This window comes from Acomys russatus, chromosome 11, assembly GCF_903995435.1.
Source record: "Acomys russatus chromosome 11, mAcoRus1.1, whole genome shotgun sequence".
Lineage (NCBI taxonomy): Eukaryota > Metazoa > Chordata > Mammalia > Rodentia > Muridae > Acomys > Acomys russatus.
Window position 1 is genome coordinate 24,853,500 of NC_067147.1, and position 72,089 is coordinate 24,925,588.

At 34.8% G+C, this 72,089-nt stretch overlaps 1 pseudogene; it reads left to right on the plus strand.

Moving 5' to 3' along the window:
- Positions 1 to 4,999: 4,999 nt before the first annotated feature.
- On the plus strand, positions 5,000 to 41,484 carry LOC127195322 (DNA-directed RNA polymerase II subunit GRINL1A-like; annotated as a pseudogene).
- The last annotated feature ends 30,605 nt before the right edge of the window (positions 41,485 to 72,089 follow it).

Genomic DNA, 72,089 nt, shown 5'->3' on the forward strand with positions numbered 1-72,089 from the left:
AGTTTCTTTATCCATTCTTCAACTGAGGGGCATTTAGGCTGTTTCCAGGTTCTGGCTATTATGAATAAGCCTGTTATGAACACTCAAAAAATTTATATATAGTATTAAAAATAGTTTCACAATCTACATAGTCATTCGCATTTCCCAGTAGCGTACATTGATGAGATTACTATTCACCATTTTATTATTCTAGGTACATCTCTACAAAGGATTTGCTATTTATATAATGTTATACTTAAGATACTGTAGTCTGCCCCATTGATATCTTCATCTGTGCTTGACTTCTGAAACTTTATATCTACTAGTCAGACAATAAGTGTGCTTCTTTCCCTGTTTATCTCCTTTAGTGGTGTTTTAGCAATTTAGGGACTGTTGAGATTCTATTTTTGCACAAAATAAAAATGCAGGTTGAGAATTCTGAAAGTGATTGCATTATTCTATTTAACAATATGTGACTTATTCCCTCAATTTCTGTTATGATTGCATGTAATATAAACTTGTGTATTACAATAAATAGAAATACATAATTTAATTAAGCACAATCAAAATTCAGAAAATTTGGAAGACAATCATATTGATGAATTATTAAATGATATAATGATTGTACTATATATATTTAAGAAAATAAATAAGTGTATGTCTTTCTTGTTTGAATTTTGACTAAGGGATACTATAAAATAAATTCATGATGTATCTGAAATGACGCATTATACTTCCAACTGCCACAAGTCTACCACAATGTGAAAAAACTTATTTAGTTGTAAGAACATGAAAAAGCAAAGTAGATTTGAGTCAGCAAACAGGCCACATGGCTGAGAAGTCCTGGTGCACTTCTTTCCATTAGTTCCCCATTGAATAAACTGAAGTTTAAATTACCATCTTCAAAGTTTAATTTATTTTCTTAGTCAAGCAGTTAACCACATTTATAGAGGCCAGACTCTCATAGGAAGGGAAAGTGCTGACAGCAGCAGCACTATCAGGAGACAGGGATGAAAGGAAATGTAAAGCTCTATTTAAAATGCTAATGCAAGGTTATTCAAATTATCTCTGATTAGTATAGAATAAAATTTTACATTTTTTGCTGAAAGTATATCACTTTAATTCTAACTATAATTTATTATTTATTTTAGCAATTTACTTAATAGCCCAGATTTACATCTCTACAATTTTATGTAAACTTCACACTAGAAAAAAAAGTCATCTTGTATGATGTCATTATTATTTTAACACAATCATAGAAAAATTAGATGAATTTATTATACACTCATTATATGTATATAATATATTTATTTATTCTTTATATACTATAGATTTGGAATTAAAATGAGTGAGGAATGCAAAATCTGAGGATTATTCAAAGATCATGTAATTCAATTCCTCACCTAAGGTAACACTCCTCCTTTGTAAATAACCCTTAGAGTCAGCTAAATTTATATTTATTGCTTGTACTAAAAGGAAACAGTATTCTTAAAATATGCCTCTAATGACTTTAAAGACTTTTATCTTAGAATGGGCTGCCTAGGATTTCATGTAGGAGGCTCATCCAGAGCAGGAGTGAAGTGCCCTTGGAGTGAACTTGCTTAAAGGAGTGAAAGAATGATCATATGGAAGAAATAATTAACCTGGAATGTAATTGTGTAGGGACTTTAATCTACATTGTGAAGTTTGGAAGTTCTTAAAAACTTTCAAATCCCCTTCCATAATCAACAAACCAGCCGTAGAAATCAGTAAAGTTCTGGAGATGTAGTGTGGCCTCTACAGACTCACTATTTCTTGGACAACATGTTGGTGTGTGGTAAAGCTTTGTGCATACCCAAAAGCAGGGAGAATGAAAGGATCAATACTAGATTATTCTTTTTCCAACTATTGTGTGACTAAAGACATAGCATTTTGAAAATATTCCAATAATTATAGTCATTATTCCAGTCAATTTTCTACCCTAAGAAATATCTCAAGAAGCTTAGAAGGAAGAGTACATATTCCATCTTTTAATTTTAGTGCTGCCACAGAGGAAGGTGCATCAACCAATATCTAGAGATGTCTTCAACTGTTTAACCTACATTAATATATGTACGGAGACAATACCAAGACTTTAATTTTGAATGACCTATATCACTTGGTACTATGATTTTTCAGATCACAGAATAAAATCCACTTACTAAACATTTCTGAGAAAATTCAAAAGTTTTCTTAACAGGCTGACCTTTCCCCTTTAATTTTGGTCAATTAAAACTTTTTCTTCTCATGTGTCTTCTTAGGTAAAGGAGGAGAAAATGAAGTGAACAAAACAAGAAGTATCCACAACTTAACGATATTGGAGTCATTGTGCTAATGTTTTTATTTCTATTTAAAAGTAAGATTTTGTGCCTGTATTTCTTTCTCCCTTCAGAAGCCATATCTTTATTGCTTTTCCAAGTCATTGATTTCTGGGTGACTCAATATTTGATGATTCATTTTCTATATCTGTGCTGTTATAAAAAGATTCTTGAGGGATGGAGAGATGGCGATGTGTGTAAAAGGTGTCACTAAACTTGAAGACCTAAGTTTAATCCCCAGAACCCCTGTAGTTGAAGAAGGGAACTAACTCCTACATCCTTCATAGCTAGTTACATTTCCTGCTATAATAAGATATTAGAAGAGATCTATCCAGAAAGAAAATGGGTATGCTGATAATATCCACAAACAGCATGCTGATAATAGAGCTGGATGATAGTTTGAGATCAAAGAGCAAAGATGTTTGTGTTTCAAGAGTCAACGCGGCTACTTTGTCTATTTCATGGGAATGTCTTATGGGCCAAATGTTGGTCTTTGTTTTTGATAGTTTTGACATTTAGTCCATACAAGGGCTTCCCTCTTTACCTCCTATTCCCTGACATAGTAACCATTTTGTATCCAAGTCTCAAACAAACAGGTATTTGTGCATCGTTGTATCTTTTATAGACGTCTCTCTTTAAAATGAAAGGTAAATAATCCAAATGTCTCTCTGCTTCAAACATTGATCATTTCAAGGTCAATCATGGACATGGACAGATTAATGTATCAGAGTTTCTACATGAATTTGCACTCATTGAGTCGTGCCATTTCTTAACCAAACTTGGAATTTGCCCTCAATCAATTCTGATAAATTTCATCCACTTTCTAGTGAGTCATCTGAATACAAGAATATGAGTGAGCAAAGACTCCAAGGTGAAAAGAGGTCGGCTATGTCCTAAAGTCTGTCTATAAATATAGGACAGCTTTATTTTTATTCCAAAGCATATTCCTTGTATTATAAGATAGAAATATCATTAGGCAGGAAATGAGTAATTTGATGAAAGTGAGGTGTTTTTGCTATTGTAGAATTGAATGCAACTGTGGTATCTATTTTTAAGCAATATAAAATTCTACCTCTTTCAGGGTTCTTATCCAATATAAGAGCCTTTGCAAACTATAGATTTTTTTCTGTTATTGATCAGGTGTGCTCAACCTGTGATATGCTCCTGTGTCACACCAATGCTCTCTTCCAAATTTCCAAAAAGAGTAAAAGCAATTCTAGGAGTTAGAAAACAGTTTTTTCTACTCTCTGCCCAAATTTTAAACACTATATCCATAAAATAATCATCATTAATTGAGAAAAATATCCTTATTCTTATCTACCATTACCTTGACCACTCTCAACCAGAATCATGGAAATTATTTATTAAAACTTCTGGTAGTTAGGGAGATAGGTAGACAAGTAGAAGATTTATACTGTGAAACATGTATATGCTCTCATTTAAACATTGTAGAAGTCTTCTCTACATTTTAAAACCTTTAATTGACCCCTCTTCTGTCTCTCACCTGGAACAGCTCCTCAGAGTACCTATATGCTCATTACAATCTTCACAATTCTATGGTTAATTCAGTGTCATGAAGTTCCTGCCTTATATATAGGCAAATACACAATCCAGTAGAGTCATGAGGTCCCAGTTCTAAGTAGCAATGTTGAAGACACAATGATGCTTCAGTAGTCTGACCTACCTTGCTGAAAGATAAAGTGTCATTTCTAAACACTTACTACCTTATGACTTCTCACTTTATTCCAAAATTAAAAACCAAAACAAACAAAAGCATATTTTTACTGCAGACAATATTAACAAAGGATATTTAAGAAATTTAGTGTAGAAAAGAATTCCTTAGATTCATTAGGGTTTTGGAGCCTCACTATATGGATGTCATTAAACTGTTATAACAAAATTTTCCTTTCAAATTGAAGATATTTGCATGAACAGAAGATATTGTTTTTAACAATTCACAAGCTTCTGCTGTTTTTATACTATCTGAAGGCTGTATCATCTTTTAATGTCAATGCAGTTGGTTGCCATAGAAATTATAATGATGTCATTCACTATTTAAGTCTGGAAATAAACAGCAAGAACAGATGGGCATTTGAGAATGAAGGGCAGAGTTTTAACACAAATTTTTTTGAAAACAAAAAAACAAGTTGATAATCGCATATAAAGGAACAAAATTACCTTCTACCGCACTGAAAATTAGACAGTGTTCCCACAGTTAGAAATTCAGTTTACTGGGCCCCATTCTGAACATAAGAGAAGAGTTAGTGGGAATTTTGCAGAACAAAGACAAAACAGAATTCTACTAGGGCTAGAAATAGAAAACATATAACTGAAACAGACTAAAAAGAAATGCAAAAATACCTATGAAGAAATGGAGAAGTGGTAATATTAGAGAAAAAACAATGTCATTTTGTTTTGTTTGTTATTTTTTAAGTGTTTGAGAAGATTTACAGGAGTACTTATAAGAAAAACACCAAATGCCTTAAATATGTAAATGCAGTTTACGATTTTTTTGGGCTTTTTTATTTTTTTTTTCATTTATTTTATTTTATTTACATATACACTTATATTATTACACATATATACAATAAACTACTTATAGCAAGAAGAACTGTGAAACAATCAGTATTGGTTCCACTGATCTGGCTGGCCAGGCAGGTGCTACCCTTCCTCCCTCACCAGCCATGTGTGTCCCTCCCAAAGCTGCTTGCCAGGCCAAAGAGGACAACCTTCCCCAAATAGAGGAGGACCAGTCTTCTGTCTTCGCCAAGAGTAAGAGTAGTTATGCTACCCTGTTAGAACCTCCAAACAAGCTCAAGGCCCAAAGTGCCATCTTGTAAGGAAACATGCTAATAAATTCAACATTCATGCCATATACTATATCTAAGTATAAATGCCATTACAAATATGGCATATACTATATCTAGGTATGATGTCATTAAAAATATTACATCATAGAAATAATGCCATAAATTTCTTTCATCATATTCATTTAGAAGGTATATAATTCTTCTTTGCTTGAAAGTAATCTTTGTGATATAATAACCACAGTTATTCAACATGTATCATTTAAAGAAGCTTCAACACATGAAATCAGGGATTATGCTAAGATGCTAAAGTCTAAGTATAAAAAGCAAAAAAAACTACATACTGTCAAAGCGTTTTATATCCCAAAATCACTTAACAAAATGGATATGAAAATGCTACAATGCCCAGTATTGGTCTTTACTATGCTACTAAACTAAAGAGAATTTAGATAGTTTCATGTCCCGTATGCAATTACAAAGTGATAATAAAATTTAATTCATGAGAGTTTGTATTTTATAATAAAATTTCAATAATTTATATCATTTAAATATATTAGCATTAAGGAATAAATCACAGCATGTAACTAGATTCAGGATATACTGACCATGGGAAGGAAAAGTCATGTGACATTACCAATTTGTTCATTTTTTCCAGGAAATTGATGTGAAGAAATAGAAAGTAATTTTCAGTTAAGAAAACTTATTGGTGCAGAAGAGATGTCACAGCAATTAATTGTATCTCTAGCTCTTCCTGAACATCAGGGTTCCTTTCTCAGTCCCTGAGTGGTAGTACAAAAATTCTTAACATTCCAACACAAGGGTCCACAGCAGTCTTTCAACCCACCAAATCTGCCATACAACTCTCAGCACTTAGCTTGAGTCTGGTTGGAAGTCCCAGCATCTGTCCAAATGCTACACTGGATGGAGTCTCTTAGAGGACATCTTTGTTGGGCTAATAACCACTTTAAGTGAGTATATATCATGTGTGTCTAGGTTACTCCACTCAGGATGATCTTTTCTAGATCCATATATTTATCTGAAATTTTCAAGATTTCCTTGTTTTTAATTGATGAATAGTATACCACTGTGTAACTTTACCAGTTTCTTTATCCATTTTTTCATTGAGGGAAATCTAGAGGTTACCAGATTCTAGCTATTTAAATAAATATGTTATGAACATAGATGAACAAATGTCCTTTTTGTATGGTGGAACATCTTTCAGGTATATTACCAGGAGTGGTATAGCTGGGACTTGTAGCACCATTCCAAATTTTCTGAATAAGCACCAGAATGATTTCCAAAGTGTTATTTTAGAAGTTTTCACTCCCACGAGCAATGGAAGAGTGTCTCCCTTTCTCCACAGCATCTCCAGCATGTGCTGTCACTTGCGTTTTTGATCTTAGCCATTCTGATAAGTATAAGATGGAAGCTCAGAGTCATTTTGATTTGCATTTCCCTGATGACTAAAGACATTGAGCAATTTCTTAAGTGTTTCTCAGCTATTAGATGTTCTTCTGTTGAGAATTCTCTGTTTAGCTCTGTCCTCCATTTTTAAATTAGGATGTTTTGTTTGTTGATGTTTAATTTCTTGAGTTCTATATATATTTTGGATATTAACCCTTTTTTGCATGTATGGCCGGTGAATATCTTTTTCCACTTGGTAGGCTGTCATTTTCCTCTGTTGACAGTGTCTTTTGCTTCACAGAAGCCTTTCAGTTTCATGGGGTCCTATTTATTCATTGTTAACCTTAGAGCCTGAGCTATTGGGATTCAGTTCTAGGAGCTGTCTCCTGCTCCAGTGAGTTCATGATTCTTTCCAAATTTTTCTTCTAACAGTTTTAGTGTTTCTGGTTTTATGTTGAGGCCTTTAATCAACTTGGAATTTAGTTTTGTGCAGGGTAACTAATAAGTCTCTATTTGAATTATTTTTACATTTGGACATCCAATTTCTTTATCCATTCTTTGATTGAAGGACATTTAGGTTGTTTCCAGAGTCTGGCTATTATGAATAAAGCTGCTATGACCATAACTGAGCAAATGTGCTTGTATGGTAGAGTATCTTATGTGTATATGCCCACGAGTGGTATAGCTGGATATTGTATCCTCTGAGATACTCCACCCAACAAGAGATCAGGACAGATGCTGATGCTCACTGCTACTCTGGGTGGAACAATTAAGAGCAGTATGGAAAAATTGGAGCAAGGGGAATGGAAGTACACAGAGGGTTCAGGAGACCCAAAAGGAGACCATCAAGGCAGGCAGATCAGGACACAGAGGAGCCTGCAAAAACTGTTTCCCCAACCAAGAACAAAACATGCAGGGAACCTAGATCCCATTTTCAGACATAGCCAAAGGATAGGTCATTTCTCAAGGTTGAGGAAGGAGCAGAGACTGATACTGACATGAACTTTGGTGCCCAAGATTTGATCACTTCCCTTTAATCGGAAGGCCTGATAGGTACAAAGAGGAAGGGGAACCCGGATATCCAGATGAGACCTCATAAGCTGTGGTCATAGTGTGGGGGAGGTGGTCCCCTTCTATCAGAGGTCTAAGGGAAGGGAATAGGGCAGAAGAGATAGTGAGGGTGGGAGTAGGAAGGTACAAGCTAGGGGATAGCAATTGGGATGCAATCCAAATAAATTATAAATTAAGATCTTAATATTGAACTGTTTTAAATTACATATATACATATGAAATTTAAAAATGTTCTTTCTAGATTGTAGGATGATATTATAATTAGTCAGTTAATAGTTGTTTAATAAATCAAAGCATTTTAGTTTTACCTGATAAGTGATATCAACATCATGTGCTGGCACCATAAGGCTTATAGGTTTGGGGAATTCCTCCATCTTTTGCAGTAGCGGGAGTCTATGATGAGTCTATCATTCCATTATCAAATTGTATTCACTGTGCAATTTTCATTTCTTTCTTTCTCAGATTTTCCACAATCATTTTCTTGTGCTCCTTATTATTTTTCTTGGCGTTTTTCTGAGTTTTGAGTCTAGGGTCCAGCCAAAGGGAGACAAGCACTTTATCAGTCATTTATGTACCTAGCTCATACATAATTTCCTAAACACAAGGCTTGACTGAGTCTAATATTTCAATCCTGTGAAGGGAGACAGAGGGGAACAGGAGAGAAGAAAACTTTGTTAATGATGATCAACTAAATATGATGGTTGGTAAATGTTCTAATTCTCATTTTGTGGCATCTTATCTCTTACCTCAATGGTTCTGAACCTGGAAGTTGTATATAAGATATCCTGCATATCAGATATTTATACTAAAATTAATGACAATCAAAATTACAGCAATGAAGAATCAATGTAATAATTTTATGGCTGGAGGTCACCACATGAGAAATTATATTAAATGGTAGAATCATATGGAAGGTTGAGAACCAATGTTCTACAATATAACCTTTGCGAGAGTTGACTACAAGATGGACCTTCCTAATGACCATATTTTTCCAATCATACAAAATTCCCAGATTCACACATACACATGCAAAAAATAAAATTTGAAAATTGACAGATATCTATGACTCCTGAAGATTTCAGTGTCCTTTTAACTTCAATGGCTACATACTCAGAAACATCATACATTCAATAAATGATGAACTGTGCCTGGAGAGGGCAACACTAGAAGCAGGGTAAGCAGTGTACTTGCAGTTTTTCCTGCATATGAGAGAAAAATATTAACTCTTGATTTTTCTTAACCTTTATTACTAGGCACTTATGGACAATAATATGTGTAACACCAAATGAGGATTGTGTTTCTGAAATGACTCATGCCCTTTATAATTTTAATAATATTGGAAGTAAGACAAGGTGACATTATTCTCAGATTTTTAATGTATACAATAATTGGGGCTCACGTTTAGTTATTTGTAGATTATAGCTGGAGCGTTTAATCTTTCTTCAATTTAAATCTTATAGTGATTCACACTGGGTTAAATGTGCTCATGCTTGTACTCTGTCTTCATAGCTTTTCTCCTTCCTCACATCGCTATTCCTAAATCATTGGATCAATATGCAAACATTGTTAATATCTACTTCTGTATGATGGTAATTTACACATTTTATCAAAAATAAAAATAAATAACAAAACCACTCACCTCTATCTTTCCCTTTTACTCTGTTTAGCATCCTTTCATTTGTGATTCCAGTATGCTCAGGAATTATGTCTCCTGTCACTTCTAAAGAGTATGCTGACATATAATCTTTCATATAATAATAGAAAATGTGGTCTTAGAGGTGATTAGATCATGAAAGGTCCACATTAATGGATTATGGCTTTCATAAAAGGGACTTATTGCTGGATCCTTCCCTTTGCTCTTTCACCAAATGAACACCGCAAAAGAAATCTCTAAGAAATTGTCAGAGGAAAGACAGCAGGTTGCCAAGAAGAGACTTGATACCCTATGAGCACATACAAGGGGAGGCAATCCCCCTCAGGAACAGGCATAGGGGAGGGGAATAATGGGAAAATGGGGGGAGGGAAGAATGGAAGGATACAAGGGATGGGGTAAACATTGAGATGTAACAAGAATAAATTAATAAAAAAATTAAAAAAAAAAAGAAATTGTCAGTCCCTTGGGCTTGTGTTTTGTTATTAGTCTACAGTGAAGATGAATGAATTTCTGGTCTCTATGAAAGATCAATTCTGAGGTATTATTACAAAATACAAACTAGTCTAAAACAGTTACCTTTGTAGCTTCCTTTGTATTTTTACTTTAATAGGTGTTTTCCTCCATCGGAATAATATGATGAAACTCCCAACTTTTTTCAATCAAAACCTCAAAGAAATGAACTCTGAAAATCACTACTTGAAAGTTTCAATTTAAATTTGTATGTATTTTCCTCAAGTAGAAAATTTTCCCACTTAGAAATTATTTCACATTTCTTTCTCCTGAATCATAGCCCTTAAGTGTCACATAATTATGTATTTTCCTTTTCACTGAGAATATGGATGATATTTGAAGAGAAACTCTCAATTTTCCTGTATATTCGCACATGTACCATAAGAAGTCATTAGCTCTATTTCTAGACAAAAGGGCTCTGCTGTTTTCTAATGTTGTTTCTTCACCTCTGTGGAACCTCTAACCCTCTCACCTACATCATTAAATCCAATTGTTCAATGACTACTAACCATGGGCTATCATAAATTCTCTCAGTTTGATGATGAAGAAAACTACTATTACTATATTTGTATAAAGTAATTATTTTAATGATGACTTTATTCCCTGCTTTTCTGCACTATTCATAATTTAAAACATGTAAAGTTTATTTGTATTCTCAGTCTCAGTTTGTTCTCAATTCACAACTACCATGGTCTTTACACTCACCAAACAAAACTGAGCTTCTGTATCACTGATGATGATAGTCACTTCATTTAGCCTCTGGCTAGTCTCCTAATTGGCATTACAACCTTTACTTGTCAATTTAATGGCTTGACTACTATGTCTTTGACCAATATAAATGGTCTTACTCAAGGAAACAGTTTAAATATCAATTTATCTTTGAAGATCCACAACTTCCAGTTTTGTAGAATTATTGTTACTGTTAGCTTCTATAAAACTTTATTTACTATTCCCTTGTAAGCATGCACAGTGCCAGAGTGTCATAATTGAGGTATTTGAGTGCAATCTTCTTATGTGCACTCACAGATATGTCTATAACACCATAGCTCCCATTCATGTATGTATCTATATAAAACAATATCTCTCTCTCATGGATATGTCTATATAGTAGCAAAGGTCTCACTTCTGTGTCTATATAGTACCATAGCTCGCACTCATGGATGTGTCTATATAGAACAATAGGTCCCATTCATGGATGTGTCTATAGTATCATAGTTCCCACTCATAGACGTGTCTATACTATCATAACTCACACTCATGAACATGTATAGAGTAACATAGCTCCCACTCGTGGACATGTCTATAGTCTGATAGCTCCCATTCATGGACATGTCTGTACTATGATAGCCCCCACTCATGGACATGTCTATAGTCTGATAGCTCCCATTCATGGACATGTCTGTACTATGATAGCCCCCACTCATGGACGTGTCTATAGTAACATACCTCCCATTCATGGGTGAGTCTACAGTATGATAACTCCCACTCATGGACAAGTCTATAGTATTTTAGCCCACACACATGGACCTGTCTATAATGCCATCACTACCACTCATGGATGCATCTGTAGTACCACAGAACCCAATGCTGCAGGCATGACAGTTAATCAATAAATGCGTTGAAATGAATGGAGTGAATGCATTAATATTTTATTCTATCTCCTTATTTTTAATTCAGTAATCTGAGAACTTTTCAGATTTATCCTTATGAATAGAGACTAAAGAATTTCAGAACCATATCACATAGTGTGTCTCATCTTCCTGAGTAACCTTGAAATTAAGTGAGACAAGGATAAAAATATCTAACTATTTTATTTTTAATAAATAAATAAAAAGAAAAAGCAGTTTTCAAAGCATCTGACCTTGTATAAATCAGAAGTCAAGATTTTGGTTTAAGAAAAATAACACCTACTCAGATCTAGCCAATGGTCAGAACATTCTCCACAGTTGAGTGGAGAGTGGGATGTGACTTTCTCACGTACTCTGGTGCCTCACATTTGACCATATCCCCTGGAAAGGGAGATCTGGTGGCACTCAGAGGAAGGACAACAGGTTATCAAGAAGAGACTTGATACCCTATGAGCATATACAGGGGGAGGTAATCCCCCTCAGGAACAGTCATATGGGAGGAGAATAATGAGAAAATGGGAGGAAGGGAAGAATGAGAGGATACAAGGCATGGGATAACCATTGATATGTAACAAGAATAAATTATTTTAAGAAAAGAAAAGAAAAGAAAAGAAAAATAACAAACTTCTAACCCTATACTGTATTTTTTTATTTTAAATTAAACTTATTTATGACATATACACATATACATCAACTTCCAGTACTTATACACTTGATTATGTTTTAGAAAAGAAAATCAACATAAAGGAGATCTTATCATTTGATATTCTAGACCCCTTTGCTGTTTCCTGAACATCTGCGTTCTGAGGGCACTCAGTTTTGTGAGTTTTCATATTTGAATCTTTCCTTTTCACATACTTTTCTAGTTTAACCCTGTGGCTTCTTTGGTTTCACTCAAATTAAACCTGTAACATTTCCCAAAACTAGCCTCAGCAAATATAATTTATCCCATAATCTTTATTATAACAGAGCAGAAGACATTCAAGTTACATAGTTTTTGTTTTGTCTTGTTTTGTTTTTGTCTTGTTTTGGAGTAGTTTGTGGTCCTGTTGATTTGGTTTTTGTTTGGATTTTGTAAAGCAATCTGCACCTGCAGATTTGCTATGTTTTGCATATACATCAACACGTATATGGAGGCTGGAGTTCAGTCTAATGTATCATTTATCAGGAGCTATCCATATTGGTTTTAAAAACAAGCTTTCTCAATGAAATTCAGAACACATAATTTAGACTAGTCTAGGGCATAACAAGTCCCAGGAAGCTCTTCTATCTCACTCCCTTCCACTGACATCACAGGCACAGACTACCACAGCTGAGAGTGGGTAAATACTGGAGACTTAAAATGTTTTGTTCATATGTCTATTCTCCCCACAAAATGCAACTTTTGTATTTGCAATGTTTGTTATTAGTATATTTTTATACTTCTTTTTTCACTATGATATATGTAGTGACTAAAACTAAATCAATCTGGATCAAAAGGAATACTCAGTGACTATGTATTTAAAATAGAATCCTCAGAAAGTAACACAAATGAGTGAAACACGAGTCATTTGGTCATGAAAGTGAGTGAGCCTACTGAATATAGTTAAATAAGTCATAATAAATTAAACATATGATAAAGTTTATCTATTTTTGACAAGGCTCCATGTAATTATTGTTATTTTTGTTTTCCTAAGTGTTCTGCTTAACCCCAAGTTTATGCACGTGCAAGTCTAAACACCTTAACTCTTTCCATTTGAATTCTCCCCTGAACCATACAAACAATATAACTTTATCCTAGACAGTCATAAAGCAAAATTATAAAATTGGCAACAAATCCTTGAATGACTTGAAAAAGTGTTCATTGAGCTAAGACATTTAGAAAATGTTTCACATATTAAACATTTAGTACTTTTGGTTTTCAAAGTACTTTCTTTTTCTAATTTTTTATCATTTTTCTTTTATACAAATACATTTATATTATTATACATATATACAATAAACTGCCTACATAAAGAAAAACCGCAATCAGGAATTATATAAATGTTACCTTCTTAGTATTTTGGCTATTTGTATTTGGAGGCTTGAAGAAAACATCTTTCTGTCTTGATGCATCTTAAATTCTAAATGTAAATCAACATCTATCATAGCTCATCCTTATCAACTTAAAACATCTCTCTAGACCTAAAAACCTCTTAACTCCTAAAAAACTATGCTCAGTTGTAAAACTAAACTGTATGATCTTCATCCCCCTCAGAGACTTGCAGAGTAAGCAAGTCCTCAATAGTTCCTGCCTCACAAATGTCTGTCAGATATACTGGGCAAGAAGGCTGAAGATGATGCTCCAATGTTATAGAGAGTTTTGGGTGACTGTCCAGGCATCAAACTGTCTCTGTCAGATTCTCATTTTGGAAGCAGCTACCCTGACTTCTTGTCTACTCAGATAATTAATTCCTTCTCAAAATAATTTCAAATTATATTCCTTTCATGTTTCTTGTCTTAACATGCTTACGTTTTCTGTAACCTTCTCTTTCTCTTTCTCTCTAGTACTCCAAGTTCTTATAAAACCTCCACTTAAAAATATTTTTACATATTACTAAGGGTTGTCCAATACAATTTTTGATTCCCCTTAGTCACAGCCTTTCTTCAAGTACTGTCAAATATTTGATCAGTTGTGTTGTTCAACAAAGTTTTTTCTTGTTCCCAGATAAAATTTTGCTGGTATAATTGTTTAAGATGTATTTACCATGTACTCCTGTAGCATAAAAATGGTGCAGGCTGTTTGGCACATTTCATTTGTGCTTGCCCTTAAAATATATACACTCAATCGTTTTGCTGAAATTACTAAGAAGCAGCTGTTGTGGACAGATGGCCTGTGTTGACTACAGTGCAGTAAACTATATTAAATGCAATTAACACATTTTCTTACTTCTAGCAGGAAGTAGTTGAGTGTCATCTATTTCAGCCCAAACTACCTTTTGGGTTAACACATGCATTCATAAATCTTCATATGCCATATAGTTTTTAAGTGAGCATGTCTATTGGCATTTATAAAAATGTCTTTGCTTCTTGATTTTAATTACTGCTAGTCATAAAAAATAATGGAGGAAAAACAGCAGACTGACCACATTGCTTTGGTCAGTATAACTCTTTTGAATCAAGGGACTTTTGCAGTTCATAATTACTTCACATTTTGTTTAGTAGTGCTTAGGCTTAGAAGGAAACAAGCACTTTATATTAGATAACTACAAAGAAAAGGGAAAACCAATCACCTTCTGCTTCTCAAATAATTATAAAAATAAAACCATGTAAATATTGCCAAAACAATCTCATTGTTATGAAACTACACACTACTTTAACATGTTTTAAAACACTGTTTCATTTTTAGTAGAAGTATTAGTATGTAATAATGTGTTCTGTGTCTAATTGATGAATTGTATAGGTTCTAGATTAATATTTTATTGTATATTATGATTTATTTCAATCTTCACATTGAATACACATAAGAAGCTAGTAAATATCATTAAGTATTTGATATATCATAAAATTACTAAGTGCATATTCAATGTAGCAAATTCCAATTTTCAATAATACAGGAAAGGCACAAAGATAAAATAAGTAAATTGTACAAATCATGGTCTCAGAGCATTAGAAGTGGGCATCTGTGCTTACAAGTCTGAATGTATGTTGCACTCTTAACCTTATGCTTCCAGCATGAGCTCCAGCTGTCCATCTGGAAGTGAGATAAAGACCACAGACACCTAGAGACGCAAGAGAAAATAATGCTAACCATTTCTTTTCCATTGAAGAAAAAGTATGATTTTCCATGTCAATCATGTGAACATTCAAACAATATTTCTAATTATCTAAGATAAAAAGCAAACAAAATACGTATATATTTGAAAAGTAAAATAATAGATGTATATTTTTCAAATGTGCTTATATGTATATGTATATGTATATATATATATATATATGAATCTGTAGGTGTATGTGTGTGGTAATAATAATCATAGATAAGGAGGCTATAAACTTGAAAGTGCAGCCAAATAGAGGAAGGATAAGTGGGAGGGGCTAGTGTGAGAAAATGGATTGGGTAAAGTAACATATTTCTATTTGAGTTAAAAATATTTAAACAAACAAACAAACTGAATATGTAAAATATTGAAGCTCCATTTTTAAAATCTCTGTATAATATCAACATCCACATATTTCTATTAACCTATCTAATTATATGGTAATTCATAGCTCATGTAATATGTGTGAAGAATATATCATTTTAAGATTTTAATGAAGATCAAAATAAGACTTCATAAATGTAAATAATCTTGTTTAGTTTTTAATGGTTCATAAGTCACTCTCAAAATAACCTTCAATGATCATCTGAGAAAACAATTTTGTTTTGTACCAGGTACATAGTTTCCCTACTCTTCTCATAGTACCATTAAAAAGCGTAAAGTTACCTGAGAAAATACTGTTGTAGTGACTTTTATAATTTTCAATACTAGCAATTTATGAAATAAAATTGTAAAAATACTTCTCTCAGTTGATAATTTATTGAGTTACCCATTAAATAAAAGAATGATAGTTTTTATACAAATTTAGATTACCCAACCTAAATGTTAAAATATATCTATATTTTAATGACACTGAATATCACCAAATATCATCAGTTCTGAATGATAATGCATGATGTGCATGTCAAATAAACTCATGTAGGAAATATGTTAAAATATTTCTTACAAAAAACTGTCAATAATATATATATATATATATATATATATATATATTTACTTGCATCTGTATTTAAAATATGTCATTGGTGACACCATACATTTAAAAGTTTTAACACGGAAATAAAATGTTGCAGAATGAATGGCTAACTTATTAGTGCAGTCATCTTTAGTTGGAATATAAGTGACTATATATAGTCACATGAGAAGGCAATTTATGGATTGTTAGTAATGTGTTAAAAATAAGGTACCTAGAAATAGCAATCTGTATATTTTTGAGAAAATGTCTTACTGGCCATACTGGCCCTATCCTTCTACCTCTGATAGCTGATTAAGAATCACAAAGCTGGTTTAGAAGAACAGTCACTACTCTACAAAATTTGAGCTTCATGGATTTTACAGATTAAAAAGACTTGTAAATCTGAAAGTATAAAGAAATGTTAGTATTAAACATTAATGCATATATAACATACTTATATAATATAAACATTCAATTATTAGCCTCACTCTCTGTGAGTATTGTAAATAAAATCTTTGTAAAAACACTTCTGTAAAGTCTTGTTCATCCTGATACTTGTTTTCTTAGACTTACTGCCTGTGATGGGAAAATTTTCTTCTCCCACTTTATCTTCTAAAAGCATACTGATTACTTTAGAGACACATCACTTTCTGTAAAGGCTGCATATTTTACTATAATTTGCAGTGCAATTCTTTATAGCAAGGTTAAATTTTGGTAGTATTGTTCATTTTCTCTCTAAGTTGCATCATGTGTATATTTTTCAATGTTCTCATTCAATTTCATAGAAAATAAATACCACTGTTATAATCCCTTTTCATTAGCTCCCTGCTATTCCCCCTTCATCCTCTCTTGTTCTCTCTGTCCTTCCTTAATTCACTTTATGTGTATAAGTGTGTGTGTGTGTGTGTGTGTGTGTGTGTGTGTGTGTGTGTATGCGTGTGTTGATAATGGAGATTTTTTTCTGTTCCAAGTCCAATTTTGCAATCTATTTTTAACCTTTCTAATGTATGACACATACATACATACATACACTTTTAATATTAAAACTAATTCTTCTCCAAATGCTCTTAAACATGAAACAATGACTCTAACATGTTTTTTAACATTTTTCATATCCAAAATGGAACTCCATAGCTAAAAAAAAATCATCAGCCACTTCCTTCTGTCCACTATATCTTCTCTCTCACTGTGTTCCCTGGCCTTAGGAAAACATGATAATAAACCTATGTATTTATTTTTCCCATTCTCTACATGTCCTTTCACTCTAGATAACTGTAATTATTCATCTTAATATGACTTGGTTCACGAGAGAAACAGAACCTAACTATGTATTTAAAATTAAGAAAAAAGTTATATTATCCCAAACACATGAGGCTGCATAGCCCGCACGACAGTCACATGGGACTGGAGAGCATGCAAAATGTCTACTGCTCATTCAAATATAATGGAAGGGTCCTAAGCAGAGGGACAAGGAGCTCCATCCAAGATGAAGACCTGGAAGCTCCTTAGAGTATAAGTTGTTAAGTTCACACAAGAATGAATTTCTGTCTGTCTTAAAGGGGAGTCAATCTTGCGGCTCACATGAATAAATTCTTTACTTTTTAAACCCCATCCATAACTCCAGCATCCTAAGTGATGCCTCCAAAACTAAGGTTGGAACTTCCATTCTTAGCATACTGACCTACATTATAATTATCTGTGCAAATGTCCTTGCATTAGAGTGACAAAGAGAGAGAAGGATATTATAACAAATGTGCAGAAGACTAAACATTAACATCATTTTCCTTTCTTCCTTCCTCAGTTTCTTCTGACTGCTTCTGTTCTCTGCTTTGGTAGGGTCATCTTCTTCAAAAATTCCAACTGAAGACTGTTTCTTTTCTTTTATGGCTGGCATATTTCACTGAACATCTCTAGTTCAACTAATTAAAAAGCAAACCTCAGGATTTTACTTTTATGGCTTAATAGTACTGTATTACATTATACAATATATTTGTCATCTCACATATTAAAGGAGACATGCTAATTTTATATTTTGGCAAATGTGAGTAATATCACACATATGTTTATATATATATATATATATATATATATATATATATATATATATATAACAATAGAAAGACATATATACAGACAGAATGAATCTCTCTTGGGATCTGAGTCTATAGCTTCTACGTATACATCAAATACACTTCAAAAACAGCAAGTATAATAGTATATATATATGGTAAATATATATTGTTGAAAGTGCTGAAATATAATGAATTTTTATAGAATAATTAGTCTTTAAAAAATACAATGTATACTAAAAGTATTGATTACATTTAATAAGAATCATATCTTTCTGAATTCATATCAACAATTAACAATATACACTGACTTGTAGGGATAGATTTTTCACCATCTACTTTATGTAGGGTTTTTAAATACTTCTACCTCCCTTCTATCCCACAAACCAGAGGTAGGAAAGAAAGAATTTATACATTTCTGTTTCTCAAAGTAAAGTTTACCTAAATTACTTAGGTTGCTGTTAATATTCAGATTCTTAGTCAGCATTAATGATTTACTGGGGCCTGAGTTTTATAATTTTTACATCCTTTTTATAGGGCTTATACAGCTAAATTATGATCTGTTCTTTAAATAGGAATGATCCTAGATAATAACAATTATTTTTAATAGTTTGAGCTTGTTCTGTTATGATTTCTTTGCAGAATTTATTAGTGATTATAAAGGCTCCTTGTCCCCCTTAATCCTCTTAGAAATGCTATGAATATTTTAAGCCTGTTATGATTATCATTTTTACAGATTAAGGAAATGAGGCTCAGGAATGTTCTATGGCTTAAAAAAGATTATAAATTTAGATACATACATCACTATTTTCCCTAATTGCTGTATATATCATATTAGCAGAAAAATATGTAAAATATTAAAGTGGTACCTGGCAGTGAGAACAGATTATTCTTGGCATATTTAATCATGTTTAATCCTTATCTCAATTCTTAACCCTAATTTTGAAATGTTTCATTAATATAGAAACATTTTTATACATCATTATATATAATCTCTTCTTTAAAAATGGGAAATACTGTATAAGAAAAAATTATTTAAATTCTTATTTATGTTTTAACCCCCCCCCACTCCATTCTGATCTGAATCCAAACCCTTTCACCTCTCTTTCATAAAATTAAAAACAGGAATCTAAATTACAATCATAATAGTAATAATAACATTATTATATATACTACTACTAAAATAATAATAATAATAAATAATAATAACATAATAATAATAATAATAATAAAATAAGATTAAGACAAATGAACCAAAATAGGATGAGGAGGATCTTAGAGGAGTTGAGGAAAGGAATGCTATAATCAAAATATATTGTAGTAAAAGTAATCTATTCTAAATAATAGAAAATAGAGTAAGAAAAATCTGAACTACTTCAGGTTAGTTTCAGATAATTAACTCGCTATTTATATATTTTTTGGATACCTTTCTAAAATCAAGTGTACATCTAAGGGTACAAATACAAATAGACAGAATGGCAAATAGTGTATTGTTTTGAAACTGTCCAAAGGTCTCCATGGAAATAACCAAACACCTCAGGCTGTTTCCAGTACTCTAGATTACTTTTCATAAACAAATGTTAGGGCCCTTTTGCTGAAGATGATACCTAAACAATTAACTGGAAATGCAAAAGTCGGGTTGGTGCCTAGAGTGAGCATTCATCCATATGGACTTGTATTCATGGCAAAGAAAAGTACATTCCATCTTACCAAAACAAACTTTTCAATCTTGAGAGTGATATGCACACAAGTGTGTGCAAACATGTGTGTGTTTTTGTACATATGTGTTTCTTCCTTTTTTACTTTGGCTCCTTTTTTCTCCTTTGGTTTATTCTTATACTCCAATTTGTTATTTATTTATTTTATTATATTATGATTCCTATGTGCCTCTGTGTTTTCTAAGCAGAGACAGAAAGTGTAGAAGTTAATAGAAGAGGAAATGCAGAGGAAATGATTTTGGTGGGAGAGAAAATATAATCAATATATATTGTATGAAAATAGACCAATTTTTAATAGAAAAAGAAAAATCCTTACTAGTTTGAAACTAGGAACCTCAGTGTACCATAAAAGTTATCTTGTCATTTTTTTAATCAAACTGTGTTTCCTCGAAATGCTAATTATGTAAATGATTATAGAGTGTGAGTTACAGTTGTACTTTATAGCAGGAGAAAGAGTTGTTAATGCTAAAGCGCTAAATAACTGAGTTATGTTTTAAAAATACTTAAAATTTGGTTCAACAAAATCTAATGGTTGTATGGTACACTGCAAAGAAAAAGGTATTTTGTGAAAATAAAAATATTCAGTCATTGTTGAAAATGCAAAAGTTAATTTTTGAAAGAATATCATAATACTCTAAGATGATAATGTATTGAATGATTAGAGTCTCATGTTTTTTTATACTTAAACTATTTTAATTATTTTGTAAAAAAATAGTAAGTATATATAACTATTATATAAAATATGTTAAAACAAGACAAAACACTATGGTGAAAAGTATGAGAGTAATAAGGGATTCTTATATACTAGGAATATAAAATTAGTTGATGGTAAATTAGGAAAATATTTGAAAAATATTATGGACTCTACAAGAAAACTAAATATTCCTTGATAATTTAGATTTTATAAGATTGGATTGAGAGTTCTGTAGTTAGGAACACTTCTAGCTCTTGCAAGGAACATGGGGTTTGTTCCAAGCACCACATGGCAGCTCACATTCATCTCTAGAACAGTTAAATAAGGTCCAAATCTTCTTCTGGCTTTCTCAGGCACCACATATATATGGTGCACAGATATGCATGCAGGTAAAATTCCCATTTTATGAAGAAGTGGAAGGCGGTAATAGTGATATGAGATGGTATTATTAGTCACTCTGACTTTTTCAGTACATGACTTTGTTAATTCATGTTATTATTATGTGTAGAAAAGCTGTGTGGATATATCACACTTTATTAATATTCAACAGTAGCCACTTAGCAATAAAAGGTAAATTATAATGGCATGCATTTCTAAAAATGTATTACTTTAATAGAAATTTTTTTAGAAATAAAGAAGAATCTTTTTCTAAAACTTGATATTTGGTTAAAATTGTTGTCTAACAAGAACCTATGGTTAAGTGGATTTATCAGTCCTAGGAATATGTTGTGGAACACTATCACCCAGGCATGGCAGGGTCATCATTGTCACCTCAGCTCCATAGCAGTTATAAATACACACATCCAGAAAAGCTTCATAAAGTTGGTGCTGCTAACATTTAAAAAATCAAGAGAAAGTAGGGAGAGTCTTTAGACCTCAGTAAAGATTCAACCTCTCAGTCATTCTTAATCTTTTCTCAAGCAAACATTTGCGTATGATTCTGGACTTTATTTTCCTTTGGGAAAAATTGCTTTATTTTATTATCATTATTATTTTGGTGGGGTTTGCTTTATTTTTATTTCATTTTATTTTTAATTTGTTCACTTAATGTCCTGATTGTAGCCCCCTCCCTCACTGCCTTCTAGTCCTCCCCTCCCTCTGTCTGCCTCCACCCTCCCCTAGTCCTCAGAAAAGGGAAGGTCTCCTTCCCTATCATCTTGACATCAACTTATCACGTCTCCTCTGGGCTGCCTGTACCCTCTTCCTATGAGGAGTGACAAGACGGCCCCTTCAGGGAGATGTGATCATGGAGTGGGCACCAGAGTCCATATCAGAAGTAGTCGCTACTCTCTATATTATGTGGCCTAGATGGAAGCTACTCATATCTCCTACATCTAAGCAGAGGCTCTAGGTCCTCTCCATGATGGTCCTTGGTTGGTGCATCAGTCTCTGCAGCATCTCCTTTCCCATACCCACCAAGACTTGTTGGCTCCATTCGTCTCTTTGTTTCTGTTATAGAAAGGGAATATGTTGACTGTTGTTAGACTTTCATCTGGAACTTTAGCCTTCTCACCTGTTTCCCACCCAGTGCTGTCCATAATTCTATCCTGGCTGTACATTATCTTAGCAATCATTGCATCACATAGTAATGTTTGCAAGTTAAGGAGGCTCCATCTATGCAGTTATGGGGTCATGAACTTTTGTAGTAGGACTGCTCTGTGATCTGTTTTGTGGTCATCCATGCTTTTTTAATTAACCCATCCTCTATGCTTGTTTAACCTACCATAGAACATTTAAACTGAAGCTGTGTAGAATTGGGTCCTTGGTATATTATCAGTCCCTTGTTGGACGATTTATTGTTTGTCACCTGTTCCCAACTAATTAACATAAGATCATATTACATGGTAATATATAAATATATACATATGTATTTATGTAATTTTATATAATGATTAATTTAAGACAGTAATTTGAAAATCAAGCACCTGCAATTTTGTATTGAAGTGTCATCTTTGGTATTGGAAAGTTGTGGTTTGAATATATTATATAAGAATACAAGTATTCACAAAGGATCATACAAAAAGGATATACTAAAAGACACTTTTAATATTTTATTAATTTATTCATATTAAATCTCAATTATTATCCCATTCCTTGTATCTTCCCATTCCTCTCTCCCTCCCTCCCACTTTCCCCCTACTCCCTTCCCCTATGACTGTGACTGAGGGAGACCTCCTCCCCCTGTATATGCTCATAGGGTATCAAGTCTCTTCTTGGTAGCCTGCTATCCTTCCTCTGAGTGTCACCAGGCCTCCCCATCCAGGGGAGGTGGTCAAATATGGGGCACCAGAGTTCGTGTGAAAGTCAGTCCCCACTCTCTACTCAATTGTTGAGAGTGTCCTGTCCGTTGGCTAGATCTGGGTAGGGGTAAAAGGCACTTCTTAAACTTTGAGAAAAAAACATTTTAAGTTAAAGGAAATAAATTCAACCTACAAATCAGATCCCATTTCAAAGAGAATGCCGGTTCTTCATACATTGTGGTTAATGCATGATGATGATGCTATCAGTATTGCTATAGGTCTGTACTTTTGTGAGTTTTCATTCTTGAATTTCTTGTATTTTAATTTTCATTTTGTACTGAAGACACTGAAGATGCTACTTAAGTAGCTTATATTCAGTCCCTTAAGTTCTCCAGTCACTTTTACTTACGTACATTGCAATTTCCTTCCTGAAAAGACCTTCTGGATACATAGTCTACTACGTAGTTAAATTCTTAGAGTTAACATATTACTTGTACATATTCCAGTTGCACATGTATTACTTGTACATATTTCAATAAAGTTTCCTTTCAATTAATGTTTTCTTTTTAAACTTCACTGACTCTTTCAACATCTTTCTTACATTTCGGTTTGACATTAGGAAATTTAATCTGTAAGTGCTTTCCTCCTTTCAAATAAGTCAATAGTCCCTTTATACACAGATGCACTTCAAATGACCAATTAAATTAAGAACTCATTCTGGGAAATTAGGTGGAACTATTCTATTGTGTGGGAGGTTAATATCATGTCCTTGTTGATAAAATGTCAGAGTTTGAGCACATTCTGCTACAACCTTCATTTTAGGCTGCAACTCAGCAGGCAAGTCAAAAGTTTCCTAATGAAAACCTACAGGTGAGAAGTAAAGGGGCATTGGCAGAGAAAGTAAAATAAACAAATGATCAAACAGAATCTTCCCTGACTAACTTTACAAAGAAAATAGTACCTGTCATGTAAGAGCAACGAAGCTGAAGAATATGGGAAATCAGTTACCAACTCAAACTATTTAATACAGAGCAATTAATGATATACCTACTTACTAATAGAAATTTTTCATAGGAATAAATGTTAATTATATATGTGCTTTTGTGTTTAAAAGACAATAATGATTATAGATTCTGAGGAGTTATAAGCTTATTCTAGTTCAACACTTTTTTAAGTAGCAAACACAATATCTAAGGATTAAATACATTTTACAATAGTAAGAAGTGACATAATTACTTTTCTTATTTGTGTATAGGTTATTGTGCTCAGCTTTCTTATATTTATTGTCTAACGCCTTCCTTATTTAAAATCTTATATTATTTTCTCACTATCAAAGACAATGAAAATTATGGATTTTTTCATGATGGATAAGTGCATAAAATATACTCTAACTGTAAAATTTCACTATGTTGTGTATATTTGAGGTCCAATTTATTTTGCTGTGAGACTTTCATGTATTTATAAGATTTGTATGGTAAAATTCATTAAAAATAAAACAATAATAGCAACTATAATAATAAGGACCAAATAAATATTATTTAATACAAATGTATTCCATGAGAGCAAACAATATTAGCAATAAAATAATGATAGGATGGCTAACTAAAGCTTTTATTATTAGTCTCACATTCCAGTTATTCTTACAGCCTAAATTGTATGACTGTGTGATTTGAAGATGGGCAATGTGTTTTATCAATGTATTTTTAAGAAAAGAAAGATAGATATATCCTAAGACATATTTTCTAAATACTTTGTAATAATATATAGTCACAGACACTAGTCTGTGTAATAGTATCAAGTGCATCTCTAGTGTTATTTTTCTCTTGCCTGCCCCTGTCTCTGACTCTTTGTCTCTCTGTCTCTCTGTATATTGTCTGATAAATGCAAAGAGAGTTTCAAGGGAGGTTTTACTCTTCTGAGGATCCTCAAGTTTTTAAAATAAAACAAAACACAGAATAAAGAGAAATTCACGTACTTTAATACAAGGTGAAATTAAATGCCTTTTAGTTCATTTCTTTTTTCATTATTTTCACTGTAATAAAAATATGACTAACCTGCTATGTGCAGTGATACATGCTTATAATCCCAGCAGTCAGGGAAGCAGAGGCAGTTGGATCTCTTTGAGTTCAAGGACAGCATGGTCTACAAAGTCATACACACACACACACACACACACACACACACACACACATACATAAATATAATGTAGCTCACGTGCAAAAAGGTTTTTAGGGTGTGGGAGGGCTGGGGGTATGAAATTTCTGTTTCATATATTTGGGGTTTTCTTCAATTTAAAAATCTTTTGAAACTTTTTTTTCTTTTTTAACCTTCTTATTTTTTCTTTTTTTTATTCACTTTGCAGCCTGATCACAGCCTCATTCTCTCCTCTTCTTCCATTTCCACACTCATACTCCCTCCCCACACATCCCTCTCTTGTTCTCAGAGAAGAGGAGGGCCCCCATAGGGACCAAAGATATCCAAAGGCAGACAATAGAGTCAGAGATAACCCCAGCTCTAAAAGTTAAGGGACCCACATCAAGAACAAGCCACACATCCGTTATTTTTGTGTGGGGAGCCTATATCCAGCCACTGCTTGTTAATTCTCTGTGAGCCACCATGAGACTCTTGTATTGTCCTTGACACTTCCAGCTGCCTCAATCCTTTAGTTCACTCTTCTGCCAGCCTCCTTGAACTCCACCTATTGTTTGACTGTGGGTCTCTGCATCTGGTTCCATCAGCAAGAGGATGAAGCCTCTCAGAAGACAGTTATGCTAGGCTCCTGTCTGCAAGCATAGCAGTATATCATTAATAGTGTCAGAGGCTGGCTCTCTCCCATAGGGTGGGAATTGGACCAGTCATTGGGTGGCCATTCCCTCAATCTCTGCTCCATCTTCATACCTACACTTCTTGGTAGCAGGACAAACTGTGGGTCAAAGGTTTTGAGGGTAGACAGGTGTCCCCCCGTGCCAGTGGGAGTTCTTACTGGATACAGGTTGTGGATTCTGCAGGACCCATATTTCCTTCTACTTAGTGTCACAGCTAGGATCAACTCCATAGACTCCTAGGAGCTACCTCCATGCAAGAGATGCCTCCTCACTGATTTCCATTCTTTCCGTCAGCCCTCACCCCACCACTGATCACTACCCAGTTACCTTCCCTACCTCCTCTCGAATCTAGTTCCCTCTGTCCAACTACTACAAATGTGTGCTGTATTTCCCCTTCTGAGTGAAATTCAAGCAACCTCACTTGGACCCTCGTGTTACTTACCATCTTTGAGTTTGTGGATTGTACCATGTCCATTTGATACTTTAGTACTTTATGGCTAATGTCCACTTATAAGTGAGTATATACCATGATTATCTTTCAGCTTGTGAGTAACTTCACGCTGGATGATATTTTCTAGTTTTACCCATTAGCCTGTAAATTTCAAAGATGACATTGTTTCTCTCTCTCTCTCTCTCTCTCTCTCTCTCTCTCTCTCTCTCTCTCTCTCTCTCTCTCTCTCTCTCTCTCTCTCTCTCTCTCTCTCCCTCTCTCTAAACCTTTTAAAATTTTGTTCACTTTACATCCCGGGTAGCCCCCTCCTTTATCCCCTCTCAGTCTCATCCTACCTCTTTCATGTCCTTCATGGTCCTCCCCACTCCTAGTCCTCAGAAAACAGTAGCCTACCTCCCCTATCATCTGACCTCAGCTTATCAAGTCTCATCTGTACTGCTTGTATCCTCATCCTCTGAGGCCCACCAGGGGGAACTGATCAAACAGTAAGCACCACAGTACATGTCAGAGGTAGCTCCTACTCCTCAGTAGTATGGAACCCACAAGGAGACTGTGATGGCTATCTACTGCATCTGAGCAGAGGGTCTACTGCCTCACCAGGCATGGTCCTTGGTTGGTGTATTTTTCTCTGCAGCACCCTTACCCCACAGCAAGATTTGTTGGCTCCATTAGTCTCCTTTTGAAGATTCTATCTCCTCCAGGATCTTCTATGCCCCAACTCTTCCATAGGACTCCCTGCACTTCACCCCAAGTTTGGCTGTGAGTCTCAGCAACTCCTTTGATTTCCCCACTGGGTGGAGTCTTTCAGAGTATCTCTATAGGAGGCTCCCATGCTGTTTCTCTTCTTCAGATGTTTCCAGTGTCTATTCTAATTGCTCTTCTGAATGAGAATTGAACATTCTCCCTAGGGACCTCCTTTTTATTTAGCTTCTTTGTGTCTATGTATTGTGCTATGGTTATCCTGTATTATGTGGCTAATATCCACTTGTAAATGAGTACATAAGATGTATGATTTTTGGGGTCTGTATTACCTCACTCAGTATGATCATTCCTACTGTCATCCATGTGCTGGAAAATTTCATGATGTTTTTGTTTTTTAATAGATGAGTAGTATTCCATTGTGTAAATGTACCAACGTTTCTTCAGCAATTCATCAGTTGAGAGACATGAAGGTTGTTGCCAGTTTCCGGATATTACAAATAAGGTTGATATGAAGAGAGCTGAGCAATTTTCCTTGTGGTATAGTGAATATTCTTTTGGGGATAGGCCCAGGAGTTGTATAGCTCTCATTACAGTTTTTGATACTAGCAATTGTGGCAGGAGTAAGATGGAATTTCAGAGTCATTTTGATTTGCGTTTCCCTAATTACTTAAGAATGTCAAATATTTGTTTAAAACATTCTCAGCCATTAAAGATTACACTGTGGAGAATTCTCTGATAAGTGCTGTTTCTCATTTTTAATTGGGTTTTTGGTTTGTTGGTGTCTATTTTCTGGTGTACTTTGTTTATTTACAATATTAGCCCTCTGTCAGATGTAGGGTTGGTGAAGATATTTTTCCATTCTGTAGGCATCAATTTTTTTTTCTACTCAGTGTCCACTGCCTTTCATGAGTTTTTCAGTTTTATGTGGTCCCATTTATTATTTCTTGATATTAGTGTCTGAGCTGTTGGGTTTTTGTTCAGGAAATTCTCTCCTGTACCAATGAGTTTATAGCTATTCCTCAATATCTCTTCTATTAGATTTAGTTTATCTGATTAATGTGCATTTTTCTTCATGTAAATATCAAGTTAGACCAGCTCCACTTGTTGAAGATGCTGTATTTTTTCCATTGTATGATTTTAGCTTTTTTTTTTTTTTTTTCAAAAATTAAGTGTCCGTAGATATGGCGTTTATTTCTGGGTCTTTCATTCTATTCCATTGATCAACCTGTCTGTTTCTATGTAAACACCATGCAGTTTTTATTAAAATTGCTCTGTAGTACAGCTTGAAATCTAATCCATGAACATGGGAGACCTTTCCATTTCCTGTTTTCTTCTTCAATTTCTTTCCTCAGAGACTTGAAGTTATCTTCATACAAATCTTTAAATTGCTTAGTTAGATTTACATGAAGATATTTTATATTATATCTGTCTTTTATGAAGGATGTTGCTTCATTAATTTCTTAGCCCATTTATCCTTTGTATGTGGGAAGGATAATGAATTTTTTAAGTTAACTAAGAAATAGACATTTTGATAAGATGTTTATCAGCTGTAGGAGTTCTCTGGTGGATTTTTGGGATTGCTTATGCATACTATTATGTAATCAGCAAATATTGATATTTTGGCTTATTCCTTTCCAACCTGTATCCCTTAGATCTCCTTTAATTGTCTTATTGGTCTAACTAGACATTCAAGAACTATATTGAGTAGATACAGAGCAAGTAGGAAGCCTGTCCGTTCCCTAATCTTAGGGGAAATGTTTAAGGTTATATCCATTCAATTTAATGTTTGGTATTGTCTTCCTATTGCCATTATCCCATATAGGTATGCAGCTTGTATCCTGAATCTCTCCAAGATTTTACCATGAACAGATGTTGGATCTTGTCAAATTCTTTTTCAGCATCTAATGAGATGATCAAGTGGCTTTTTCTTTCAATTCCATTACCTATGGATTATACTGATGGATTTTCATATTTTCAACCATTGCTGCAACCCTGGGCATGGTGGATTGTATTTTTTATTTGTTCTTGAATTTTATTGAATACTTTTGCATAAATATTCATAAAGGAGACTGGTCTCTAATGCTCTTTATTTGTTGAGTCCTTGGTTTAGGTATCAGGGTGATTGTGGCCTTATAGAATGAGTTCGGCAACGTTTGTCCTGTTTCTGTTTTTTTGGAATAGTTTGAGGAGTATTGGTATTAGCATACTACATTCTCTTCAAAGGAAAATTTTATGTAGGTAACATCTGAATTCTGAACATTTCCCCCAAAATTCAAGGGCATCCATATTCACAAAAGACATATCACTAAAGCTTAAATCACACATCAAATCCCACACATTAATAATGCGAGACTTCAACACCACACGTTCATCATTGGACAAGTCATCAAGACTGAAATTACACAGGAAAATAATGAAACTAACTGATGCTATGAGTGAAATGGACCTAACAAGTATCTACAGAATATTACACACACACACACACACACACACACACACACACACACACACACACACACACAAATATACCTTCCTTTCAGCTCCTCACAGAATATTCTGCAAAATTGAATGTATAGTGAGTCACATGGCAAGTCTCAACAGATACAAGAAAAGCGAATCTACTCTTTATATCTTATCAGACCACAATTGACTAAAGCTGGACTTTAGCAACAACAAAAAGCCTTCAAACTCATGGAAACTAAAGGCTGACTAGTCAATGACCACTGAGTCAAAGAAGAAATAAAGGAAGAAACTAAAGACTGTCTAGAAATCAATGAAAATGAATGCACAATATATTCAAACTTACAGAACACAATGAAAGCAGAGTTAAAAGGAAACTTCGATATGTCAGAAAAGTAAAAATCTTGTCTCTTTCATGTAAGAATTCTTAAAGTTTAGGGTTTTGTAAAGGGAAACATAAATGTTACTATATTAAGAGAATTATAAGTAGATTATATGGAATAAAAGCAGGATTTAACGGTAAAGTTGAATATATACAAGATTTTATTTATTTATTCTAAAAATTTACTTATTAAAGATAATTTGCCTTTAAAACAGTTATAATAGAGAACATTTATTTTAATGCAAAAGCCTAGGCAGGTAGAAATGTGGTTATGTTTTCAAATTAAAAAGTTTTGTCTTATAGATGTTGGATTCTACACTCAGGTAAGAAAACTATTTTTCCAATGTAGTATAAAATGGGGAATTGTTCATATTTGTATCCTTGGGCTATAAAAAGTGTCACTGGGGAATTGTTCAAATATTAAAACACAGTGTTGAGATGTCAGAGGGTGCTATGATAGGGGTTCATGTTGAGGAAAAAGGAATAAAATAAATGGGAGTATAAAATGCTAGGACAATGAAACCATACGATAAAATACAGCATGAGCACATAAAAGAATATCAAATGTTAGCATTAAGTGCTAATTTACTTATAAACACAAATTTTCATTAGTCCAATGCATATCTTTCTGCGATTTGTTGCATTTCAGATATGAAGAAAGCAGATAAAAAGTGAGAAATTTGAACCAAATATTATTTTGCAATAGTAACTACATTATGTAAATTTTGGATAATACATTAACCACTACTGCAAATAGACAATACACAATTTTTAACCATAAATTGCCTGAAATATCCCTATAAATATTATCCTTGATTATCTGAATATTTAAATTACAAAGTGTCATAAGTTGATGCTATGAAAATAGAACCAAATTTCAACTTTATGCATTTTATGTAATTATTATGCTTTTTATCATTGTATCCCATCTGTAAACGTCTTAGGATGAAGTCATCACTCAAAAGATGTGATATTCTAGAGATCATCTAAAAATAGCTGGGTTAATTGAAAACAATGGCTATAAATCAAGCCCAGCATCTCAGGGATCTAGCTCACTTCAAATAATGAACTAGGTCTTTTCCAAGTGCCTACTCATAACTAAAGCTTCTATTCTATCATCTTCCTTCTCTAAATACATTTATTCAAGTTGCTTGGTCCTTTCCTTTGTGCATTACATAACACAAGAAGCCTGAAAGAGTAGTCCCTCCTACCTCAGATGCACTTCTTTCAACAAACAAACTAACAAAACATTATGGGAATGAAACAGTGCTGTGTGTGCAACAGCTGAGAGGTGAAATGACTGTCAAGCCTTAGTCTCCTTCTAATGATCAGAAATCACTTTTATTTTATTATTACACATTCTTAAAACAAACAGAGATTTCCTAAACATGTGTCAACTATCAATTCTAAACATCAAATCTAACAAAAAACACAAGAAAACTTGCCACATCCTTGATATATAGTAAAATATTGCCTCAAATTGGCAAATAGATTAAAGTTTTTAAAATGTATTAATTTTTCTGTGAATTATAATAACAAAAGACACGTAAAAGGTTTCTGCTATGATACTCAATGTAGTATAAAAAGAATGCTTATTTTATTGACAAGTCTAGCCTTGGCCATAGAGAATATCAACATCCAGCCTAGGACCCGTGAGGCTCTGTCTCAAAAAAGTCAAGGAATCTATATCTGACTCAGCTAAAGAGGCCAAGACTCTGTGAGTAGATAGTAAATAAATAATAGATACTAGAGCAGAACCTACTACTATTTTTCAGCTAAATGGAAATAATGTTAAAATGACTCTTAATTTTCTATAGCTATATCAATAGCTTAGTTGGTCTTTTAACTCTCCTCTGTGAATCTTCCTTCCTCTGGTAGCAGATAGCTATTAATGAAGAGATGCTTGACTGGTCAGTATGCAGAAAGTATAAAATTTTGGAAGCTTACTTAAAAAATATTACACCCATCACTCCAAGCCATAAAAAATTATTGAGGAAGAGAGTCCAGAGAGATTCCTAGGCACAATAGGATCATCACACATATGAACACACAGTGATTGTGACAGCATATACAAGACTTGCACATGTTTTAGCCAGACAAAATCATAGCATAATGGTGGATGTGGGGGTGGGGACAAATCCCACCACTAGCTGAAGAGGTATTGCCATTTGATAGTTATTGGTTGGGAGGAGGAGATGAGTGCAGCACAAATTGTGTTTGATGAGTTTAATTAAAGAGGAGTGGACGAGGAAGAAGTGGAGGAGGAGGTGAAAGAAGAGGAAAAGAAGATTTATCCACGTCTCCTCAGAGGTAGGTGGGTTTGAAGGTGAGTGAGGATCTGAAAAGAGCTCGAATGTAAATATGGTCAAAACATAATGTGTAGAATTCTCAAACAATTAGTAAAATGCTGTTATTGTAAAAAGTAAATCGAAAAGCTAATTTCTGTTTTACTAAATATGTAATATAAACCTTAGAAATAATTTGTACTAGTAATTACAACTGACCTTTATATTTAAAAACCTGTTGTGGAATGATATGGAAAACAGAAAAGTTCACTTTTTGATACATATTCTTATAGACAATCCAATGTAATCTAGAAAACAACATAGCTACAGCAGAAACAACACATTGCCTTTACACTTAATCATTGCTTCAAATGTGCAATTCCCTCTTTTTTTTTTTTTTTTTGGTACATTATGAAAGCAAGTGTGTTGATACAAAAGACTTAAAAATCACAGAGGAAAGGCTCACAGAATAATAATAAATCAATGTGTGGTGTTTAAAGGAGCCATCCTTTGAAAACAGGGAATAATCTTCCCCAGCCTCTTTGTATTACATTTTTTATTTTGTTATTTTTCTTTTGCTTATTTTTCAGTATAGTCAATTTTTGAAACAATATGTTTTTCTTCACCTTCCACAAGATATTTTAAACTTTTTATTTGATAAAATTTTGCTTATATTCTTCTAATATGTATGGGGATTTAGGTAAATGTATTATTTGACATATCTTCTGTGATTGCTTTGTTTATCTGACACTAGGTATAATCACTTGTGAGGAGACTGTTAATGGGGGGGATGATTTTTCTCAATTGGATCAGCTTGTGGGCAAGTGTGTGGGTAATGGTCTCAATTACGTTCACTGAGAGAAGACCCAGCCCAGTGTGTATTATCCCCTACTCAGAATAAAAATTGGGTCTGAACACACCAGTAAACAGGTGACCATGTATGCATTCATTTTGTCCACTTTTCACTGTGGATATTTCTACAGTTGTTTGAAGGTCTTTCCATGACTAGGTCACAATGATGGACAGCAACTGGGAACCATAATCTGAAACAACCCCTTTCTTCACAGAGTGGCTTTTTTTTTTCCAGAGAGTTGGTTTTTTTTTTTTTTTTTTTTTTTTTTTTTTTTTAATCACAGAAACAGAAATGAAGGATTATACCTTGAAACACCTGTTTATAACAGATTCAAATGTCAAATATATATTAGAGAATGTTGAATGACAGTTTTGTCTATCTCTAATGTATAAAATTGTGTTTCCTTCAGTAACTGAATGTATTATTTATCCCTTACTACATTTACAGTATTTCACCACGCATATTATGGACATCTTAGTATTATTATCCATAGTTTCACAAAATTGCAATTTTTCTACTGAGATAAAAGATGTAGCCGGAATTTACATCACATAACTATAACAGAATGTTTCTTGGCTTGAAAATAAAACATTATTTGACTTTTGCCATAATGAAGCAATAGCGAATACGTTGAGTGACGGTACATTTAATTCAGTTTGTTTAAGAGACTGATGGTGGGTTTTTCAAAAAGGAGTCATTTAATCAAATAGCAAAGGAAATGTAATAACAAGTTAATGTTTCCCTGTAACAACTAAGCACACTACCTTGAGACTTGTTTTTCCCAAAGCCATTCTTTCCCTAATGTCTATTATGAGGTGTGTATTATCTTTGTAAGTGAAAGATAGATTCTTTTTCCTCTGGATTTTGTCACTTTTTACTCAGTTCATATTCTGATGTTGAATATGCTTACTTTAGTTTATGTCATATAGACTTTTATATCCTCTGGCAAAGTTTTCATAGACCAAATTGTGTGGAAAAAATACATAAAGTCTCCTTTCTACTTATAACTAGGCTTTTACTTCCACACAGAGCCAAGTTCAACTTATAATTCTCTGACTTCCTCTTTCTGAGTGGTAGGTTTTATTCTTGTTGCCCATTTTACAATGAGTACAACATTACACACACCACTATTTCACAAATTATTCCTTTCAGCATGATCTCTCTAAGTTTGTATTAGAGGAGTTATGTGTGCTTCTTTTTAATGAGACTTATGGGTAGAAGTACACTGATATCTACAATATTGAGTGACAACATGAATGAACCAACCTTCTTTCAGCCTTTCCTTCCTCTCCAGGTTCTATACATAAACTGAGAGGATAAGCTATAATTATACCTTTAAATTATGGATAATTGATCATTATAGAAGAAGACCCAGAAGGCAGGAAGGAGGACAATTTTTTTAACGGCCATTAAGTCAGTGTTCCTGAATTAAAATGTTTGTGAACAATTACTACCAACAGACATATGGTAAACTGTACGACTTAACATCCTTATCTGTTAAGTAGGAACAATAACACTTGAGTATAGGGATAGTCTTTTAAAGCATTTACAACTGTATCTTTAAAAAGAACATTTAAAGAGTATTTAATGTGCAAATGCTTGCTAAAGAATGCAGAAGAAGGCCAAAGTGAGGAAAACACTGCATAGTCTTAATTGAAAATGTAAGTATAATCTGAAAAAAAAAACCCTTTAAGGATTTAATTAAGAGAGTTAAAAGTATTAAATAATATTTTTATTAATTCTTTGGTGGACCATATTAATTTCCTTAATTCCTCCCCAAACAACCCTCTCCATCCTCCCATCTTTTCAACTCTATGTTGAGATTTCTTCTATTTTTTCACTTGTGAATGATATCAAATCATTCAATAAAAAACGATGTACCCCTATATATGAGATTATTATAGAGCATGGATAGAGATGAGAAATGATGGTAAGTGTATGCAGATGATAAAGTATATCATGTGGCAGTTGACTGTGAGAATTCTACATCCTAGCACCATACACATGGATGAGGACTAGGACAGAGTGAGTAAGAACTTTGGATCTTTGAGGACATAGCAAAGTCATGGACCCTATAGAATGAAGTGAATCTTCAGCTGTTTTTAATATTTAGACATTCAAATAAACATTCCTTATTTTCAAAATGTTATTAATTCATATCCCATAGTCTTTGCTTTATCCTAGCCAGAAACTCCTCCAGGCTCTCCCTGATAACACTCAGGCCAAGTCTATGAGAAAACCAAGTAGGCTACCTGCAGACCTTCTATACTCCCTTTCTTCCTCCAGATCCAAACACACAATCTCATCTTTAGCTCTGCAGCAAAAGATATGTGCTAGCCTTCCATATTCCCTGCTCCCAACTCGTGTGGTTTCCACAGATCTAACTCTACTCTCTCTCTCCATGCCTCTCATTGCTTTTTTCCATCTCCAACCCAAGCATCACCACTCCCAACTGCTAACTCGCCAAGCCCCACCTTTTTGTGGGTTTCAATCTTGCAATGTTGTTTTATACACATTACTTGTGGTTTTATTTTTTACTACGTTTTATTAAATATTTTTAGATATACATTTATATTATTACACATAAATACAATAAACTATCTTCAGCAAGAAGAACCATCAAGCAATCAGGAATCATATATACATACACACACGTGTGTGTGTGTGTGTGTGTGTGTGTGTGTGTGTGTGTGTGTTACATTCATAGTGTTTTGGCTATTTGTATTTCCTATCTTGGTGAGTTTAAATTTCTGAATGTAAATCGATATCTATCACATCTCATCATTATTAACTTAAACCATCTGTCTAGACCTAAAAACACCTTAACCCTAAACAACTGAGCTTAACTTGAAACTCAACTTGTGGTTTTAAAGCTTAAAATCTGCTCATCCAGAAGAGTTGGGATAGGATCACAGTAGCAGCTACCAAATCTGTACTGTGTCACTGGCAAGTCAGTTTTCTGTAAAAATGAGTAAAGTTGCTCTGGTTGAGAACACTTGATGTGCCCTGGGTGTTGGAGGTTTGCCAGACCCCACAACAGACCTATAACCCCTAAGGACATAGAAGCAGTCATTAAAAATCTCCCAATTTAAAAAAGGCCCTTTATCACAAATTCTACCAGACTTTCAAAGGAGATCTCATACCAATACTCCTCAAACTATTCCACAAATAGAAACAGAAGGAACATTGCCAAACTCATTCATTCTATGAGTTCAAAGTCACCCTAATACATAAACAACACAAAAACTCAACAAATAAAGATAGTTTCAGACAAATTTCCCTTATGATTATTGTTGGAAAAATACTCAATAAAATACTGGAAAACCATATCCAAGAACATATCCAAAACTTTGTCCACCAAGATCAAGTAAGCATCATCCCAGGGATGCAGGGACGGTTTAACATACAAAAATCCATCAATGTAATCCACCATATAAACAAACTGAAAGGAAAAAGGCACATGATCATCTCATTAGATGCAGACTTCCAATGTTCCTAACAGTCTTTGACCTCTACATATGTTTGCTCTAACAGTTTATAATTTTCGCTCCACTCATCTTTCTTCCCGTGACCTTCAGTAAAGACAATTCTTCCGTGCACCCTAGTTACTCACTGAGAAACTCTTCTAATACCCAACATAGGTCATGGAAACATAACATCAAGTTTAAACATCTTGAAGTGAATTTGAAACCTTTAACATTTATAAAATGTATATACTTATAACAATAAAATTAGTTTTAAACATGTATGACACTGTGTGTCCTAATTTGTGCTTACTTTAAATTCAGTCTCTTAGCTGCTTAATAGCATTTTTATTATGCAGCCCTGTGAATTCTGATACTTCCTTAGTACTGACTGCCTGACAGTGTCTTTTTTTTTTTTTCAAATAAATTACTTTTAGTTCTGTTAAGTTTCATTTACATACTCCAAAGTGTATTCCCCTATCTCCTTTTTTGCAGGCAAAATATGAAATTGAAATTAGTCACTATAATAAATTGTGCCTAGCTGCTCTGTATGGACAACAAAATGTAAAAGACTCATTTGGGGTTTTATTTTCTCTGATGTAGAGTTCATTATGTTTATTTTAAAGATGTTCATAATAGAAACTAAGAATTCTCATTTCCTGACACCAGGGAATCTCAATAAGGTAAGGAAATAACTGGCATGTTTACATTTTAATCTAAAAGTTATCTGGCAGTAATAGGGGTTTCTTGTAGTATATTAAAATGCACTGAGAAGCATGCCTGCAGAGACCATGCCACACACACAATGAGCTGAGCCATCTCATTACATTCGATTAGGAAAAGTTAGAAAGGTAAGCATAGCAAATGAGCCCGTGGAATATGCAAATAGCTCCAGGGAAAAAGAAAATGAATGAAAGGATTGCAAAATGACAAGCGAGCACTAGTGCTTTGGTAAAAGATTTGAATGACAGTTCTCCTAGTCATTAAATTATCACTAATTAGATTCTAAAAAAAAAAAAAAACAGTATTAAAATAAGAAAATAAAAAAAAAGGAATTTTTGAATCTCTCTAAACAAGATGAATGCCTCTTTGTGTTCTGGGTGTGTAAAGAACCCTGTCAATTTGTTGAATGTGTTTTTATGAATTTTCCTTTAAACCAGCCACATCTAGTTTTATAATTTTTATAGAGATAAAAAAATAATGACTTGGCATAGGTGAAAATAGAAATAGTAGAAGCTGTTTCTTAAAGAATTCCACCTGAAAATACATTGTTTTCAGTCAAGATAATGATTCCTGATGCCTCTGTATCAATTATTTATTACTAAACTAGTTTTCTGAAGTGTGGCCTTTTTTGGCATCTTCTGGAATGTTCTTTTTGCTCATATCTCCCCAAATTCCAAACATCATGTATTTGACCCTCTCTGTTGCAATTGTAAGATATTCTAAAAAGGGAACTTAGAAGAGAAAAGTTTATTTTATCTAACAGTTTTAAAAGGCCATCACTGTGGAGGAAACAAGGCAGCAGTTGCCTAAAGCATCTGGTCACAATTCACCCACAGTAAAGAGCTAGTCTCCAATAAACGCATGCCACTGCTCAGCTTGGCTTTTCCATTTTATACAGGGTGCTCTTCCTATGTCACTTAAGATAATTCCCCACAGGTGTGTTCAGAGAGCCATCATCCAAGTGATTCTCTATCTCATCAAGTTGACAACTGAGCTTAGTTCTCACAGATTAACTAAGATATAGCAAGTTTTTCTTAATGATGACAGTTTATCTGACACATTTGTAAGGTCATGACTATGAATTTCACCACATGATGCTGACATGCATATTGCTTACTATTCTTTTACATTTTACTTATTTCTGAATTTTATATTACTTTTACAATAACAACTGTTATTTCTGTGGAATAATTAAAAAATGCATAACAAACACGTAGCTTGTACTCTTTTACTCAGTATCACATACCAAGTTAAATTATTTATATTTGCTTTGCACTATATCTCATGGAAGGGAAAATGGGCCTTGCTTAATATGCACTTACTCACATATCCCACACATTGTTTCTAGAATTTCTAGTTTATTTATAACTATTTATTTATAACTTCCTACTCATTTGTCCTCAATTGTTTCACAGGTTTTAACGCCTCTTTCAAATATAATTTTTTATTCTTTCACTTGAGAGTCACAAAGAGTAGTCTTACGTATACTGTACACAGGCATTTTTTTCACCTGTAACCCATTATCTCATTGATGACTTCATCATCTTTAATGTCTTGTTTATTGTCTCCCATTTGAAGTGTCCAAGATTGTCTGTTATTATGCTATGGAAGGCAGCTCGAGAGAATAGAATTCTCAGTGCATTTTCTGAATAACTCCATTGGAGCAATGTTTTTGTTTTGTTGTTGTTGTTTGTTCTTGTTTTAGTTCTTCCCATGATGCCATTTTACTATTTCTTTTGGAGTAGCTACTTAAACAAATGAGTCTTAAAGGCTTCAACTTAATGGTATAACCTAAACTGAATGTACACAAACATGATCAACTTCCTGAAATGCTGGCCTTCATCCTTTATCACATTCACTGGAATGAATTTCTTGATTTGGGTACATTTTTTTCTGGCTCAACTTACCTGTTTTATTTATTGTTATATACAGCATTTATAAATGTTTCATTCTGTCTATTAATTATAGATTTGGAAACACAATAGAGTATGTTCTTTTGTACTGACAGGGTCATGCCGAATTGCTCAGTTATGAACAAAACTTAATCACTCTCCTGTATAGTTAGCTCATGCGAGAAATCTATATCTAGCATTTGAGGAACTTCCACACTGATTTCTGCAATTCCTGTATCAGAAGTGAATTACTATTTCCCTTGACCACATCCATGCCAGATTGTCTTTTTCTTAGACATTCCTGACTGTGGTAAAAAAGAAATCTTAAAGTAGACTTAATTTGCATTTTCTTTATAGATAATTACTCTTAATATTTTTGTATTAAATAACAAAACCTTTATGACCCAACTGTCTTAAAGCTACAATAATGACTGCCATGGCAAGCAATGCTCACTGGTGCAATGGTGATACAAACATCATGCGAAAATCAAACTACTTTCTTATTTAAGATCTTATTCAGAAGAATATATGCATACCTGGCACAGTTATCCAGACTAAAACCCTATGGCTAGACATGTCATTGGCACTACAGGAGAATCAACTTCTATTGTTTAGATAATGGAATATAGCATTAAAATAACCCCTGGTGATATCTCTCTATAACCATAGATTAATGCATCAGTAACCCTCATGAGAGAAGCATCATTCTGCAGTAGATGACTCTTTAACACAACTGGTCAAGGCAGAGGATAAGCAACTGTGGAATACTCAACTCTAAGTGAGGCATCTAGGTCACACTCATTCACTCTTACCAAAGCTTAACACATAATTAGAAATATTTTTTTTTTTTTTGACAAAAAGTTTTCAATAAGAAATGTGGCTGAACAGGAAGCTTCCTGGTGGCAATCATCTATGAGAGCCCAAGAAGAAAGGAAGTTATTTGAGGTTCCTGTCTACTCTCTTTATGGTGCAAGTTGAGTATGCCCAGGAGAGTTCTGCTCTGCCATTTTAACCTTTCAAACATGTGTTCCATGACCTTAAACTGAGCATCCCAAAACATGCCCTCCTACCCCTCACCCTTGCTTCTCTCTTGCTCACTCAGGGTTTCTCTGTATAGCCTTGGCTGTCCTGGATTCACTTTGTAGACCAGTCTGGCCTTGAACTCACAGAGACCTGCCTGCTTCTGCTTCTCCATTGCTGGCATTACAGATGTGCTCCACTGTGCCCAGCTCCCTCTCTCTTTCTTGAACTGTTATCTTAAACTGCTCAGTAATGTGTTTACCACTGAAGTGCCTTTTAATACGAGTATTTACAGGATTCACAAATAAAATTACCATGCTACAGACAGAAAGAAAGAAAGAAAGAAAGAAAGAAAGAAAGAAAGAAAGAAAGAATCTCTTCAAAAGGAGAGGGAGAAAGTTTCTAAGAACCTTACAGCTTCCGGGAAAATGATGACTCCCTCTCAGAAGCCAGGGCCTGTTGTTAGCCTAACCTGGGAACCCTGCCCACCATCCCAGCAGCAGCCTGTGCCCAGAGTGCTTGCTGCTGCCAGCTTCTGAGGACTTTGGGCAGCAGAGTTCAGTGGAGCTGCTAGATAGGTTGAGGCATCAGGAGAGACTTTTGCACAACAAATAATTAATTTGAAAATTGCCTGACGGAGGTAAAAAGATCTCAGACACCACTGGCAAACTGAGAGCTGCCACTGCATTATGTGAAGAGGTTGGAGGGAGAAGTGAACTGTTTAATCCTTTCAGTGCAGGCAAAAAGCAACCACAAGAGTTGACACTGTCTTAGACAAGGCCCAAAATTCTGAACTGATGCTTGATACTTCCTCATTAGTTTTTGAATGCTCCTCTGTAGACAATAAATCATCTAAAGGAACCTCAGAAGCCCTGGGACCTGCACATCTCACTCACAGAGGGAGTGTGCAGACTTTGGAGGCTGGGTTTCCTGTGAACTCAGGCCCAGCTCCCAGCAGCAGAGCCAGGACACCCTCATCTGAAATGAAACAACATCTTTCCCAATACCCTGTTTCAAATCAAGCAGAAGATATTTCCAGCAGCATTGACAGCCTGTTTACCACTAAATTGCAATAGATCACAATCTCAGACCAGACTGATCCGTCGGAACAAACACCAGCACGAACAACTTTGCGGGGCCCCAGAGCAAGACTCCTAAGAGGGCTCATTACATGGAAGTGCTAGAAACGCATGTCAGAAACCCAGTGCCCCCATTTCAGAAGTTTAAGACCGATATGTTACCCACACGACAGAGTGACTCACCAAGCCATTGTCAGAGAAGGGCGAGTCTCCTGCTTCCTGAGAAGAGCTGCAAGGCAGGACTAGGCAGCATCTTGATGACATCACAGGAGCGCGCCTCCTTCTGCTCCACCACGGCCTGCACAGCTGCTCTCTATAAAAGAGTCATTGACCCTGCAGGAAGAGCACAAGCAGAATTCTGGGGAGATGCAGGCAAAGCTCGCAGTACTGAAACTAGCGGAGAGACTGAATATTAAAGTGCAGAGCTACAATCCAGAAGGGGAGTCTTCAGGGAGAGACCGAGAAGTGAGGGACGAAGATGATGCCCAGTCCTCTGAAGAATGCTGAAGATGAGCGCTGGGAGACCTTGAAAGCCGACTGTTGAGCTTTTGACTCATAACGAACCTCCTAACAAGTATCAAGATCAGTCTTGATCTTGTTGAGGGACAGCGGTTTTTTAAAGTTACACAAAAGTAGCAACAGAATAAGAGCCTAGTTTGTCTTTCCGAAGATGATCGTCACATGCTGGGAACAGTTGAATATTTGAACATTGTCTTTGACCATATTGTATTACATTTTTGCAGTATGTTGTGCATTGGTCTGCCGGCTATGGTGGTGCATGCCTTTAACCCCAGCACCCAGGAGGCAGAGGCAGGCGGATTGATAAGAGTTCGAGGCCAGCCTGGTCTACAAAGCGAGTCCAGGACAGCCAAGGCTACACAGAGAAACCCTGTCTCAAAAAAACCAAAACAACAACAACAAAAACTAGCAAACAAACAAAGATAATTGCTTTTTCCTTATTCTTACTCTTCTCAAATAGCATTGCTTACGTTCCATCTGGTGAAATACTTTAGTACCCCCAGGTGCCTACCGTGAGTTAGATAGACCTGGCTCTCTCTCTTGAGATGAAGGGAGGGGACTAAAGTGCACTACACATGGTTGCATGGAGTTCCTGAGATGCTGCGTGTGAAGTAATGTGTCAGACACTTAGAAATGTTACAAAAGTGTGTATGTGCTGCTCCTGTTTTGGGGTGATGGCTGTCTCCCTAGATGAAGAGGCTCTGAATGGAAAGGCTCTGCGCTGATGTGGTGAGCTGCTCTTGGCTTTCCATTGTTTGAGCTCATTGCTGTCATGGATGGCAGGCTCCTGTACGGAGCGCTTAGGTTTGGTAATGAAACTGGTGATTTTCTAAGAGTTACAGTTGAATTGCCAGTATGTAGCCTTTTTCCTTTTGAATCCCAAAGAGGTGTTTATAGGCTGCAGAAATTTCAGTCTCATATATGTACATATTTGTGTTGTTTAAAATGATTGTATGCTCATTTCTAGCAAAGATAACAATATGTTATTTAAAAAGCCCTTTGTCTATTATATGGAACTTGTAAAGGAGAAATAAAATACCAGTGGGGGGGGGGGAAGAACTCTACAAAAGATAGTGACAAAGTGGGAATATATGAATTCACAGTGGCTTTAGGAACATCAGTACCACCGGCAGATCCTCGGGCCAGACAAAATCTCACAATAATGGATTATAGTCACAAATACACTATACTGTGAAAAAAAAAATCCATTATTGAAAGTAAGAAATACTGAAAAAATTCAGCTGTCATAGAATAAAAGGATACAGAAGCTATTGGATGCACTGTGGGGGACTCATTTGAAGCTCCTGATATTTGACATGTCAGATACTAACTCTATAACTGTTTGCATTAATCATCAAATATAAACAACAAAATTTAAACCAAAAGATTGTTGTTCATTAACAGTTTTAAGTTCATTAAAATGTATCAGTGTATTATTTCATTGCCTTGCAAAGGACATATATGATCCTAACTATGACATTCTTTCAATTCAATGAGTGATAATTATATCAAAATTACCACTATAAAATAGGTGATATTATAGTTTAAACATTTCTCCAATGAGTACTGATGAATATTTTTAATATATGAATCTTGATAATTATGAACTATGAACAATTGTACTAATAGCACAGATATGTATGTATTATAAAAATAAGTGGGAGGGCTGAAAGAGTATCTCTGTTGGAAATCTGTTTTCTGTAGAAGCACTAGAACATGAATGTATGTCATGGAATTCAGCAGATATATATATATCAGAGGCCATGGCATGTGTTGTAATCAGAGATCAAGAATACAGAGATCAGGAACTCTATAGAGCTTACTGACACCCCAGCTTGGCTTTCATGGTGTATTGGCTGATTCTCTGTGTCAACTTAACACAAGTTAGAGTCATCAGAGATGAAGGATCCTCAGATTTTTTAAAAAATGCCTCCATGGGTTCCAACTATGAGGCAAATTTCTCAAATAGTGACCACCAGGGAAGGGCTTAGCCCTTGGTGGTTGGTCCCATCCTTGGGCTACTGGTCCTTGGTTCTATAAGAAAGCAGGCTGATCAGACCATAGGAGGATGTCCAGCACCTCTCCAGGGCCTCAGCATCAGCCCTTGTCTTCAGGTTCCAGTTGTACTGGCTGGTTTGTGTGTCAACTTGACACAAGTTAGAGATATCAGAGAGGAAGGAGCCTCAGTTGAGAAAAATACCTCCATGTGATCTGCTGTAAGGCATTTTCTCAATTAAGGGAGGGCCCAGGCCATGGTGGGTGGTACCATCCCTGAGGTGGCAGTGCTGGGTTCTATAAGAAAGCAGGCTGAGCAAGCAATGAGAAGCAAGCCAGTAAGCAGCACTTCGCCATTGCCTCTTCATCAGGTCCTGTCTCCAAGTTCGAGCTCTGTTTGAATTCCTCTCCTGGCTTCAGCCAATGATGGAATGTTAGCAAAATAAACCCTTTCGTCTCCAACTTTCTTTTTGCTCATGGTGTTTCATGGCAGGAATAGAAAACCTAACTAACACATGTAGCTAATGAGGAACCTTGCCTCAAATAAAAAGAGTGGCTAACTTTTTCTTTGGGGGTTATATACACACACACACACATATATATATATATATATATATATATATATATATATATATATATATATATATATACATACACACACACACACACACACACACACATACACACATATATATATATATATAAGTTGCCGCAGAATTATAGATGATTTTGAGTACTATTTCAAACAGTCAAGGCAGGTAATCGGTAGCTTTATTTTCCTGTAATTTTTTTTTGTTAATTGAGAGACAAGATGACTAAGGAAAACTTCATGGTTTATGGTACAGAGTGAAGATTGTTTGAGATTTTATTTACGATACAAGAGACCTGGCTAAAAGAAAAGACATAATTTTTAAAATTGTATACCGTATATCTTACCCACTGAATCCTCCCCAACCTGTTATTGCTCCAAGGGAACAGGATTAGCCAGCAAGAATCTCTGCTCCATTTCTTATAGTAGCAGGCAAGACAGGTATAGTTTTCAAAATGATATCTGTAGGGGTGAAAGTGGAATAACTCTGATTGGCCTCCTAGGGTTAAGAGCCAACGGGAGGTTTTTTATCCTTGTGGGACTGGTATCACACACAGATGGAGTCTCATTATATATGGGATTAAAGTTCTTCAGTACTCACACAATGAGATTAAGTATAAACTGGTTTTTATGCATACAAACAAGAAGGACCCCAATTTACCCTTTTTAATTACAACCAAACTTAGGCTCCAAAGTTAAGACAGTGTGCTTCTTATTCAGAAAACTACAGAGCTGTGCTTAAAACATACTCAGAACAATCAAATTTGTCAGGCAATAAAATACATTGGTTATTAAAATTGAACCTACAGACACACACACACACACATACACACACACACACAATAAGCTACCTATAGCAAGAAGAAACATGACACCATCAGGAATTATATAAATGTTACATTCATAGTGTTTTGGCTATTTGTATTTGACAGCCTTGAAGAAAACATATTTGCTGCCTTACAAATATGTCTGTCAGATATATTGGGCCAGAAGGCTGAAGATGATACTCCAACATTATAGATAATTTTTGGTGACTATTCAGGTAGCAAACTTTCTCTGTCATCCTCTCATTTGGAAAGCTGCTAGCTAACCGGCACTCCCTATATATGCAAGTAATTAATTGTATTGCTTCTCAAGTATTTGACGAAGACTAGATAGTTTAGTTTAACAAATAAGCTTAGTTGCTTAGGGGGTTAAGATCTTTTTAGGTCTAGGTAGATGGTTTAAGTTGATAATGATGAGATATGATACATATTGACTTACATTCAGAATTTTACATGAACCAAGATAGGAAAGATGTTTTCTTTAAGAGTGGAGTTCCCCAGCAGGAACTCCTACTCTCTGTCTGACCTAATCTGGAGAGCATTTTTATGGATAGATGTCTCAAACCATATCTGGTATATGACCTGTGGTACAGGTTATTGCTAGCACTCTCCCTCCCTGGGCATATGAAGCTGCTGGCTGCCTACTCCATACCCAGAAAAATCAAATACACACTCATTGATGGATTAATTACCTCTAATACTTAGCCCAAAATGTTACGTGATTCTTATACATAAGAAACTAAGAAAATGTTCATTTAAAAATGATGTGTAAAAAATTGAACTGACTAGTGTAGGGAAATAACTGTGAATGTTGTACTTTATATTAGCCAAACCCCTAATTCTTATTGATTCTAGTTTCAACTTATGTGGTAATTTGTGCTTGCTGTTCAGAGCTGTAGGTTTCAGTTTCTTAAAACACACATGCAATGAGCTAAAATTTTTCTTACCTACGTATATACGTTTACACACATATATGCATACAAATATATAAGTGAATTATGTTTATTAAGAATAATTACCAACTCAACAGTATTTAGAATCGTGAAAACAAGTTCTTGGCATACCCATGCCTGGTTTTCTTGATTATGTTGAGCAGGGAATTCACACCTTAATAGAGGTGGCATCATTTCCTTGCATGTGGTCCAAGAAGGCATAAAATGGAGACCATTAGCTGGCCACCATCATTCATCCTTCTCTGAAAACTAGCTGCAGATATAATGTGAGAAGATGCCTCAAGCAAGTGCTATCATGAATCCCCAAACATAATGGTCTGTACTCTTGACATGTGAGGCAAAATAGACATGCTTAAGTTGCTTTGGCAAGGTAATTTGGCCACAGATAATGCAATAGTAACTAAGACAGAATGTATATATAGCAAGCCATTCATATATTCAGCCATGTGTTACTTAACAATACAACTAGGGTTAATTTCACTATATAGCAAGTATCCTAGAGTACACTTGCACAAAACAAGGATGCATCTGCTAGGACATGTTATATCATGGGACCTCTACTCATTCTCATTCCATCATTGACTAACTGTATATAGATGAAAAGCCATAGGATTAGTATTTTATGCATAAAGTTAATATATGACTTAAGTACATTTACATCATCTGTAGTGTATAGAATGAAAACATTTAAAATTGGACTCTGCTTGTAACCAGAGTTTTCTACTACCATCACAAAATATAATATTTTAACAATAAGAATAATTATTTTTAATTATATTCATAATTATGATAATGGTGATGATTTCCCCATCATACTGAATTATTAAGTTCTTATATAAACAGCTTATTACTTTGCTTTGAACTCCCCAGATTTGCATTATTTGTATGCATTTTAAAGACTGAAGTAATAGCCATATATGCTCTTACACTTTTAGTGATCTTCACAGTAGCTCCCTGGATATCTGTTTTTTTTTTTTCTTTTGAGTCTCTCAAAGTACATTACAGTATACTATTAACCACCTTTTAGTATCAGAAGACTGTAAAACCCACTGCCTACTGTTGCAATGCTTGAAGGTACTTTCAGAGTGTTTTATGTAGCATAATCCATTTACTAAAACTTGCAGCGCCCCTTGTTTTATGAGGTTCTGCAAAGATGACAGGTGTTGCTTAATGTTTCTCTCTGGAAATTCTGCCTTGAGTAAAGTAGTCTGCTTGGGAAACTATGAATATAGATTTAGTTGTTTAGAGGGTGAAATTCCTCAATTATAACACTATTTATTATGAGTTTCACAAAAATATTTGCGTTACAACAAAATGTACTGGAGTGTGATGACTAACTCAAGCTGTCTCCCAGTTATTACATAAAATGAAATTATTGCAAAATTGTTCATTGTTTTGTGCAATGATGTCAAAAGGCTGATTCCTGGTTTGGGACACTGTGAAAAGATTGTTAACATACAGATTTTTCTTTGTACTTAAACATATTCATCCAATTATTTTAATAATTATTTTATTGTTTTTATATATTGGTTAATTTTACTTCTTCTATTCTATGTAGATGTGAGATTAGACTGACGTTATTAAATTGCCCTGAATTAACTGTATGCTTAGTACATAAATGAGTGAAAATCTGAGCACTTCAAATGGCTAAATTTCTTCTTTGTTTCTAATAGGAAATAGAGTCGCTGGGCATGTGGTTCTTATTCTATAAATATATACAGTCAGTTAGCACACTGTTTATATTAGCATAACAATGAGGCTAATATCTGCTTCTCATATTTCCATAGAATTAGGTACACAGAAAACTTATACCATGAACAGAAATTTGTTTTCTTCTGAAACGCAGATGGTGGTATGATGCCCATTTAGAATAAATATATTCTTCCTGTCTTAGAAAGTTGGAGATGTTGATATGATTTGTTCTTGTCCTTAATTAATTATATCCAAATAATTAGACGGTGTATGTTTGAAACTACATACCACAGATTTCATTTATTCACATTCTTTCTTTTAGTATATACAATGTGAGAGGATCAGACAACTATCATGTTTATCAAATATTTACTGGATTTACACTTTTTGTTAGCTTCTATTTTTAACATAAACAAAAGTATTGATATGATTTTATTTCTGAGATTTAAAATTAAAGAAATACTTTGCTCTTGCTCTACTGACTGCTGACTTTTATACTTCCTTCTCTAAGCATTGCTTCTGTCTATAGGAAACAATAACTCAGACTCATGACTCTTCACATGGCTCAGATCAAAAAATAAGTGGAATTCTTTGCTATATATAGAATTCCAAAATAAAAGATAAAATCTATAGTAGGAAGACACAGTATTCCAGTGTTTTTAGAAATCAGGGTCCCATTAGTTCTTTCTACCACTGTCTGTAGGCCATGATCCTTCTCCACTGGGCTGCCCTGTGAGTGCTGTAGGAATGGCTATTGCTCATGGGTACTGTATATTGAAGAATATAGATACATACATCTGCTGTCCCTTCTACTGAACAATTTTAACAAGAATCCCACCTGAGGTCTGCAGAAGGCATCTGCTTAGAAAGTGGTTAGGAACATTTATCTAAGAGACTTGGTTTTAAATCCATTTAGCTAAATACAACATTGCCCAAAAGAAAATGGAGAAAAAAAGGTTATAACATTATGGAAATTGAGCACTAAAAACTACTGTTTTAAATCAATAATCATTTCTTAAGTTGTCATTTTTTAAACTATTTCTTTTATGTGTCTAAGGAAATAATGCATGTATTAGTACACCAATTGTCTCACCTCTTATGAAGACCATTGCTTATACAACAAATGTACCGTCTTCAAAAATGGTTACTATGCCTTTAAACATCACTTAAAGGGGGTGGTGGATGAAATCTGTACCTGTTGTATTATATAACATAACCATAACATTTTCCAACCTGTCTTTCAGTAAAATCTACGTTACTAAAATTAGATGCATATGTAAGCCAAACTGTTGGAGGAACTAGACATGAAGATGATTCTTTTACTGCTCCTACTCAAAGATGATAGGAGCACTGCCAAGATTCCTGCCAGAAATTTACAGTCATTTACCTATTCATCTTAGCTTCTAATTTTAGATAGTTAAGACTTAAGTAAATAGTTCTAAAATTGGTAGAAGCAATGAGTATAAAGACTTTGCCAGGATATTCTGAGGAGTATCCCTTAAGAGCACCATAAAAATGGAAACATATATGAATGTTTTTCCAGAGAAATAATGTAGGAAGTAGAATAAGATCTGTGATATTAAAAACACTGTTAAAACCACTTGTCTTGACTTAGAAACCAAAGTATACTCTAAAAAGATAGATAAATACATAGATGACTGATGATTGACAGATAGATCAATAGATGACAGATAATTATAGATAGATAGATAAGATATAAATGGTAGATAGATAAATGATAGATACATAAACACATATAAACATGCATTACATACATACACATTTCATATATGCATACATAGATGGTAGAGAATTTTGTGTCTGCTTACATAAAAATTACATCTACATAAACTTGCTTTCATGTGGTTTAAACATCTCTGTTTTGCTTTGAGGTTTTATACATCAGAAGTAACTCTGAAGTGTTCTGCTGATCTGCCATTGTTTTTACAATGCGTGTTCTTCCACTTCACTCATAGCTGTCATTGTTCAGGTTCCTTTGTGAGATACTTCCTTCTGAGTCACCATTAATTCTCTTTATTACAGCTAGTTTTCTCTCAGTCTCCATGCTCCCCCCATGGAGATTCCATTGTCTCCCAAGCCAAGATCTCTGCAGTGAACATCTGCAGGTATCTTTAAATGCCTATTAAAGTTTTCCACTGAAATGACCCAAGGGAACCTGAAATTAACCATAAATAGTGTTCAGAGCTAAATATTCCCCACTCCTGTCAACTCTTCCTTTTTCCTACCATTATTCCTCTTAGGGTCACAATCATCTACTGTCCTAATTGGTTTCTCTTGTGGTTGTTGTTGTTATTGTAGTTATTCTTGCTACCATGACAAAGCACTGACCAAAACACTCTTGGAAAGTAAAGCATTCACTTCTGTTCATTTACTAGAGTCCATCATTGAGGGAAGCAAAGGCAGGAACCTGGAAGCGGGATATGAAGTAGAGGTCTTAGAAAAATGCTCCTTACTGGAATCCTTTCCATGGTTTAAGGTTTCCTTTTTATATGTCCAGAGTGATAAAGTTGGCTGGTCCCTTTAGCACCTATCATTAATCAAAATAATGCTTACAAACATGCCTACAGGCTATTGTGATGGAGGCAGTTCCCTCATCCAGGTTCTTCTTCCAAAGCAACTAGGGATTTTCAAGTTGACCAAAACTAACCAACACTCGTACCTAATATATGAAGTAGGAAATGTTCTTGTGTTCCTTCCCCCCATACATGAGCTATAATCAATAACTTTGTTCACCATACTGTCACACCACAGTGTCACTAGAATCCCTATGTGGTAGTGATTCAATTCAAGCACTGGTATTCCAGTAAGTCTATAGTGAGCCCTGGTCTGAAATGAGCTCTATTTCACAGAGGCCGTTAAGGCTTTCTGAGGGTCACAGCCTCATTCCTGTTCCCTACACCCATTTCAGAGTAGACTTCTATAAACTTTTAGAAAGAAAGCTCCACAAGAAAACAACAGAGCCAATTAATGAGGGCCTGAGGGAACTTGTGTAGACTGAAGAACCAACCAAGGACCATGCATGGCCTGGACCTAGGCCACATGCACAGATGTAACCCTGGACACAGCCGACTTCATGTGGGGCCCCTCATAAGGGGAGGAGGGGTTGTCTCTGACCTATAATCTGTTGCCTGTGTTTCAATCACTTCCCTCTGGTGGGACTGCCTTGCCAGGCCACAGAAGAAGGAGATGACCTCAGTCCTGATAAGAGGATTTTCTGGAGTGGTTGGTGTGTGGGGCTCCCTTTTTCTAAGCATTAGGGGAGGTGGGATAGGGAGAGAGAAAGGGGAGGTAGGCCCAGTGGTAGAGAAGGTAGAAAGCAACAATTGGGATGTAAGGTAGAAAATAAATGTTTTATTTTTAAATAAATAATGAATACATAAATGAATGTTTTTTTTTTGTTTTTTTTTTTTTTACAGTAACTTTATTTAGTATGACTAGAAATAGTCCTCCTGATTTGGCTTGTTTTCTCTCTGGGTCACATACCAGTCTCACTGTAAAGTCCATATTTATAAAAGATTATTATTATTTGACTTCAGTGTCAATTTGGCACACATTAAAAGCTCATGGCCATAAAAAATAATGGGAAATGTATTGGTATGGCTAAAGTTTCTTCATTTTACTTCACTTTCCTTAGTCTTCAAAGTCTGACCGTACTGCATATACCACCTCTGTCAAGCTGATAACTAAAACAGTGGGCGTCATGTTTGCAGTTTTCCTCACAGCACAGAAGAGTCTAAAATTGTGGGCATGCTATTCAAAAGGAATATTCTTTTGGACTTTACTAAAGAGATGAAAACAGGAGATAATAACAGTCGTTATTGTTTAGAAATCCAAAGATATCTAACTGAGTCCTATAGACAATTTGCCCTGTTTTATATGAAACAAATATACAGTTTCTAAGCAAAAGGAGGTCCTATAGTTAATTAAGTTGGTAGAATGCTGAAGGGGAAGAAACAATAGATATTTAATATAGCAGAACTCTGGGATGCATACTATGATGTAATTCTTCAAAAACAGGAAATGCAGTTTACTTCCAAATTATATTTGCAGTATAATTTGGGTATATAAAGTCCATAAGTAATATTTAATTAAAAAAACACTCACTAAGATAGTATAGCAGAGATGATAACATTTTTTCATTTACTATTTTTTTACCTTTACATATATATTTATATTATTACACATATAGCCAATAAGCTACATACAGCAAGAAGGACCACGAAGCACTCAGGAATTATATAAATATTACATTCATAGTGTTTTGCCTATTTTTATTGGGCAACCAGGGAGAAAACATCTTTCCTATCTTGGTAAGTCTACAGTTCTGGATGTAAATCAATATCTAATCTCTATCTACCTAAAAACATCTATCTCAACCTAAAAACATCTTAACCCCTAAACAACTAAGCTTAATTGTGAAACTAAACTACCTTGTCTTCAACACAATAAGAGACTTGAGAAAGAGTAAAATTAATTAACTGAGTAAATAGGAAGTTCAGATTAGCAGCTTCCAAAATAAGAAAATGACTGAGTGGCTAGGAAAACTTGGGAGAAAGGGTGTGGCTAGCAGAAGCAATAGCTCAAGGATATTTCCTGGTACAAAAGATTTGATTCAAGTCCACTATGATGTAAAAAAAAAAAAAAAATTCTGCTACATCACACTCAGGCTGCCACAGCTTGATTGGTGCTGCCTTGCCCTCCCCACCTCCATGGAATAACTCAGAAACTGACATTTATTATATCCTTCCTTAAATTGTTTCATTTCAGTGTTGCTCATAGAGATAAAAATATTCAATATCAAGGTTAGGATTAGGTAGTAATATTTATTGAATTATACATTATAATATATTATATATAATTTATATTTATACATAATATAAAAGATTTTTTACATTTATATTATATCTTGTTAAAATATAGAAAATACATTATAACATGTATGTGATATATATGTGTATACACATATATGCATATATGCAAACGTGGGTATGTTTATGCACACTTTGAACACACACCTGTGGATGTCAGAGCTAAGACAGTAGTCACACTCTTGTGCAATATTAGCCTACTAGAATAACTGTCCATAAATGTTTGAAGTCAGAAACATATAGGGGCAGAGACACAAGCATTCACACTTGTACTTTAAAGATTAAATTTTTCACGTACAAAGGAACAAGAATAGAAAAAATTGAGAAAGGAAAACAAACACTGAGTCTTGCCCTTCAGAGGGTCTGATGTACGGAAATAACCTTGTGAAGTGGAGAATTCTCCCATTTGAAATCATAGCATGGAAAAGAAATAGTCTAAATCTCATCATAGATTACTGAGTTATCCAGTCCTCTTTATCCTTGACCTAGTTTATGCAGTGTTATCTCCCTTCCTCTCTCCCTGTCTCTAGAATGCAAGCTTAAATAGGGCTCTATATACTCATCTTTTAAGCCTTAACTCATGCTTTAAAATGTGAAAAGCTAAGGGATAAATAATTACATAGGTAATAATAGGTTGAAAAATAAAGTGTGGTACAGGAGAGTGCCCTGCAGGACACACTGTGACATTAGCAGTGTAATTGAAACAATTCTTGATGAATCAGCTACAAGATGACCATGTTGTTTTCAATCAATTTTGTATCCAACAGCGAGTAATTACTATTTATGTTAATGATCTACTTGTGCCCTCAAAGAGATATTTGGTACTTTTCCTGGCAACACAGGAAGACACCGATTTATGTAAAGTATTAATGGAGAACTTTATCCTACTGTGTTTCTCTAGTTATTGGGTCACTAGAGGTGACAATATATATAGAGCTAATTTTGGTTGATCTGGTGAACATATAGTAAATAGAGATACTGCACTAGTCCCTAAATAAAGGACCTAAAAGAATTAAGAGTTCATCAAGAAAATGACACTCCAAAGATGTACACTCATTGACATGTTAGCTCAGTATGTTAGATAACTAGAAATTTTAATATGATATTTTCAGTCAACAAAAATAATTTCTTCTTGTTAAACAGCATTTTGATTTCATTTAAAGATTATTAGCTAAGAAAAAACTTTATCATTGGTTAAATGGAGGTAAAATTAAAGAGTAATTAAGAATAATAGTTTTTTTAAAAGAGCTAGTGCTTGATTTGCTGGAGTATTTCAACCTTTCTAATGCTTAGAACTGGCCATTGTGTCATGTCTGCATTATGAAAATATGCTTAACTAGTTGTGTTATCTTTGAAGAATTAAATAAAGAGACCTAAAATTCAAGGAAATGCTATTCAGAAGATAGAGAACCCCTAAACTAGGTGTATATGTTGTTCTTTTAATGACATCTTGAATTCAAAGTCATCCTGATACCCAGATATGTCCATTCATCTAGTTTTCTTATCAATGCCACAGTGAACCTGGTCTGGCATCTTCTGTCTCTCTTTCTCTGTCTCTGTCTCTTTCTCTGTCTCTATCTCTCTCTCTCTCTCTCTCTCTCTCTCTCTCTCTCTCTCTCCTCTCCTCTCTTCCTCTCTCCCTCCTCTCTCTCTCTCTCTCTCTCTCTCTCTGTGTGTGTGTGTGTGTGTGTGTGTGTGTATCTGTCTCTCTATATGTCTATCCCTTTGTGTCCTCTCTGCTGCTGTCTTTCTCTTTGTCTTTGTCTGTCTGTATCTATCTTATCTATCTATCTATCTATCTATCTATCTGTCTATCTATCTATCTATAATCCATCATCCATCTATCTCTTTGTATGTCTGGATGTCTGTGTGTTTTTGTTCTATCTCTGTCTCGGTGCTTCTGTCTCCCTTTCTTCCTATCATTGATAATAATTTACTTGGTTTTGTAAACTGTCTATTCAAAATTATAAATATGAATTATAGTTAAGTAGGCCAAGAGATGAAATAGAAAAGTTTCTATTTCTTCATAAATCAGACAAAGAATTAATCTTAATCTAAGTAGTTTAGAATGAACTATTGACTTCAAAACCTTTGTCACTAAATGCATAGGTTCTAATAGTAGAGATTTATATGAGATCAAAATCAATTTGTCTTATGGATGAAAGTATAAGCAAATTGAAACAAATGAAAATATGTTACAAAGTAGTACAAATATTACATTGTATTTTTTACAGATGTCTAACTTTCATCTTCTCATCTTTTTTATAAATTACCATATTGAATCCTGCCTAAGATACAAATTATAAATCATATATGAGTGGTTTTCTAGTTATGTAGCAAGTTGTAAGTTTTGAAAATGATGTTCTACTTTAATCTATCTGAATGAATGTCAGTTTCTAAAAATATGAAATATCATGAGTAAACATTTATTTTTTCCAAATTCATAGTATTCTATTTTATTATATAAAATATGCATGCTATTATAATATAATTTGACTGTTGAAATGCCAAAATTACATTGAGTTTTACCCATACCTGTCATTTTAGTCTTATTTTTTCATCAAAATTAAGATGCCATGAATATACTTACAGGGATGAATCTATTATTTAGCTAAGATATTACGCTATGCCAAACAAGGAACAAATAATTCTGTTACAATGACTCCTAATTAAATAAAAAACAACAAAAGAAAATCATAATAATGAACAACATAAATTTTGCTTCTGATTGATTGAGTGAAAGAAACATCCAGAAAAAGGAGAGATGGCTCCAAGTTTAAAAATATCTTTAGCTAATGAAGAAGATCTCGTTTTCATTCACAGCACCCATGCCGGTTAACTCACAACAATCTGTAACTTTTATTTCAGAAGATCCAACACCTTCCTCTGACTTACCCTGAGAGATGTTTAAATTGAAAGGAAATAGCTAGACAGCACTCCTACAGACATCTGATGGGGGGAGTATTCCAGATAAAAGAAATCTAAATTCCAAAAAGATTGAAACACAAAAATGCCACAGTCTTGAGGAACAGGAAGGAAAAGGAAGAGAGGAAGGAAGGAAGGAAGGAAGGAGGAAAGAAAGAAATAGAGAAAGAAAGAAAGAAAGAAAGAAAGAAAGAAAGAAAGAAAATAATTTAGATAATATGGATTGATTTGCTGAGAGGAACAAACAGAAAGATCAGTGTTTAAATTTTCCTGGTAGAGGTAGGCTTATGTACCTTGAGGATTTATGTAGAGGAGTTGTTTTATTTGTTTTTTGGTTTTTTTTTTTTTTTTTGTAAATAATCTTATTACTGGATTAAAACAACATAAAGTGGAAGTGAGGGCTTTGAGATATGTCAATGAGTAGATGCATTGGCTATGTAAACCTGGTGATATGATTTTGATTCCCAGACTTGACATAAAAAGTGAAAATAGAGAACTGATGCCACCGAGTTTCTTGTTAACTTCTGCATGAAGTGAAAGTTTCTGGGGTTTTTTGTTTGTTTGTTTGTTTTGTTTTGTTTTGTTTTAAACACAGTTGTTTCATGTGATGTTTTCTTGGACACTGTCTTCTGAGAAGGCATGTAATGTTTTGCTGAAAACAGACATGTGAGAGGGCATGTGGTGTTTAGGAATACTATAAATAGAACCCCACAGACAGAAGATGTTTCTGCATTGCTATGTCACAGAACCCTTCACTGGTCTTCACTTCATAGAGAAGTGTTCCAGAGAACTTCTGATTCTGGCTGCTTCCTCTAACTCATGCCAGTTTGGTGGAGCCTTGCTGTTTCTGCTGGATCACGTCACTCCTGTAGATTCCTGTTGCTGCTTGGTGTTTACTATTGGACTGGCCTGCTACTATCCTGACAAGGTAAAGTAGAATTGGCGCAACGAAATACATCTAACTATATCGACAAAACCCTTTTTCCTATTAATGTTATTTTCTCCTCTTCTAACCCTTTCTGGTTGGTTGGTTAGAGGTGAGGTTGAAGAGTTTAAGAACCCTAAATAAAGTACGTATTGAAATATCTAAGCCTATTTTTGCATTTGTTGTTTTAGTATCTATGCCCATACACACAAGTCATACATAAATAAATTAATAATAAGTAAAAATAGCTTTCAAATTGGAACTAGACACGATTATAATATGTCAGGTAACTTAGACTTAGGGACACATTAAAAATCAAAACAAAATAATTTTTTTCATATTGGTATCCTAGCTGACAGTATATAGATATAAGTGGTGATAAATATGGATATAGGCCATGAATTTAGAAAGGAGAACATGAGAGTGAAAAAGGTATTGAGGAAAAATAAAGAGTAATGGGCATGTGAGCCATGAAACCAGAAAGTTGTGGAGAGCAGTGAAAAGGCACAGTAGTTGAGCTCATGAGAAAGAAATAAAAGGTCAAAGAATAAACAGAATACTTATATGTTTGAAATAGCCACAAAAAGTGTAACACTACATTTGCTAATTAATAAGTGTGATAATTAATTAAGTATAATGTCAAAGAAAAGAGAAGAAAAGGAATTGGCTGCAAATCCAGGTTTTGTCTAGAGTTATTGCACTGAACTAAGGCTTGCTTAGATTTTCTGTTGGAGAGATGGCTCATTAGGTTAAAGCACTTGCCATACAACCCTGATGGCCCAAGTAAGGTTCCCTAGAACACAAACTAAAAAAGCATAACTTGTACAACCACTATGGAAATCAATCTGGTGGTTCTCAGAAAAATGAGTGTAATTCTACCTCAAGACCCAGCCATATCATTCCTTGGCATGTAGCAAAAAGATGCTCAAACATATCACAAGGACACTTGTTCAACTATGTTCCTAGCAGCCTTATTCATAATAATCAGAAACTGGAAGCAGCCTAGATGTATCTCAACAGAAGAATGAATAAAGAAACTATGGTACATTTACACAATAGTATACTACTTAGCTATTAAAAAGGAGGACTTCATGAAATTTGCAGATAAATGTATGGAATGAGAAATTATCACTCTGGGTGAGGTAACCCAGAACCAGAAAAACATGCATGTTATGTATTTAGTTATAAGTGGAAATTTACCATAATGTACAGACTATCCAGGCTACAATCCACAGACCCAATGATGCCAAGTAACAAGGAAGGAAGGCCCAAAGGACAATGCTTGAAACTCAATCAGAAGGTGAAATAAATAAACAACTAAAGTAGACAGAAAGAGGGAACTGGATGAGGGAGAGAGCGAGGAAGGGAGAGAGAGAGAGAGAGAGAGAGAGAGAGAGAGAGAGAGAGAGAGAGAGGCAGACAGACAGAGAGAGAAGTGAGAGAAACAGAGGAGGGGTTCAAGAGTGGGGAGAGGGGAAGGCTGGACATAAATTGGTAGGAGTGCATCTTAGGGAAAGGGGAGGCTTCTGGGTGTCTAGGGGTGTGACTATAAATCATACCCTGAGACCTCTATCAGCAGGGTATATGGAATATGAAGAGGCCGTACCCTGTATCCAGGCAGGACTTCCAGTGTAGAAAGGGGGACACCAACCTACCCAGAAAACATTCTACCCAAAATTTGTCCTGCCTACAATTAGTACCCCATGGAAAAGAGCCAACCCCTGACACTATTAACGACACTTTGCTGCTTGTAGACAGGGGCCTAGCATAAATGTCTTGTGAAACACTTCATAAGCAACTGATAGAAACAGATGCAGAGACCCACATCAAACAATACATAGAATTTAGAGAGTCTTGTGAGCAGTCAGGGTAAGAATTGAGGAAGCCAGAGAGATCAAGGACTCTACGAGAAGACCTACAGAGATAACTAACCTGAATCCATGGGCCTCACAGAGACTAAACCACTAACCAAAGAGCATGCATGGGCTGGAACTAGGCCCCCCTACACATATATAGCAAATGTGCAGCTTTGTCATCATGTGAGTAGAGAGGAGCCAGATCAGTGAGGAATGTAGAAGCCTAATTAAAGTAAAAGGATGTAAGCTGATTTAAATTGCTGGGCAATTCTATAATTGATAAAATAATGTGAATGACTAGGTCAAAACAAACAAACAAATAAAAATGTTCATATAGAAAGCAATGATCTCAATAGAAACTATATCTCATACTCATAGACCGTAAGATGCTATACCTCAGAAGTCTGTGAAATAAGACATCGTGCTATAGGAAGCTAGAAAAGCTAACAACATCCACAGCTGAGTGCTTATTGGGTGCAAGAAGCTAAATCAAAAGTTTGCCAATATTAAAGTGTTAAACTGTGTCAAATATGTCACTATGACTTCAATGTTAAATGAAGATTGAAAATGGAGGCAATTTCTAAGGAAATATATTGAAAATCATAATTCCTTCAAACTGCTTCCTGCAGAAGTATATGAAGTAAACTAAAGTGAGTTGTGCTGTTTGCCTGTGTTTACTTCGTGTAGTTTAATGATCAAGTTTAAGCATAATTCCATGAGATTCAACCAGTAAGAAGGAAAAGAATGACACACAGGAGAGAAGGGAAAATTGCTGTCAATTATACATTATTTGCTGCCAGCTTTAACTGGTTGTTTCTCATGCCATCCGGTTTCTCCCCAAGGACACTGTCTTAATTAAAGGCTTGTCATTTCTTGCAGGATTACTAAGGAAGTCTCTTGTTGTTTAACTCATTTCTAGGTCTGCCCTGTAATGAGCTTTCTATGATACAGCCCCTACATTTTACACTGGGGTAGCTCTGTGCATTATCTCACTATTCAATCCACTAACTTAATGATATGCACATTGCAGACTTCTCAGTTTGAGGTCTTTCTTTCCTTCCAACCTCACTCTATTTCACACCAATGGAACTGAATATTAGAGACAAGTAGGGCAGTTGTATTTTTTTTCTATTCATTTTTTCCCTCATGGTATTTCTACTCTTTTTAGCCCAAATCTTTCTCTTCTCTCTGTTTCTCCTTCTCTATTTCCAGCACTTTCCCTTCCTTTGACTTTCCTCTTAACTGTTCCAGTATTGCAGAATACATGAAGAACTGATACATTTTTTCTCACCCATTAGCACATCTTTTTGTATGCTGCAGTTGAGTGGTCACCCTATGGGGATCCTAAACAAATTTGCTATCATAACACATATTTCTCTGTACATGTTTTACTGTTTATGCATTCTTTATTTAACTATGCATATTTTCATAGAAGATGACCACACTTACCATTATATATTATCTGCTTCTTGTGAGTGTAAGAGCAGAATAACGGTTTGTTGTGCTAATGAATTAGAAGAGCAAATAATAACTAATGAAATCATTTTTTGGAGTTTCTCCTTCTGAGAACCTCAAAATATCAGTGAACCCCACAACCCAGGCAGGCACTGTGATTCACATTTGGAATTCAGAGTGAGTGAGAATACACTCTTTTTGTCAAGGTCTACTCATTGTGTCAGAAGGCATTTGATTAGAGGTATTTGTAGATTAATATGAATGTGTATATTTTATGAGAAAATGTGGGCTTTGAAGTTTCCATAATGTATGTAAAATATCAACCATGCATATATACTTAGCTTTTCAGTTTCATCTTTTTTTGTCAAGTTATTTTCAGTAATATAAAGGCAGTATAATTATCAGAGCTATATTACATTAAAAACAAAATTATGTAATTGTAAGAAAACATGGCTGAGGTAGCATACATTGTGACATTGAAGTACACTAGATTTGATTTTATTTGTACTGAAATACAAAGGATTCCATGAAGGCTGTGTTCATCTCAGGGATCTCTAGAGGAAGAGAACTGATAAAAAGCCTATAAATAAAAGAGATTTATTAGAGAGGATTACAGACTGAACGTGGTCCAACTAGTCCAACAGTGGCTATCTATCAACAGAAAATTCAAGAATCTAGTAATTGTTCAGTCCACTAGGCTCGATGTCCCTCTTGGAATTCAGTATATCTTGGAATCGCCCAAAATTTAGGCTCGAATACCAGTGAAGGAATGGAGGAGTAACCAGCAAGTGCAAAGGCAAGCAGGGGGGAAAAAAGCAAATAGCTTCCTTTCCCATATATATGAGGAAAAGCCTGGTCAAGGTTTAACGTGGATCTTCCCACCTCAAAAGATTAGGATTTAGGTTGGCTCTTCCCACTTCAGATGATTCGATTAAGGAAAAAAAAAAAAAAAAAAAAAACTCACAAATGTTCCCACCTGATTGAGTTTCAGTTAATTCCAGGTAAAGTCAAGTTAACAACCAAAAATTACCAACACGCAGGCTATCAATTTAAAGTCAACCAGAGCATTAGTTTATAGGAAAATATTTATTTTTATGCAGTTTTCACTATTATTTAGTTTTCTAAACACAAGGATATTATTTTGCATACTTATATACTTAAAGTTTACTTAAAACAACCTTCATTGTAAACGTGGTCAATCCATAAACAATTTAGTATTAGAATTGTGCTTGGAGCCTGATAGCCCATAATATTATGTTTAGCATGACAGACATTGGATACAGGTAGATGCATTTTTTCTTATTATTTTGCTTCCATTTGTTTGTAATTGATGAAAACTATTCTCAACTATTTTAGTTTTTTGTTGGGAAAACTCTACAAAAGCTTTCTTCTTGGTTTTAATTACATTCTTCTGCTTAATACTATTAGCTATAAACATAGCAATAGACATTCTGCTGCTTAATACTGTTAGCTATCGACTTTTCAGCCCTGCTTTGAACATTGGCCTGTCCATCTCCTTTATCACTCCCTCACTGCTCTTAGATGTAAGTGGTTATGTCATCCAAGATCTATAACGAGATGTCACAGGGAAATCTCAGTCATGTGAGGTACATTAACTGTGAGGCTATGTATATGTAAGCCATTTAACAGTTTCAAATATCAGAAAACTAACTGGAATATGTTCAGAAAAGAAAGTCAGATTATAATTTGTAAACATTTTCACTCCTGCAGGTAGAAGTTTAGAATTATGTTGGAGTCTTACAAGATTTATAACCTAAATTTTAAAAAATCAAATTATTCATAGGAATTTTGATTTCTTTGTTTCTTGTAATTATGTATTTACCTCCTTTCCTTCATTATTCTTCCATTCTTTAAGAGCTTCTCTGATTTTTCACATGATGAATACTCATAAAAGACCTTTAAAATCTTATGTCATTGGTTCCACAACAAAGATAAGAATACGTACTATTTCACTTCTTGTTCTCCTACTGTAAACTTTGACATCGAAGATCACTAGCAAAAAGACATCATTAGTGGTATGTGGTCTCACAAGGTCTAAATGAAATTGCTTTTTCACTTCTTATTTGCTTTTTGGTTTTTGATGATGTATATGGCAATTTTTCTTTCTTTTTTTTTTTTAATTAATTTATTCTTGTTACATCTCAATGGTTATCCCATCCCTTGTATCCTCCCGTTCTTCCCTCCCTCCCATTTTCCCCTTAATTCCCTCCCTATGACTGTGACTGAGAGGGATTACCTCCCCCTGTATATGCTCATAGGGTATCAAGTCTCTTCTTGGCAACCTGCTGTCCTTCCTCTGAGTGCCACCAGGTCTCCTCCTCCAGGGGACATGGTCAAATGTGAGGCACCAGAGTACATGAGAAAGTCATATCCCACTCTCCGCTCCACTGTGGAGAATGTTCTGACCGTTGGCTAGAACTGGGTAGGGGCTTAAAGTTTACCGCCTGTATTATCCTTGGCTGGTGCCTTAGTTTGAGCGGGACCCCTGGGCCCAAATCTGCCTATCATAATGTTCTACTTGTAGGTTTCTAGGACCCTCTGGATCCTTCTGCTTTGCTATTCTCCCATGCTTCTCTCATCTAGCGTCCCAGGATACACTATGGAATACTACTCAGCTATTAAAAACAAGGAATTCCCGAAATTTGTGGATAAATGGATTGAGCTAGAAATTATCATAATGAGTGAGTTAACCCAGAAGCAGAAAGACTCAAATGGTATATACTCACTTATATCTGCATACCAGCCCAAGGGGCATGTCCCACGAAAGCCTTCACTTACCAGGAAACTGGGACAGAGCGACTCTAGATGAGATGGCAATATTTCTGGGTGATTTTTTTTACTATTATTTCTAGAAAAAACTTATCTTAAAAGCTATAATGGATGCCAGGCAGTGGTGGCAAACGACTTTAATCCCAGCACTCAGTAGGCAGAGGCAAGTGGATCTCTATAAGTTTGAGGCCACCCTGGTCTACAAAGTCAGTCCAGGACAGCCAAGGCTACACAGAGAAACCTTGTCTCGAAAAACCAAAACCAAAAACAACAACAAAATAACAAAAAACAAAAAAGTATAATGGAATCTATTAAACATTTTTGCTTGCTTTCTGACTGTTTTGGTTAAAGTCTCATTCACATCAAAATATATATTAGTATTGTTTATATCATATGATTATGCATACATATATATTTTAGATATATATGTATAATGAATTTTAATATTCATATATATCCAAAGGTTTTATGTAATGATACCATAAAATTAAAATACAGATAAAATGTGTTCATTGCAAAACAATTGGAAAATTATAGTAACTGCAAATACAAGCCTGTAATGTGTAGCCATTCTAATTACTTTGCAAGGGAAAATATTTACTGACTGATTTTTAGATGTGAATCTTATCTTTTGGAGGTGTACTGACTCTTAGAAACTATTTTAAAGAGAAGCTTAAAGACAGGTACAAACAAGGTTTTGTGTGTACATGTGAAATCTATGTCTTGTTCAAGAAGAAAAAGTTCTTAAAGTGAGATGAGAGGCAGAGTATACTAATATGCTTATTAGAGAGTCTGATCCATGGTTAAAATTGTCTCCTGGATATCAAGAACTAACCAACTGAGCAATCTGCAATGCTATGGCTGAAAACCCAGACTGAAAATGAAGCATCCAAAATAAAAAGTGATTCTCCCTAGTGGGGTAAATGCTGAAGCATACAGAAAGGGGCTCAGCTGTAAATCAACATGCTGCCTCTCTCAGCTGGTGTAATGAACTCCCTCTTGGAATCCTAAGAAGCATCTTAAGAGCTATGCTATTCAAGGCCTATGGTCTATAAGCTGAGCTCCAAGAAAGTCTGCCCAAGGTTAGTACAATCAATGAATCAATAGGATTGATTGAAATACATAGTAATTTAATGAAGTTTGATTCTATTATATCAAATTTTAAAATACTATAATATATAAATTACCGTTATATAATTCATTGTTTTGAATTTAATTTTGTCTTTTTAGAAAAGTAAGTTAGAAAGAAATTATTTTAATTTAATGTATGGAATTGGCATAAATTCACTGTTAATCCAACACCCCTATTTGGCTGTAAAGTTTATAAGGAGATTATTATATAAAATTCCATATGTATACTGGAAGGGTGACCATGGTATCAGCAGTGATTCCTTCCCTTTCAATGAAAAAAAAATGTATGCTAAGCTTTATCCCCGTACCTATAGCTAATGATGTAAAAACCTGGCAAGACATTGTGGATGAAGATATCGAGCCCCTTGTTTTCTTTGAGATGTTAAGGCCACAATGGGAATAAATACTCTCTGACCACAGTACTACCAAAAGCCTAATTAATGGTTAACTGTGCGCACTGTAAGATCTACTCTAATGTAACATGCCTCAAATCAGTTTTTTTTTTTCAGAAGTGATTGTCTCATAGAAATAAAATCTTCTTCCTCTAGTTCTGAGAAAGAAGAGCCCTCCTCCCCTAACATCTGATCTTAGTGTATCAAGTCTTATCTGTGCTACCAGTATCCTCTTCCTCTGTGGCCTTGCAAGACTGCCCCACCAGAGACAGTAATCCATGCCAGAAGTAGTGCCTACTCCCCATATTGTGGCACCCACGAGGAGAGGAGACTTGCTGCTTATCTACTTCTTCTGAGCAGAGAGGGAGCGAGGGAGGTGGGACTGGGAGGCCATGAGGGACAGGGCTACAATCAGGATATAAAAGGGATGAATTAAAAATTAAAAAAAAAAAAAAAGAAATGAAATCTCCAATGACTCATGACACAGACACTTTCTATCCTAAAATAACTCTTTTCCATAATGAAGTCTATTTCCTCTGTTAATAAACCATAGGAAACAAAATATTAAAGTTACTGTGTCAGTAATGAATGTATCTAGTTTTAAAACATGCTATTTGTGGCTGGCCATGATAGGATTTATCTCAGTAGTGAATTCTATACTAAATTTGGTATTGGTTTGAAGGTTTAAGTAAATATATAAAGTTTATAGATTTTTAACTGTTGTTATCAGAAATATTTGCCATAATTGTTAAAGTCTTTCTCATAGGAATACAGCATGTTTCATCTCTTTTTATTTTGAAGTAACATTACAACAAACATTCAACTTGTACATGAGGCAAATAATGAAGGATTTTAATTAATTTTAAAAACTAAAGTTTCCAAGTGAATGGTGTCATTAAGAACATTGTTAGTAGTATGACGGTTCTAAACTCCAATACAATCCTTTCTAGAAACGACTTTAAACATTCTTTTTATTCTACAATATTCAATTATGTACTTCTAAATACCTCCAGGCTTGAGGAACTATGTAGGTACCACAGTTCTTTTTTTCTATCTAAGTTGAAGTAGAAATAGTCATCATGTTAGTGATTTTTTATCACAATGATCACATCCATGATCATAACATCTTTATAGAACCAGCCATAATTATCTTGTTTTTTTCAGTGATCAACCTCCCTGGGGAAGCCCTACCTTTTAATATTCCATTCAGCTTTGAACTCATTGAAGAATAAATCTCTGACAGAGTTAGAATCCTTGTCCAGTTACCTTTCAAAAGAACCACAACGTGGAACCAGGTTTTAACACTTCAATCTGAATTGGGGACACAACATAATCAAAGCAAAACAACCAACATTTTCCTCTAGAATCTTATTATTGATATTATTCTTACCAAAAACTAAATTTTGACATGCTCTAAGAAGTCACTCTGAAGTGTATAGCAAGCAAACCATATATTAACCACTCTTCTATACTTCAAAACTATTGTATGTACTTAGATATCCAAATAGGATAGAACCAACGCAAAAATTTAGGCATTTATTTCAAGATATTATGTGATTTGGTAATGTCAAAAAACCCTTTCAGCAAAGTATAGGCAAGTAAAAATGACTTAGCACTTCTGGAATCGTCCTTAAATATTCACGCTATGACTGGAAATGAAAATGTTGAACGAAATTTTTTTAAAAGTACAATCAAACAATGTGGTATTGCTTATCTTTCCTGATACAATCTGAAGACTATGAAAGGATTTGCTTATTTGTTCCAAAGACATGGAACATATGTAAACATAGGCAAGTGGTAGTCATTACAGAAATGAGTCCAACATTTCTGTTATGTTTTCTGTGTCAATAGTTTGCGTTTTAACTACAACTTATGACTTTTTTTTAGGTTTCAACAAGCTTCTTTCAATTTTCTCTTATTTTGCAATTTATATACATACACATATACACATGTATATACTTACATGCATACATACATACATACATACATACATACATACATACATACATACACATCTGTTTGGATGGAAAATATTCCAGCCCAACTTTATACACATACACACATCTTTGTGGATGGAAAAAGATTCCAATAAATTTCTTATTTCTCCCACAGTTTATATATCCCACCAAGATCTTTGAAACAGCACAAAAAACACAATGTGTTTACATTCTATTTCTCTATAAGTAAGTGATTACAATCGATGTATGTACAGAGTTTGGATTTGTGATTCTTTTAAGATAATTGATTCCTTCTTTGTAACTGCAAATCGCAGCCTGCCAGTAAAGAAAGGCTGGTTGAGAGATTACTTTGCTTGCTTATACGCTGTTAATATGTAACACATTGCTTAGGTACAAATGCGTTGTGTTCTTGGAAAAAAATGTGTTAGTCATGTTTGTTTCTCACCCATAATATGTAAAACATTTGATCATGGTATTGGGCAACTTTTGACATTTTGTTCAAGTTAATTTCTTGAAATTTGATTTTGTTCAGCATATAAAGAACTAGATTTTGTATTGTTTTCTGAATTAGTTTCTTCTATCGAAGTGAAACTTTCATACATATAACTTCAGAAAATTATTATTTCTTCAAGGGAAATTACAAGTGACATCACTATTTTCATATAAAACTTATGACTGTGCAATTTTAAGATATACTTTTTATTGCATTTCATTCTTCTGTTAGATAAAATGGATCTCAACTTCTAGATGATTTCTGTTGAAAGGATGAAGTCAAAACAGTAAAAATAGAACCACTGATGAGGTGTTTGACTTTTTCTTTCCCTGAGAGCCCATTGTGAAGTTAATAAAGTGAACACTTTTATGATATTCTGACAACTTCTCTCCAGTTAAGGATTTATCCTTTGAAAATACATTTTGGCACCAAATTGAATAATATAAAGATCAGCTCTGGGTGCTTGTCAACATATTTTTAAACTGTATTTGTCTCTTAAAACCATAGTTCATTATTAAAAATCACACTTTTCAGATACAATTTTAAGTGATACTCAATCAAAACATAGAGTGTTCTTGGCCTATATGACCATATCAAAATATTATCCCTTAATTAAGTCATTGTCTATTTTGAATAAAATTTACTTTATTTTCAAACCTCAAACATAATGACAAGTACATATGTTTTCTGACTAAAGTGGGGAATATTTGAGAACTCTTCATGTACCTTAAATAATTGCTTTACAGACAGAACAATCATTAAATAAAAAATAAAGTAAAGAAAAAAATCAAAAAGCATTCTGCATGAAATCTTAGTTTATATATTATTAAATCAAATGTACAAAGAAACATTGCAAGCCTTTAGGCAAGCCTAGCCTGAATTACTGTGTGTCTGGAACAGTTCAGTTGTAAGAATGTTACATTGCCAGTAATCAGAGGACGAGGAAGCTGGCTATCCAGATGAGACCTGATAGGCTGTGACAATATGGTGGGGAGGAGCTCCACTTCTGTCAGATGTCTAGGGAAGGAGAATAGAGTAAAAGACGTGGGAGACAGGGAACAGGAAGATACAAGTGAGGGGATAACAATTGGGATGTAATCTGAATAAATTATTTTTAAAAAAGAATGTGATTTTTTTGTTGTTGTTGTTTTCTCAAATTCAATCATATATTTATCAGAATGGTGTTCAGCGTAGAATAGAATATGATAAAGTTCTGAAATGTCAATGATAATATGATTTGATATTTTTAAGACCTCTGAATGTTGCTTATATATTATGTTGTATGTTTTTACTAAGGAAGGATGGCTCCATCCTACACATTAATAGTCTCACATATGTGCCCTAGATATTAAAAATGCAGTCTTTTGCAAAATTTTTTTTTCATTTTTTATGTTTTAACTTCATTTATCTAGTTGTTTATTTTACATCCCATTCATAGTCCCCATCCTCCTCTCCTCTTGGTCCGACCCTCCCTCCCTCTTTTCCCCTCCTCTATCCCTCAGGAAAGAAACATCCCCCACTAACCCACCCCAGTACTTCAAGTCTCATCAGAACTGAGCATGTCTTCTCCCACGGTGTCCTGGCAATGCAGCCTCACCAGCGGGAAGTGATTGAGAAGAATGCAACAGAGTCCATGTCAGAAACAGCCCTTGATAGCCTTATTAAGGAACCCACAAGAAGGCAAAGTTGCCCATAGGTCAACTAGACAAGAAGATTAGTGCCCCATGTGTAGGGGGTCTCTATCCAGTCCATGCTTGGTCCTTGGTTGTTGCTTCAGTCTCCATAGGCCACCGTGGGCCCAAGATAGTTGGCTCTGTTGAACTTCTTATGAAGCTCCAAATATGGTACATTTACACAATGGGATATTCCTCAAATATTGAAAACATGGAAATCATGAAAATTTCAGCCAAGTAGATGAGACTGGAAAATACCATCCTGAATGAGGTAACCCAGAATCAGAAAGACAAACATAGTATGGACTCACTTATAAATAGGATTTTAGCAATAGATTACAAGATAACAACTCTCCAATTCGCAGACCAAAGAAGCTAAGTTACAAGAAGGTCCAAGGGAAGATGACTAATTTTCACTAGGAAAGAGAAAGAGAATAGGCATAGGAGGTGGTTGAACAGACAGAAAAGGGTAGGAGAGGGAGTAGGGAGGGAAACAAGTGTGGAGACCAGATGTGGGAGAGCAGGGGCAGGAGGACAGAAGGCTATAGGTTCTTATCACTGAATCCATATGATAACAATAAATAAATTATTTCTATGAACTATTACTCCAGACCATCTCAGTCAGGCATAGGTCCTTGGGAATGAGAGTTCTCCAAGCATTGGTGGGCAAAGATAGTTGAAGTGACAAACAGAGACAAACCCAGGGAGTGTTTGAATCTGAGTGTATTTTGCAGGCAAGCAAGCTAGGTTTGTATACACATTTTTTGAAACAGGGAGTGTTTTTGTGGTTACATTTTTTTTTCATTCAACTCAAAATACAGGATGAACAGTAATAATGTTGTCATGAATCCTGAATCATCATTCTTAAGTCACAAGCTTGGTATAGTACGCATGTGCCCTCTTTATCGAAGGTCAATATTCTCTCATTATGCCAAGTATCTGTGAGTCAAGACAGTTTTTTCTTAGCTCTTTTCATCAATATCTGGAGCTTTCTTAAACACTTTATTTGTATGTCAAAATATAAACTATTAGCTGGTGATTAATTCTTAGCCATGTTTGTATTAACAAGTGGAGCAGAACTCAGTGGTAAACTAGCCTGAATGACCCTTGGCTGCAGTCCCACATTAGGGCGTCTCATAGCAACAAAGTCATGTGTGTAAAGTTCTGACATGAAAGAAAAACCAAAGGCAGAATGTTCCAAAACAAGAAGGCTGCAATCAGTTACTCCTGGCAGGAATATCAGACCCATTCTAGGAGGCTCTCCCTGAGTAGGGATCGTCGCCTGGTGTTGTGCAGTATCATCTGTCACACAGACTCCACTGGAGGGGTCATGACAAGCCATAAACCATATCTGTGCTAAACAGACCACCTCTTAGGCTGCAATTATGCACATCACAGGAAGAGAATGCATGTTGCACTAATGTTGCCCCCAGGATATTGTTTGAAACTTGAAAGGAAAATAAAAAGTACATTGGTTTTTTTTCTACTCACCAACATTTACTCATAAAGATTTTTTTCGTTTACATTTTACAAATGCCCTATTAGGTCCATGAGATTCTAATGTATAGATGAAAAATGGTTCTGTGGCAACGCCTTAGTGATAACCTTCGTTCACTGCTCTTGCAGATGGTCAAAGCATACTCTCTAGTACCTATATTACTCTCAGTTGTGTGTAACTACAACTCCAGGCCTCTCCCAGCCTCCATTGGTACTGCACTATGATGTGTGTTAAGCCTCACTCCACACATAAATAGAATAACTTCTTTTTTTTTCTTTTTTTTTTATTAATTTATTCTTGTTACATCTCAATGTTTATCCCATCCCTTGTATCCTCCCATTCCTCCCCCCCCCATTTTCCCATTATTCCCCTCCCCTATGACTGTTCCTGTAAAAAGTAGATGAAGAATATGTGACATAAAACTTTAATACATCGGGCAAGGGGGCCCACGTTTGTGATCCCAGCACTCTGGGAGGCAGAGGCAAGTGGATCTCTGTGAGTTTGAGGCCAGCCTAGTCTACAAAGAGAGTCGAGGACATCCAAGGCTACACTGAGAAACCTGTCTCAAAACCAAACCAAAACAGAACAGAAAACAAAACAAACCAAACCAACCAACCAAACAAACAAAACAAATAAGAAAAAAAGAAAAGAAGACTTAAGTAACTGTTTAGTTTCAAAACTTGATAAGAGATAAGATCCAAACAAATTTAAAAGGCTCAGATGTCTAAGTATTAATAGCTATGACTCTGATATGAGTCTGATCCTGTTTTATGCTATGTGATTAATGAGTGGTAAAGTGGAATCGTGTTATTAGAAATATAATCAAAATATTAATTATTGAAAGCTTATCCAGTTTAGTAACAGAACAGTTTCTAAAATGATAGCTCATGCCTTTCCTCTTATCATGATATACAAACTCATGAATTATGAATTGAATAATTATAACTTGATTCACTCCAAGATCTTTTTTTTAAATATTTTTTGAAGACTGTGATGTAATTATAATACAATATTATTGAATGCTCAGGTGTTTCCCTTTCATTTCACACAACTTCATTTCATCTGTCTTTTTTCTTTTTTTAAAATAGTATTCTCATATTAAAATTTTGAGAATTAATTCCAGGCATGTTCCTCATATACACATCATACTTCTCTATCTAATCTCACATAGAGTTCACTCCCATTATCCCAGCCACGGCCATGTCATTTTCTTCATCTTAGGATGCAAAGTCCACAGAGTGCTGGGCCGTAGTTAACTAAAGAGATTTTATATTTGCAAAGAAAACCGTCTCTTCCTCTTTCCTAACTGTCATCTCTGGAAAACCCTATTCCACCCAATACTCTCCTACCCCTGGATCTTACAACCTTTCCCCCATCTCTTTCATGATGCTCTGTGAGCTTTCTGGAAGAGGCTGTGTGCAGATGTCCACTTTTTGAATGAGCACTCCATAAACTTATTATTTGCTTGTCATTGAGTTATGAAATACCAAGACCAAAAGCGACATCACTGTTGTATATTGTTCATTACTGAAGGAAGTCAGAGCAGGAGCTCACACAGGATGTGAGGTAGGAGTTCATACAGAGATGTGGAGGAGTATTCTCTCTTCCATAGAGTAACAAACACACACAGGCACACACATACATGTGAGATAGAGACAGAGAGAGGTAGACGAAGTCAGGAAGAGAGAGGAAGATACACACACACACACACACACACACACACACACACACTGAGGAGAGAGTGGAGAGGTATGTAAAAAGTACCGCTGCTTTAAGGACTTCCTCAGCTGGCTTCCTTGTTAGCACTCAATGCCACAACACCAGGGATGGCACCGCCTACAATGGGCTGGGCCCTTCCACATCAATCATTCATTAAGAAAGTGCTGTACAGACTGGTCTATTGCTCGATCTGATGGAGGCATTTTTTCCTCAATTGAGATTACCTCCTCACAGATGAATCTATGTTATGTCAAGCTGATGTAAAACTAGCCAGCAAAGTGGCTGCCCAGTATACTTAAGGAAACTTCTCTGATGATGATTGAAAACTGCACTAATGGCAGTTTGAATATATAGCCATTAATAAAGGAAAAGTAGTAGGTCTACATCTAGTCCCCATGAGCTCCTCAGCTATTGGTTCATGGACAGATTTATAATAATAATAAGGCAGTTGATTATTCCCATAACATTCAAGCCACTACTGCACCAATAGTCATATACATCCAGGTCAGCCATTATTGTATGCCATAGTGTTCACAGCTGTTTAATGTTTTTTAATGACTTCACTTTCTTGGAAGCCTGAATAAGAACTTTTAGTACTATGGAGGCTTTACCTCTGGGAGAAAGTTCTGCATATTGTATGATCAAAGTGTGTGGTATCTTCAGCAGTAGAGTCTTACAGTTATGTTCTGTGGACGACCTAAAGCAGTCACAAGATTTAGTTGTTTGGAGCCTATAGATATGCCCTGATCAGTAAGCCAAACGTATCCTAAACTTGGTACCAACTTTTTATTTGGTAACATGCTTCCTTGAATGAATATTATCTCTTTCATAGACAC